This window comes from Numida meleagris, chromosome 6 (genome assembly GCF_002078875.1).
Source record: "Numida meleagris isolate 19003 breed g44 Domestic line chromosome 6, NumMel1.0, whole genome shotgun sequence".
Lineage (NCBI taxonomy): Eukaryota > Metazoa > Chordata > Aves > Galliformes > Numididae > Numida > Numida meleagris.
In genome coordinates, this window is record NC_034414.1 from 2,201,996 (window position 1) to 2,271,448 (window position 69,453).

The 69,453-nt window shown below is 47.0% G+C and overlaps 3 protein-coding genes across 8 annotated transcripts; all 3 read left to right on the forward strand.

Moving 5' to 3' along the window:
- On the forward strand, positions 17,596-35,938 carry DISP2 (dispatched RND transporter family member 2). Of its 5 annotated transcripts, none has more exons than XM_021402485.1 (9): positions 17,596-17,668; positions 24,324-24,528; positions 24,666-24,776; positions 26,448-26,477; positions 27,808-27,931; positions 28,842-28,957; positions 29,255-29,373; positions 30,126-30,223; positions 31,348-35,938. In XM_021402485.1, the coding sequence occupies exons 2-9, from the start codon at positions 24,335-24,337 to the stop codon at positions 34,765-34,767; spliced, it is 4,212 nt and encodes a 1,403-aa protein (XP_021258160.1). In that variant the 5' UTR covers positions 17,596-17,668; positions 24,324-24,334; the 3' UTR covers positions 34,768-35,938. The 5 variants fall into 5 exon arrangements, with proteins under 5 accessions (XP_021258160.1, XP_021258158.1, XP_021258159.1 ...); XM_021402484.1 differs by lacking the exon at positions 17,596-17,668 and adding an exon at positions 22,702-22,817; XM_021402486.1 differs by lacking the exon at positions 17,596-17,668 and adding an exon at positions 22,702-22,817 and having other exon boundaries at positions 24,669-24,776.
- Positions 36,077-40,713, forward strand: KNSTRN (kinetochore localized astrin/SPAG5 binding protein). Its single transcript, XM_021402488.1, has 8 exons — positions 36,077-36,236; positions 36,388-36,520; positions 37,180-37,236; positions 37,420-37,519; positions 39,343-39,457; positions 39,751-39,812; positions 39,939-40,013; positions 40,280-40,713. The coding sequence occupies exons 1-8, from the start codon at positions 36,179-36,181 to the stop codon at positions 40,409-40,411; spliced, it is 732 nt and encodes a 243-aa protein (XP_021258163.1). The 5' UTR covers positions 36,077-36,178; the 3' UTR covers positions 40,412-40,713.
- IVD (isovaleryl-CoA dehydrogenase) lies at positions 40,811-56,753 on the forward strand. Of its 2 annotated transcripts, XR_002440366.1 has the most exons (13): positions 40,862-41,008; positions 43,736-43,825; positions 46,627-46,678; positions 48,630-48,799; positions 49,150-49,243; positions 49,653-49,789; positions 50,538-50,634; positions 53,214-53,307; positions 54,008-54,089; positions 54,363-54,467; positions 55,332-55,404; positions 55,514-55,764; positions 55,832-56,753. XR_002440366.1 is itself a non-coding variant. In XM_021402487.1 (12 exons), the coding sequence occupies exons 1-12, from the start codon at positions 40,862-40,864 to the stop codon at positions 55,645-55,647; spliced, it is 1,275 nt and encodes a 424-aa protein (XP_021258162.1). In that variant the 5' UTR covers positions 40,811-40,861; the 3' UTR covers positions 55,648-56,617. The 2 variants fall into 2 exon arrangements, 1 of the variants encoding a protein (XP_021258162.1); XM_021402487.1 differs by having other exon boundaries at positions 40,811-41,008; positions 55,514-56,617.

Below are 69,453 nucleotides of genomic sequence, written 5' to 3' on the forward strand. Positions count from 1 at the left end.
CAACTTGTTTGACACAGGGCTGCTTTGAGGCTATGCCAGAAGCAACATGACTCACTTCCGGACTAATGCAGGAGGAAAGAAGTGGCAAACTCGGTGGCCGTTTTCCAGGCCTCTCATCCCAACTGAACTGAATTAGAACCTAACAGCCCATCTCACTTCGCTTTGCTAGCAGAACTCAAAAGCAAACTCTAGAGACCAACCTTGGCTTCAAGATCTAAACCGGACTGAAGATTCTCCATGGACTCCAGTGTCGTTGCACTGTGCTGGTGTTCTCTGGGTTCAGTTTGGGCTCAGCAGGGAGACGGACTTGTACAGGGAGAAGGAGCGGAGCAGATTTGGAGAAGAAGCCAAAGACGGCGTACAGGCGAACCTGAAAGAGGCACAGAGACACCTGAGAAGGGAGGAGATGAAAAGAGGAGACAGGTGACAATTAAATATTAAAGAACCAGTTCAACAATAATTAATCCTTGGGTGGAGAGAAAGGGCGGAGGTACACTAAGTGCTTGCAGACATCTGCTGTGCTATGTCTGGCTGGCTGAGCACTACACTCAGCTATCACAAAACTCCAAAAAATGCCAATAACCCACACTCCATCAGGACAGAAATCATGATTTGAGAGGGCAAACTAGAGCCTAGCTGGAAGTGTTGGTCCTTCTCCTAGCTACAGTCATAATTTGAACCATGTTGGCCTTGATTCTTCTCTTGCACAACTTTTTTTTTCTTTCTAAAATAATTGAATAAACACATACATAACGATTCCCATCATTTTGGATAGATGCCTTTTTCCCCCTGTCTCCTAGCCTTTCCATCTCCAGTACCCATGTGTGTGACTAGGTTTGCAAATAAGCGAGTACTTCAGGGAGCCTTCTGGGACTTTCACTTGACACGGTTTCCTTCTGGAACAAGGGCTTTCTGTGTCCCCTCTTTGGGGCTGGGAGCCACCCTGACCACAGCTACAGTCGTGAAGTATGGCTTGCCCCAAGTGCTTCTATCAATTAAAGACCCCAGAACCATCAGATGAAGGTAGCAGGAGCCAAATTCAACGTAACAAAAGCTTTCTTTCCCATCTGCGGAACACCTTGCCAAGGGACACGTGGAGGCAAAAGGTTTACCCAAGTCCAAAAGGAGACCACGCAAATATTTGGACAGCAGCTCTTTGGAGGTTTCCTAAAAGGACACACCACACCACGCTTGCAGAATCCCATGTAAAATACTTGGGGAGCCATCATATGTGCTCACAGCGTTCTTACTTTTCTCTGGACATCTATTCCTGGTCCCTGTGTGAGCTCTTGAGCAAGGTGAACTTTGTCTGGGAGCCTGGCCAGGTGGTGATCCCTCTGATGCAGTCCCCACAGCATGACAGCAGGGCTGGGGAACATCACAGCCCAAGCACATTAGGAAGGGTTAAAATAAAGAGGCTTAGAGTTAGGTTTGTAAAAAGAAAAAAAACTGAATTTCCTTCAGTCCCTTGAGAAGAAATCTGTTAAATTTGGTCAATTTCCTCTCCAAAATGTCAACGGGTGATTCCCTGAATGAGACTGAACCACTGGCACTGGTGCCATAAGGACAGAATGGTTCTTGCTGGGTCCTACAGATCCTGTGGGTATGAGACTGGCACAGGCAGGGATCAGCAGTTTGCAGCCAGTTCTGCTGGCTTGAGTCTTCCTCCCAACACAGGGGACTGTGCAGGAGCCAGAATAGCTGGAATCCTGTGGGGCCCAGCAGTGAAACTAGTATTGTGGTTTGAGTAGTGTTAGAGTTGTTACGGTGAAGTCAAATGGGCAAATTCATAACTGAATACAGAATGCATTAAACTGACAAGATTAAGGATGTGTTAGACAGCAGCTCTTCTGTCTTTCATTATATCTGGTCCTATTCCCATCTGCAGCTTTGATCATCACCTTCACAACAGTCCAGAAACCTGCCAGAGCCATCAAACTGGTTTTAGGGAAACCATCCCTGCTGTGCTAGCTTTCCTTTGTCCCAGCAGGCTATGCAGGAGCCAGCACAGCTCTCACTGACCCAGAGGCAGGCCAAAGTTAGTCTCTAACTACCTGAAAAATTGCTAATTTAAATCCTACAAAAAAAGTAAGAGTCATCCTAAGTAAAAGTCCTCTGCAGGGAGATCCAAGGCTGCCAGAACTAACCAAGGCGTGAATGTGCATTGGCCACAAGGACTGAAGAGAACAATTTGACAGGAGTTACAGCCAAGGCCCATGGGGTTCCTAGAGCAAGAAGGGGGAGGGTTTGCCAGCAGTTCATAAATGGAATGTGAAGGCTGGGGCTACAGCTAGGATTTGGCTTGAGGAACGGAATTATACAGTGAAAACCACAGAAGAGCAGGCCCAGTAGAGGCAAAGGGCCAGTAACTCATTGTGAACCCACTGTGATCACCAGGCTAAGGCGTGAGCTGAGGCAGGGGCTGAAGGTTCAACATTAGCCCTCCAATCTTCAAATCCAGCAATGAGAGGAAGGGAAGTAGAGCTGGCAGAGATGAATGTCCCACACCATCATCAGGTAGGGGGGTTGGATGGTTGGGATGATGTACAAAGTGAGGATGACATGTGAGCGCAGCATAAAGGCTGTATGGGAACTGCTGAGCCATGGCCTGAACCAGTGATTGAGCACCTGGAGGAAAGACCCAGCCAGCCCTGGGAGCACAGGTGAAGGCAATTCACTGTGTGACTGGAAGGGTTGGAGGCCTCTTCGGCCTCATTTAAGGGTTGACTGCCACTGAACAGGGTTCTTTTGCTGGAGATCCCTTCTTGATGGTAGTTTTTCCCTGTGAACTCAGAATCTTCTGATACAGATGAGCCATCTACTTCCCTTCCTTTGTAGCACCTTGCTATCGTGCTGGTCCTTCCACCTCTTTTGTAACGCCTTTTCCATTGTGTTGGTCTTTCCGATCGCTTCAAGGGCTTAAAAAGCATGAGGAAACAGCTGAATTTATTGCATAATGCCTTTGTGCTGGGGAAGCTGGTGGGTCACTGGCTGTAGGATAATAGGGGTGCTGAGGGAGAGCCAAGGAGGTGCCATCACTATTGGGTAGAGCGTGTTGTGGTCTACAAATGTCAGCTCTGGGAGAAAAAGGCTTTTCTTACAGACTCAGAGCATGAAGTCACTAATCAGTGGAATGTAAATGCGTCCTTGGCAGGACTAGGATATTCACATTTTGCAGGCATTGCAGCAAAGCTTAGATGAACCAAGAGAAAGAATGGCGTAATAAGGTTGTAAATTTAAAAGCTATCCCCATATTAAAACTTTCTAGCTGATAACCACTGGTCTGATTCACTAATTCATTGATTTTCTTTTCTCTGTTATGGACAGAGTCTTACAGGCTGAGACTTTCCCTTGCCTATAAACCTGTTAGCACTGTTTTATCAAACTCAGATGAAGAAGAGGAGAGTGGGAAGGCCATAAATTAGCCTTGCCACAACAGAAAGAGCAAAGTGGTCTTCTCTTTACATGGCTGGAGCAGGAGGGCGGGCAGTTAAATGCTCTCTGGAGCTCTCAGCCAAACTTTCCTTATTGGGCAATTAGATTAGAAAGGCTGAGAGCCTCCTGGTAACTGATAACTTGGCTGTGTTTGCTGAGCAGTGATAACACGTGTCATATCAGCCACAAAACCACAGGAACCGGCAGCACTTGTTACATCCTGCACTAACAAAGCAGCGGAGCTCAGGGCAGAAGGGGCCTCCAGGCAAGGAGGGAGATGCTGAAGATGCCAGAGATGTGTGTGGCGGGGAGAAGCATTCCGTGGGATTTAGAGGCAGCTCTGTGGAAATATTCCCAATGTAAAGCAGAGGGCGTAAGTCTCCAAGGGCACATCTCACAACTACCACAGGACAGTATTTTTATGAGATTTTCTTTCCTATTGCAGAATTGTCTGTTTAGAAAAACAGATCAGGGCAAAGCTGCCCCAGTGCACAAGTTAGAGGTCCAAGGCACTGGCAGAAAAATGGTGCCTCTCAGTATGCCCCTTTACTATCAATCTGTACTTCTGGAATGAAAATGTAATGCCTGAGGCTCACTGAGCTGTGATAAATCCATTTTAAGGAATGATTTACCTGCAATGAGCCAGGAGCAAATAGGGTATGAGAAAAGGAAGTTGTGCAGAGATTCAACAGATGTAGCAGAAAATGTGTGACTTGTTCCCTTCTCTGTCAGGATGGATGGTACAGGGCGAGCATCAGCCATGTCCTCCTTCCCGCTATCTCTTAATAATAGAGGAGCATCTGTCCCTTGAGAGTTCATGTCTCTTGGCTGTGCTGTGCTGGGTTTACTTCAAGAACTCCGTAGGTTCCTCACGTTCTCCTTCATGCTCTCTCTGGGGTCTGCATCTAGCTTGCTGCTTTTCTCTTGGAGCGGAAGGAATCCAAGTCTGTGTTAACAACATGGGTCACGTATCGCACACAGCATCCTCTCCCGCTTGGCAGGCTGTGTACGTGCTATGCATCCTGAATGACAGAACCCGGGCAAAAATCCCATTTCTAGGATGTGCCCAGGATGTCAAGAGGGTGACTAACACCATGCCCGGGCTTTCCTCAAGACTGAACCCTTTTCAGATAAGTGGAAACACATCTTTATTTATTCTTCGGGGTTAAAAAGAAGGAGCTTCCCCCATTCACTGCATCCTTAAGACCAGACCTTTTTTCCTTCTTTTCCTGCCTTCGTAAGCACAAAGAAACCTGAAAGCAGTCACTGGTACTCCAGAGATACGGGGCGTTAATGCGCTGTGAAACATTTGGGCTCAGTATCTTTTGCAGAATCAGGATTGAAATGTGGGTCTCACGTGTGAATCTCAGGAGCCTGGGAAGGGGCCGGCTGGTTTGGAAGTGCTGGATTTTGCACATGAATTCGGCTGTGTCCTGCTAGGGCCATGCTGAGAAGGTTGTCTGCAAGATCCTCAGTTCCACTAAAAGTCAGTTGTGATTTTCAGCCCTTTTTTGAAGCTGAAGAACATGTTACAGCAGACGCAGTTAGACAAGATAGAAGTTGATATATCCCAGCATCTTCTCTGACCTTCCCCAAGCTGAGGACTTGTCTCAGACCTCCATAAGGACTGTGTTTACCTGCAAAGAATGAAGTCTTGCATATCTCAGGATGCTCTGAGGGAACTGGCTCATTGTCAGTCACACTGGGAAACAGTGTGAACATATGGGCTGCTTCAGAGCAAACACGGCTGCGGTCCCAGCACAAGGCACTGCAGAAAATGGCACAATATTTCTACAGTGAGATTTTCCCTGCCAAGACAATGGTGAAATAGGTCTGTATGGGCATTCTGCCCCTTACTGCTGTATGCCTGTGATGGACAGAGACAAGAGCAGGTCCTGTGAGCCTGATTCCTTGGCCCCTTAAAATCCTGTGCAATGTGCTGATGTAAGCACTGGTTGCAGAGGATGCTTCCTATCAGCACAGACTACTTTGAACAAATTTTGGAAGGCGACAGCTCCTCCAAGCCCATCTCAGGACGGAGTAATCAACAGATGATGGCTTTGAATACAAATACCTTTTAAAATAAGAAACCAAAACACCATAGAATCTGCTGGTTCCTCCAGCTTGCTTTAGCTTTCCCCTGGTAGTTACACTTCTAAGAATTGTACCTCCAAGCCAGAAAAAGGCAGCTGTGGACGACTTCACCTGACACATGTAAATGGAGTCACATAGAGGAACGTGACGGGCTCCAGTGAGTGGGAATGTGTGCAGAGGTATGCATCTGAGTGGCATTGCTTGTGCCATGCTACTGGTGCAGGAAATCAGACCAGTTCTGTACAGGAGACAAAATGTGCATCTAGACCTTTCTCTTTCAGCCTCAGAGCTGATGTTTTTGGCATAAGCGTCAGCCTATAAGTAAGCAGCTCTTTGGATAGACAGGTCTGACTCAGGTCTTGGCATTCAACCCGTGACTAAAGCACATTTCTATACTAAATTAAACCCTCTTGAAGTTGCAGAAAGGGGGTAAATAAATTCACCTGTAAAATAAGCTCTGTACAGTGAAGGTGAATGAGGCTCAACTTGCTAACACAGCACCAGCCCCCACAAAGTCTTGTGCTCTGGCTAAGGAAGCAATTTCACGGGCTGAGGCAACAAGAGGTTTATGAAGCAGAAAAGCTCAGGGCTGCTGCTGCTGTACTCATGGAAATCTTCCAGCATGGGTAGGGACTGGCATGCAGTTGTTGGTTTCGAGGAGCAAAAATACCCTTGCTATTTTATTGCTACAGTGAGCACAGGCAGGCCAGAGTTCAAACATAGCTGGCTGCAGATCTGCAAGGCAGTGTGCACTGCTTGCAAACTGACAGCCTGCTGCAAAGGGAAGCAGTGAGTGCAGCCGTAGAGCAGCTGTAGGTTGCACTGTGATCTCCAGCCTTGAGACAACCATGGTGACTCCAAGAGCTCAGCTGTCCGTAAAACTCATGATGCAAGTGATTTTACTGGGAAAAGCATGGTCCTTGACACTGTAGTGCATGCAGTCAGGTTGGAATGTGGTTTTCCTGAGACCAGGGTAACACTGCCTGCAGTGAGAGGCAGGGATGCATCACTATCCGAAGGTGTGGATCTGGACATCTATGTTTCTATGGTGCTGACTAGGCACTGGGGAATAAAATATTTCTCTGTATGAATGTTCAGTGGGCAAGGTTTCAGATGGAAGGAATGGGTTTATGGGCCTCATTTTTGTCCATGAGGATGGATTTAGGAGACCTGTTTGCTCATCCTTCCTGTTCGCTGTTGTATTTTTTTCCATAAAGGGATGAAATCTTCTTGGGATCAGCACAAGTATCCCCTACCAGGGCACAAGATCTGTTCTATCATTCTGGCAATGCTGGAAATATCCAAATAATTGATCAGGACGGTATCTCTGATCATAGCAGATTTTATTTGCAATTGCAATGGCGGGCATCCTGCGAGCAGGAGCGCCTGCAGAAAGCAGTGTTCATCTTTTATCCCCTGTTACTTGATGCTGATCTTTTCCTCCCCTGGTTCCTGATTGGCTGAGTCCTTCAGGTTCACTAATCTTCCTGATGCTCAACTAAACATATAGATACCAGTTAAACATAAATTGTTGCTAGCTAAGCATGTCTATTGCTAATTAATTAACTTCTAACACTTGCTTACTCAGCACTCGGCCGTTATTTCTGGACACCTGTTCGTCCTTGGATAGAGATAAGTGTGGAAGGAGGATAGAGGGGAGCATCCTGATGCCTGCCTGTTGCATCCCAGTGTACCCACAGGATGAGAAAATCTGGCCTTGTGTGGAGGCTCTGGCTTCTTTGATGTTTGACAGTCTGCTTTTCTTTTGCTGAGGGTCTCTTATCCAAAGAGAACAGCCTTACAACATGCTTTCTAGTCCATAATACTATTCCCATACTATTCACAACTACTACAGTTTTACAAGTGAGAATTAATCGCATAATTCAACAACTATATGTCTAAAATATGTTACTGAAATATATGGTATTTCTACTTCTTCAAACTAGCTGTTTCTAAGGGCAAGTTACAAAATACATTGTGCTCTGCTTCTTTAGACCACTTGCCCCTTTTTTGATATCTAATGCAGAAACAATATTCCATTCCTATAATTCCCCCCTTTCTTCTTTATTCGTTGTTGATTTCTGCAATTCTTTTCTGTGGTGCAATTCTATAGACATCTTCCTCTTCTTCACTTTCTTCATTCCCCATCTTCCCTAATATCATTATTTTATCCCAGTACAGTGGTGGCTCCATTGGTGTTTGCTTCAATAGTGCTGTCTTGATCAATTGCTGTACCAGTCCCCTCACACAGGGGATAACACAGCAACCAATGGCTGTCAGGGCCCCTGCTACTATAATCAAAGAAGTAAATAGGGATACAATCACCCCTTTCCATTTACCAAACCAGGGCTCCAACCATCCAGTGGTAGAAGTATCTATTCCTGAATTTTCTGCCAATTCATCATCAAGGGTGGTAAGCCCTTGCAATGCCTTAGTTCTTGTGCCATCTGGAGCTGTGTTATTGGGGATGGAGGTGCAACAATGGGTTCCTGGCACTACACGCACACCGCCTTTTTCAGCTAGCCTATCTAGGGCGATCCTATTTTCCCAGGCCATCCAACTTGTGCCATTTAACTGTTCTACAATTCCCTTTATTGCACCCTTTGTGTAGTTTATAAATTGCTGTTGGTTATAATAGATGTAGTTAATCTAATCTACATTCCTTTTGATTGTCACCCACCAAAAGAGTGACTCAAACCCTGCAACACTTTGATTTCTCACCTTAAATTCATCAGGAACTCCAAGAAGTGGGGATTTAAAATCAATGGCTTGCCCACATCCCCAGCAGTTACTGATATTAGTATACTTTGCAATGTTTTTCACGAGAGTTACATAAGCATTTGCATCAAAAGCCGTGCTTATCAAATTAACTTTTCTAACGATTACAAGAGCCTATATTACTGTCTTTGGATTTGCAGTTTTAAAGGTGAGTCTAGTACGATGTCTCCACAATGCTTGTTCTTAAATTTTGATCGTTGTGCAGGACGTTAGCAGCACCTGAAACGGACCTTAGAATCATAGAATTCGCTAGGTTGGAAAAGACCTACAAGATCATCCAGTCCACCTTCCCACCTTGGTTCCAGGGGTGAATCTGAAAGAGATCTAGACACATAGTCTCTGGCCAAATATGATGTATCAAACTATCAAGGCCTCGGGCTCTAGTTCCTAGAACCAGTTTCTCTATTTCCCAAAGCTGTTTCTGTAGACTACTCACATATTCAGTTAGTAACTCATTCCCTAACTGGGTAGCGATTCCCATTTGCACAACATAAGGCCTTCCATACAGTATTTCAAAAGGACTTAACCCCTCTTTGGCTCTAGGTTTCATTCTGATCCTCAGGAGAGCCAAAGGCAATGACTGTAGCCAGCATAGTCCAGCCTCCTGACCCAGTTTCACAACCTGTGATTTAATTAGGTAGTTCATCTTTTCCACCGGACCGATTGCCTGTGGTCTGTGCAGTGTGTGTAACTGCCAATCTATTCCCAATAGCTTGCTGACCTGTTGAATAACCTTTGCAATAAAATGACCTCTCTGGTTGGAGGATATTGTTGCAGGATCCCCAAACCTTGGAATTACTTCCTGCAGCAACACCTTGGTTATTTCCTTGGCTTTATTGGTCCTGCAGAGGAATGCTTCTGGCCACCTTGAAAAGGTATGGGTGAGAACTAGCATGTAACAAAACCCCTCTTTTCTTGGCAGTTCTGAAAAATCAGTTTGCCATTGTTGCCCTGGAAGATTCCCTTTCCCAGTAGGTCCCACTTGTACCCTGTTCCTGGTACTAGGATCGTGCAAATATGTTGTAGTGTCTGTCCCCCCCGTATGTTTTATTATGTTTCCTTAGGACCAATTTCCATAAAGAAACTTGATAACCAAGAAATTCAGCCAACTCACAGTCCATTGTATACCGTCCTCTTTTGTTACTGTGGCATCCACGTAGTGCAGTCAAGTTCTACCTTGGGATGGAGGAACCCAAGTCTCGGGCTCACGAGCTGACTGGTTCTCAAAAATCACTTGGCTGTTCTTACAACCCTGGTAATGCTGTCCAGGTTAATTGGATCTTTTTCTCCCTGTATTGGGGTTTTCCTATCCAAAAGCAAATATCTTTAGACTTCCTTTGGCCAAACCAGGCAGAAAAAGGTGTACTTCCAATCCAGAAGGTAAACCCCACCTACTCATTCCTTAACTTGGTTAGTGAAGTGTATGGTTTTGCCACCACTGGGTGTAGATCTTCAATAATTCTATTAATTGCCCTCTCAAATCTTGTACTAAACTATAGCTCTTGCTATCTGGTTTTTCACTCCCAAGACTGGGGTGTCATATTTGAATTCACATTCAGTTAATAATTTCAACTCCAAAAAGTTCTTTATTATTTTTTCTTCTACAGTCTTGCATCCTCGAAGGGCACTGCTTTACCCTGACTGGGCTGGCTCCTGCTTTTAACTTCTAATGGGCTGCATTTTTGACTCTTCCAGGCATTCCTGGTGCCCACGCTCCTGGGTGTACCCGATTCAGGATTTCTGTAACTTCTGGGGGTACAACATTGTTTTCTACAGTTAGTGTTAAAGCCAGACTTAAAATTTTCAATCAATTGGTCTTGCTTGACCCTTAGCTCCTATTTTTATTGAATTTAATCTCTGCATCCGTTTGTTCTAATAAGTCTTGCCCGAGTAATGGCTTTTGAGAACCTGGCATATAAAAGAATTGAAGTATTCCTACTTATTTTCCCACCCTGTATTTAATTGGTACCAAAAAGTAAGCTTTTTCTTGTTGGGCAGTAGTTCCTTCCTACTACTGTTAGAAAAATCATCTACGTGTAGTAATTCTTGATGTAGCACAGAGTAAGAGGCACCCATACCCACCAGAAAATAAACCTCTTTACCCTGCTCCCCTAACTGCAATTTAACCAATTTAACCCTAGCAGTGGGTCTGCTAGGGTTAACTTCCCAGGTTCCACCATTCAGCTTTTGCGATCAGAGATGCTTCCCTCCCCTGCTCAGCTCACTCTAATATCTTTAAACAATGTTTTTCCTTAACCCTTTTGCTGTGTTTTACAGTTCAGCTATTTGTACCCTCAATGGCACTTCCATATCCCATTAAAACAGTTTGTCCCACTCCCTTCAAAAGCCACGAGTCAAACAATGCAGTTCTTCGATTTCCACAAACACCCAGCACTTGGTCTCACAATTAGGATGCTCAGTTATAAAAACTGGTCCTGTTACATCATTTATGTTCCTGATTTCTTATTCAATATTCCCCTGGCTCACCAGCAATGTCCCTCCAGTGAGCCAAAATATAACCAGGGGCTCTTTTTGGTATCTTTTTAGACCCCTTGCCCCATAACAGCTTCTTAGGTAGCACTTCCACAATATAAACATTTAACAATCACAAAGACAGTGACAATAACCAGTACAGTTTATCCTTGGGGTCCTTCCTCTCTCTGCCTCCTTCCAGGGCCCAACCTTCCCTCTGTGTTCCTTTCTCTGTTACCCATTCTTTGTTTCACTGCATGATCCACTGTGGAAACCATTAACTTAGCCTTTTGTTTTTCTTTCTCATCTCCCTTCTAACATACACTTTCTGAGACTCTCATAAGAGCTCCTGCAGTAAACAACATACCCATGATACTCGGATTTAGGGCCCAGTCCCTCTGGAGTACCTTGCTCTGATTCTCAGATTCAGTAGGGGTGTACTGCTAGCACTTACTTGGTCAAGTGCTCAGGGTGCCACACACCAACAGCTCCCTCCTGAGACTCTTCCTTTCACCACTGCAGCTGCTTTGTCTGCCATGCCCCTTGCGGGACTACAGAACCACAGATCGGGACTCTGAACTCGCTTTGCACTAGAAGTGCATCTCAGTCACACAGACTCAAGAGTCTCAACCGACCCCCCCAAGGCAAGAATTAAATTCCCTTACTTTGATCTGTGCACGAAGTTACTGGGTCTACTGGGGTCAGCACCCGTGCCTACCTGCCCCTTGGCTTTCACAGAGCACATCCTTTTATGTAACAGCGAAGCTTGTCTGCAAGATCCTCAGTTCCACTAAAAGTCAGTTGTGATTTTCAAACGCTTTTGAAGCTACAGAATGTGTTACAGCAGACACAGTTAGACTAGATAGAAGTTGATATATCCCAGCATCTTCTCTGACCTTCCCCAAGCTGAGAACTTGTCCCAAACCTCCATAGGGACCATGTTTACCTGCAAAGAATCAAGTCTTGCATATCTCAGGATGCTCTGAGGGAACTGGCTCACTGTCAGTCACACTGGGAAACTAATGCAGAAACAACATTCAATTCCTACATCACTGTTGTTTTTTTTCCTTAAAGGGACGAAATCTTCTTGGGATCAGCGCGAGTATCCCCTACTAGGGTACAAGATCTGCTCCATCATTCTGGCAGTATCTAGAGGCAACAGGCTGCAGGGCCAACAACAGCTTCTGGCTGATAGGCACAAGCAGCTCCTCGGTTGCTGCACTGCTAGGACAAGAGCCAAGCAGGCTTTGAGGAAGGGCACTCCTGGTATCCAGGGTTTTGATTGCTACAGCTGCAGGGCCAGGCAAAGGTCTAAGAGAAGCCAGCCTCCTCCTTGTATGTAAATGGCATGGTGTGAACTGAGCTGTATTTGCAGCAGGCTTTTTGCATCAGCTGCCAGAAAGACTGCAGGACTTGCTGTTTCTTCCTCTGTGCTGGCACAGAGCAAAGGAAGACACATACAGCAGAGCAGGGAAGCAGCAGAACGTGGGTGTCTGGCCAGAAAGGCACAGGCTTGTTCTGAAGCACTGCTGCGCAACATGGCTGCGCCGGCTGGTGAAATGCCTCAGCTGTGTACAAACTCGTGCTGCTTGTTGTGGATCACGACAGGCAGGGAAGAAAAGCCCTTAGGGTTTGCCCTAACTGGAGGTGCAGGTAGTATTCCCAGCTCGCTTGTTTCTGCTCTGGGTGGTCAAAGAGTGCACCAAGCCAAAGAAACGGCCATTTTTGGAGACCCGGGGCTCAAAGAGGATTGGATACGCAGAGAGCACTGCTTGCTGTGCAGCAGAATTTTTGTGACTGATGGGCACTGCAGCAGCTCCCAAGTTTTTTTCTGCCATAGCAGCTGATGGAAATAGAGTGGTCTGTGTTGTAAGGAGAGAGATGAGCATCATAGCTTCCCCTGGTCTTCACATCCACCCATGTGCTCATGCTCGGTGACATTTTTGAGAACGGGAGCCTTCAAGTACAGCAGCTGCCTTGGCAGAGAGTGTTTGGTGTTAGTCACGTACACTTGTAAGACTGAGGGCTGAGAAGGAGATGTCTTTGGCTGCAAGAAAAGCAGCTTCATTTTTCACCCCCTTTGCTATCTGCAAAGGATTATTATTATGGATTCAGGTAAGGGACCCTTTGGCTGTTATGGTTTTTTTGTTTTGGTTTGGGTTTTTTTTGCCCAAGACCTGACTTTATTTCCCAGACCACTCAGGACTCTATATATTTTTGCAACCTGATCTTTGCCCTGGGCAACCCGATCTAGGTGTGGAGTCCCTGTGCACTGCAGGGGAGTTGAACTAGATGGCCTTCAGAGGTCCCTTCCAACTCTAAGGGTTCTATGATTCTATGATAGTTTGATTTTTCTTTCTGCTCTTCTCTTTGAGGAAGCTAAATGGCTGATAGGGACTAGAAATGACTGTCAGCCATGGGAAGAAGAGCACAGGTAGCTCCAGGGGTGCTGGGCGTGTATCATTTTGGCTCACTCTGCCAACCCAAGGATGTCAGAGAGACTCTGTCGCAACGCGCACGCCGAAGTCACCCGCTGTACCAATATGGTTATTGCGTAGTGCTTAGTTTATTGCAATTCAACTACAACATTTGTAGAGCATCAGGTAGGCATGGCGCGCTACAACACTGCTAATTGGACAGCGGATATCATCACGTAGGCATTCTTGCAGTTAGATAGTGGTTAGCAGTCCCGGAAAGCACAACCTGGAGGCGTAGCTGCTCGACCTTCCAACACAGCAGCTGTTCCTCATCTCAGGCCTCCAAGGACACTCCAGAGATCACTTGAGCATGTTCTAATAAATATGCCCACTGTCCGTCAAATAGTACTCCACAATTCCCCCTTTTTTAAATTTATTAGCAAACTATTACTATTCTATAAAATAATAGCACTAATCATATTAATAATATAACCATCATAACTCAATCAAGGCCTCAACTGATAACACACTAAACATAAGAAAAGAGACAAGGCAAACATAGCATAATGACAAGAAATACTGTTAAACCCATTAAAAAAGAATAAACACTTGTTTGGCCCATGGCCTAAGTTTCTGCAACCTGGAAAAGAATCCCTGAGGGTCCCATTCTGTGTGTACCTGTAACTGATTAGAGAAAATCTTCAACTTTTGTATACTCTGATGTATTGATTTTGAATGACCACTAAAATTTGTGCAACGCATGCTCACAGCCATGCCTTTGGGCTAATAGAAAATCAATGGTTGCACAACTTCATAGAGTTGCATGTCGGATAGAATTGATATCATTCTATAGTACAGGGTCATCCCTTTGCCTGGGATTACTTTCCAGATTTTGCCTTCGCAAATTAAGAAAAGGCTAATTGGTAGGCTAATAACATCATAACCAAGAGTTACTGATAATGAAGTGGTAAAATTACACTAAAAGAGCTATTGTCACAAATTCTAGCACTGGTAACATCAAATCCAGTTCAATTCACATTTTATCTACTACTAAAATAGAAGCAGCACACAGTAACCTAAATTATGCCTAATAATTCTAATTCTTGAGGCTGCATTGCTAACACAGAAAAATCACCTACTTTGCCATACCATTGCTAGAGTTGTTATTATAATACCATCCAGTGGGTAGTGCAACCATTTTTCATCACTTACTATAGTAACTGTAATACAACAAATTACAAAACAATACCAATAAGTAAGAAACATAAGTAAAACTCCATAGCCCTTTAACAAACAGAATTCAGAACCACAAAGTGACCTGTAGTTTTAAAGGGGCCAGACCCCAAAGCAAGCAGGAGAAAGCCAGTGGCCAAGCTTCAACAACAGGTTGCAACTTCATCCCTGTAAAAGGGAGCAAAAGCAGAAAGGGGAGAGGACAGTGGGAATGGCTTGTGGCTGCATCAGTGGAGATGAACCAATGTGATCTGAGCAAAAGTATTCTAAGCCAAACGCTAGTGATCAGCCAAGAAAGTGCACAAGTCCGAGCCTTGAACCACCATGCTCCAGCACAGTGCAGCCTGGGTGTTGTTTGGGTTTTGCCAAGCCAACTGCCACCAGTGTGTGCAACGCTGAGCTCTGCAAACAGGAGTCGGGGCAGGATGACCGAAACTAAATTCTCCTGTGGAAATGTTGATTTACGGTGAAGGAAAATGAATTGTGCTAAGACAGGGTGCTGGGAAATGATGCATCCTGAATTGTGACTATAAAGCAAATCCATTTGGAAATGCTCTCAGCCATGTCTCCAGCCCATTGAAGTAAAGCCTTCTGCCTTCCTAGGCTTCTCCAATGCTACACCCATCTTGTACTCCTAAGGATCAAAGGAGCCCACCCACTGGCGTTGGTGGGTGAGGGAGGAATCTCCAGGCTGTGGGGAGTTTCCACACACATCAAGTGCCATGCAGTGTTCACTTCCAACTCAGACTTCTCTCCTACAGAGGAGAGTTGGAAGGACAATATTTCACTTTCTATTTGTTAAAGAAATGCAAGGGAGTCAGGAGAAGCAATAAGCTATATAAAATGAAGTAAAAAGATGCTTCAAGTAAAAAATGCACTAAAGCTTTGGTACAAAGTTCCTCTCATCTGTTTCACAGGTTAATCAGGAGAGGTAAGAAATCTGTCTTCATTTGTCACAAATACTGATTTTGCGTGGGGAGCTCCAGCCCAGAGACAGGAGGCTTGCTGCTCTTGGATGCTCTTCATGAAATATGGAGTAGTTGATGGATCCCTTAAGTTTCTCAGGGTCAGCAGCAGAAAATTGCTGTCTTGGATGACAAGTGGTTTTGCAGCATAGCAGCTCTGTAGATCTGCCTCGGCCACCTCTTGCATCACCCTCAATGCATCTTTATCCCATTCACTTGTATATTTTCCTTTTCCTTTCCCCTTGATCCCTGCTGACCGGGTTTCCCCTTTTCCACACATTTCCATTACCGCCTGTCTGCTTTTTTAAGTATTCCTGAGACTACTTATCCCTTTTTTTGTTATTTTTCTCTCTGCTTTTTTGGGGTCTTTGGCAACTTCTCTCTGTGCCCCTCTCCCTCACCACTGGGGACCAGCTGGACCCAGGTGATGCTGGCAGGTCTTGGATATGAGTTGCCGTGGCAAAGATCCAGCTCTACCAAGTGACTGTACCATTGCAATGCTCCAGCTCTGTCTGTGTGAAAACAGCCCTGAGAGGGAGGTGAGCAGCCCCACTGACACCTAGCACAGTGCTTAGCCTCTACATGGGAGTGCAAGCCCTACTGTAGTCCTCATTTAAGGGCAATTTTAAAAAATCCAGGCACTGAATACCTCACATGCCACGGAGAAATGCTGCCAAGCTGTGGGAGTGAGGAAGTGTTATCACCCCCACTTCACAGACAGGGAGTTCGCACATAGCACTGAGCCAAACTAGAAGCTGTACGGTGTTACTGTCTGTCAAAAGTAGTGGGATGTTTGCAGTTCAGCCTATTCCCATCGTCCTTTCAGCTCCCATGGCTTTATTATTGTCATTGCTGCTGTAAGTATTATTATTTAGCATTGAGAAGAAAGAAAAGGAAACAGCAACCATATCCTTGCCATCCCACTAATCCCAGCCAATCCTTTCAGCAGATACCAGGTTTCAGTCTTTCCTGCTGGGCAACATAATACAAGCTACTCTCTAGCTGCTCAACGTATCTGATCCTACCAGGCATTTCTGTGGCTAAGGCTCAGTGAAGCAGGCTGCTCCCCTCGCGGTGGGCAGCACCCCAGTGGGTTTCATCGCACTAGGACACTTGAAGCCTGGCTGTTGGAATTCCCTCCTGCTGGGCTTGGAGAGGTGATAGCCTACAGTTGGAGAGAGTACAGTAGCATTAGAGAAAGCTTTTTGTTCTTTAAACTGACTTGGGCATTTAATTCATTAAGGCAGGAAAGGCTAATTCCAAGCAGCTAGAGGATTAGTAGGAATTACAGGATACTCTCTGGTCTAATACTCTCTCTTTTTGCTTCAGTTTTTTTGTAGCACGTGAAGCAAAAAGGATGCCACCCTCATAAGAAAGAAGGTCACTGCCCCTGTAAGGGCTATAGGCATAACCACGAGAAAGGAGAAGGTCACAGCCATGCCCATGGCTGCATGTAGGGTCATGAGAAGGGAGAAGGTCACTGTCACTCCCCTGGCCATATGCACAGCTGTGAGAAAGGCTCGGGCCATTCCCTGCACAAGTGATGTCACGGCCGTTCAGATGGGGCTACAGTACTGATAAACCGGTGTTAGCAGATCTGACCTCCTTGTGCTCTTCTAGCTTTCAACTCAGCGGTTTCAAAGCTACCAGCTATTTAAACAAACTTAATGCTGCTAAAATCCACGTAGTGAACTTCCATGCTTCAGCATGCTGCCATGCACCCATGATATGAGGTCTAAGAGTGTTTCTGGGAGCTTTCCTACCTTGGACCAAAGCAGTACAGCTCTTTGTGGGACAAGGGATCCCCCACCCTAAGGATGCATTACTTGAACATACAGCCTGCTCTACCGCACATCTTTCAGTGAGGGTGCACAGTGAGTTTGGGGCTGAGCGAGGTGGTTCGCTCCATATCAGAGAGAACTCCGCATTCTTGCATTGCTCAGAGTTCTTACCTGTACCTTTCTGTCTCAGTCCCCTCCCGGACACACGGACAGCTTCCGGGGGCTCACCCGGACCCCCTAGCCTCTCCCCCCGCCCTCAGCCTCCGCCAGCAGCGCCCCTTGGTCATTGGCCGCCCGCTCCGGGCCCGCCTCCGCGGTCGCGCAAGCGCTGCGCGGAGCTGCCGCTGCCGCCTCGCCGGGAGCGTTCAGCACCGCGAGCTGCGGACAGCGCCCCGCTGCCTCCGCCGCCGGCCATGGAGGCCGGGCCGGCCTCGCCGCGCCGGGAGCAGAGGCCCGAGGGGACGCGCCGTGGCCGCGCTTCCGCCTCGCCCAGGTAGGAGCGCGGAGCCCGGCGGGGAGCTGCGGGGGATGGTGGTGAGAGCTCGGCGGTGTCTGCTTGTGTGGGGGGGGTCACTGGGTGAGGCTCGGTTATCCTGAGGCTTGGCGCTGCCTTCCGGCCCCATCGAGGGGCACGTGCCTTTCGTCCTAAGGCCTTCGTTTCGGGGTTTACGAGAGCCGGGCTTCCCGGCTGGCACCCTCGTGGTTCGTGCCCCCTGTGCCGGTGTCAAACTTGGCCTCCCTGGTTTTTTTTTTAATCATGCAATAGAGTAAGTAACCCCACCTGCAGCAAGCGGTGAGCTATTGTTAGCGGTGCTCAGCCTGTTTTGGATGGAGTCCTCTTTTCACTAGGCTCAAGACAAGAACTGGTTTCGCTTCAAAGGTTTTTTCTATAAAGCCCTACAGCCCTCTCCTTCTGCCCCCTGTGCCATATGCTCCCTCAACTGGTGCCTCAAACCAGGCTGGCAGCCATCATGGTTGCAATTTTCTAAAAATGCCAACAAGCCCATGATCCCGGGCAAAGAGCCATCTCCAAATTTTCAACCACATTGCCATTTGTTAGAGTGAAGGCAGCAGATCTGAGCTCTTCACATTCTCCGGAGCGAGGCACATCCTGAGGTCAACAGCACACAAATTCATTCTGAAAGCCCAAAGAGTTTCACTTCTTCCTGACATGGGATTTTTACGCTAAGCCAGCCCCACCTGCCTGGGGAACCAGCGGGGCAGCCACACCCCCTCAGCTCTGCAGATCTCAGCCTTAAATCTTGGGCATTGGCTGGGGTCTGAGCTACCACGAAGCCCCGTTAGCTTTGCTTGCCTGTCTAATCCTTGCTCATTTGAAAGCATCCTTTGAAATGAATGCTGCAGCCTGTCAGAGTTCAGTTATAAATACGAGTTACACCACCTGCAATGGGCATTTTGAATTTATCTTGTGCTGTACACTCAAGAACTAAAATTTATGGCAATAAAGTGCAAGAAGATAGTTCTCTGACTCCCGAGCAAGCGTATATGTAAATACTTCTTTATGCAAGGCTGTTCATGTAGCCACAAAAGGGTTAGCTCTGTAGCACCTGTCCTCTGGCCCTAGCCAATGTTTGACTGAAATTATCATCGATAAACAACACCTTCTTTCTGACCTCCTTAAGGCTGGGATACTAAGGTGTTGTTTTCTTTTCTTCAAAATAGGGATGAGCAAACAGATTTTTATCTGTGCATTTTGCACTGCCAGTGTACGTAGAGCAAACTGCATCCAGACCTTTCTGGAGCTGGAGACCGGGTGGGGATGGCTGAGCCCTTTGTGTCTGCTTGCACCCCATCACAAATCCCTGTACCCGCAATGCTGCTAGCTGCCCGGGGTGAGGGTAAGGCTGTTCAGACGAGTCAATGGAAAGGATAATAAAACTGAACTTTTCTTGGCAGACTACGTGGGAAGCGGAGCTTTTCAGTCTCATTAATTTTTCATGAAGATTTAACATACTCAGGAGCCTCATTAAAAAGAATGATTGTAAGGCTTCTCAAGGATACGCGTTATCCTGCTACTAGATTGAAAAAGCAAAACAAGGAGCAACTACACAGAAATTTTCCATTGTACAAGAATTGTACAAGAATCCTCCTGCCAGAGGAGGAGATGAATCGCTTGACAGGTGCCTATCCCTCCCTGTCAGCTGGGCAGTGAACCTAGATAATAGGTGAGAATGAAATCCAGTAAGCTGTCCAATAACCTCTGGATAAATGCACTCATCACCTTAAAAGCACAAGCAAATGTAAGCTTTATTTTTTTTCTTTTTTTGAGCTCCACTGCTGTTTGGTGGGGTTATGTTCAAAGAGAAAAGCTCTGTTTAAATTCTATTATAAAATCCCATTCTCAAAAAATCACGTGCAACTCCCAGAGAAAAAGCCATTCATCTAAACAAAAGCTATGGAAGCTAACTGCTAGCACATGGTTTTAAATCAGAAAGAATTTCTCCTTTCCTTCATTTGGGAAAACTCCTGCAGCCAATGTGCAATGAAAACCTTGCTAGGGCAAGAAGAAAAGGGAAAGAAAATACACCTAGCTGTTGTTTTTGTGTGTGTGCGCCTGAAATTTTGCAATGCTTAATGTCTCATTGAGCATTTGCAGTGCCTATTACTGCACATCCCAGCAGAGATGGGATGGCAGAAAGCTGTCTCTTTAGAAACAAGAGCGTTATCTTGACCATTTTCCTGTGGGAAGAGGCTTTGGTCCTTTTGTTGGTTCCTGCACATCAGGTGGGCTGCCTGTGCCCTGCTGCTTGCTTCAGAAAAGCACTGCTGCACTTACAGGGACTTGGGCAGTTTCATAAATTGGATTATTATCCTATCTAGAGGTCTCAAGGGAAGAGATGGGGAAGCAGCATGACAAATGCAACTCATTCCTTTGGGTTGCAGGAGCAGCTTGCCTGTCACCTGCCATACACTTCCTCTTTCTTTTCTCTGCATCTCTTTGGTTGCATCCAGTTGAGCTCGAAGAAGAAAAAGGAGACTGTCAGGCTGCTTCTGTAAGCTTTTCTGTGGCTGAGAGACCATTTCTGCCCACGCCATCCCAAAGACGTCAAATATCTGACACAGCTTGATGATCCTTGAGGTCCCTTCCAACCGAAGCCATTCTATGATTCAAAAGAAGGTTTCTCTTCCCCTGGTGTTAGTCCAGCGTAACGCTCTCCCTACCTCTTCTCCTGTCTGACAGTAAACAACAATCAGGAACACCCGTACAGCCATTTTTCAAAAGCAATTCAGGGTCCTAGACGCCCAGAAGAGTCATAGTGACATGCTGGTAGGCAGGCAAACAAGGACCAGCCTACATCTCTGGTGCAGATCTCAGCAGATCAAATGTGAAGCCCGCCAGCATGTTGGCTAATTGAGAGCGTAGCAACTGAAGACTCAAAACCTGCAGACCTGCCACCAGTAATTATCCCAAACTATCATTATTTGTGAACTCCAGGTTTCCCTGGAGATTTTGGATAACCAAGGTCACATTGTCACAAAGTTGGAGATGAGCATAAGGCGACTTGGATCTGGAGTGTGATTGACAGAACTGCAATTGTTCAGGCTGAAAAGGAGATAACGAAGAAGAGTCACGAGTGAATGATTTGAATTAGCTCAAGTTATTCTAAAACATGAAGTCGCTGAGCAGCCAGGGGATGAAGCTGAGACCGTGTGTGGGAAAGGACAGAACATGGCAGTATTTCACTGCAAAGATGATAATCAAGGGGAGTGGGCTTGCCTGTTAAATATTAGCATTGAATACGTTAACCATTGTGCAAAAAACACCTGGAAGTAATCTGCAATATCCAAGGGTTTGCCACCTGCCTTTGCCACCAGGAGATTGTACAGCTGAGGGTCTTTGGATGTGGAATTTTTCAGCGCACATTTCTTGCATTTCCCTGATTGTCTTCAAAGTGTTTTTCTTCTGGTGAAAGCCTTTCAGTCCAGTGTTCCAGATGAGGCAGGCAGACATGGCAGCGCAGTCCTCAGGCTAATTCAGTTACGAAAAGCCTATGGTGCCCACTGCTAATGCAAATCCAGCAGTTTACATGAAAAAGAATTTTGTTTTTACTTTTAAAAAAAAGAACACATATTTTACAGGCATGGAAATACCAGAAGTATAAATTGTCAGTGCGGTAGCCTCTGTAAATTATTATGCATTTTAGGAAAATATCACCTATTTCGGGTGTACCTAAATTAGGGAAAATGATAACGCTGAAGTTAGAGGGAAAATAATAAATTAAAGACATCAAAAAGGGAGTGAGAAGAGGTCTAGACCTTGCAAAAGTATAACACTACCACAGTCCCAGCTTTGTGATGATAATTCAGTGCCTCAGCTCTGCTAATACAAAGCTACACGCCTCCAAATAAAATTAACTTGCACTCCAACTGCTGGAAATCTGGGAGAAGGGAGAGGAATTATACTTTTATCTCAAGAATGGAAGTGCGATACTCCCACAATTAAACCTTGCCCCTGCCACTTACCATAGATACAGAGAATGCGGTGGTAGCTATGTCCCAGGCTGGTTGGTTCTGTAATCACTGTAAATGGGCAATAATTGATTAAATACGCCATTTATTTATTGCCTACCACAGACCACGAGCTTTCCTTTGTCTGCCTTTGTTGCACCTGCTCTACGCTGTGACCGTACAGCCAAATACAAATCCCACCCCCAGTGCAGGTGATGTTGATGAGGCTGCAGCAAGCCCCAGATTCCATCTTGGGAACGCACTGCTGACATATGATTTATTGTCTCGTGCAGCGCGTTTGTATCCACCACCAACAAATCTGTAGCCTTCTTTGTAAACTGCCTTCATAGAGCTGTAACCCAAATCACTCGCTTGAAAGTCTGGGTAATCCTGCCACTAATCCATCTGCGACAGGACAGCAAGGACTTCGTGCGACAGGGTTTTATATTATTTCTTTTGACAAACTCTGCAGGCGAACGGGATATCATTGTCACAATCTGTTTGGGAGCTTGTGCTTTGCAAACAGCACTCCCTCTCACTACGCTGAGCTAGCTGAAGTCTTATTAGTCCTTTGTATTGCGGAGCAGAGGCAGCTGAGCACTGGAACTGTTGGGAACAACCTGTCAAGCTTATCAGTGAGGCGTGCACACATCTGTCTGCAGGTTTTCTGGCACTTGCTTCAGTGCAAACTTTAACTTGCTGCCACCAATTTGTACTGCTGTCATAAGAAACTTCAACAGTCTTACAGATCCTGACTTTCCTCCCTTTGGGTGTCCTTCTTCTCTCAAGGATGCAGAGAAGCTCACTTACACACATCATGGCGTTTGCTATCTGTTTCGATATCTTTTTGCCATTTATTCTCTCTATCCTGGGCCACTAGCAAAAAAAAAATTCAGCAATTTCATGACTCAAAACCTCCACATGAACATCAGTTATTGCTTCCAAAGTCAATGACATTATGATAAGCACCTGTATGGCAACTGCTGAGTCCTGGCCTGAACCACTGATTGAACACCTGGAGGAAAGACCCAGTCAGCCCTGGCAACACAGGTGAAGGCAGTTCACCTCTTAGGCCTCATTTAAGGGCTGACTGCAACTGAGGAAGGATCTCTTTGTGGAGATCCCTCCTCGGTGGAAGCTTTTCCATGTGAACCCAGAATTTTCTGATGTGGGTGAGCGATTTACTTCCCTTCCCTTGTAGCACCTTGCTATTGTGCTGGTCCTTCCACTTCTTTTGTAACACCTTTTCCATTGTGTTGGTCTTTCTGATAGCTACAGCACCCTTGACTATGTCATCTCTGTAACTACATAACTAAATACTAAAATAAGCATTGGATGGTGTTTAAGTAGGCAACTTTTCTTTGTTACTAGTCCCTGGACAGGTTCTGCGTGCAAGTAGCAGTGAGTGGGATGCCTGTGCTGTGCTTGTCCCCACCAGCACTGGTGTAGCTGCTACTGCAAACATTACTCTGTCATAATGATTTTAGTAAAATGAGTCCATTCCCTCTAATCATGAAATATAGTTTCCAGTGTTGATAAGCTCAATTGATGTTGGAAAGTACACAGCATGTGCTGCCAAGGCCAATATGTCCTCCTTCCGGGAAAAAATAATGATTTTCAAGCAGTACTGAGCTAGTGAAAATCGTCAAATCTCTTCTGGCATTGATACTACCATGCTATTTAACTTCAGGTGCAGTCCCAGAGACTTGTAATTGCTAAAACTCTGTCTTTTTCCATGGCTGTCTGAAAGAGAAATGAGATGAACTCTGCAAAGTTTTGAAAATATTCCCTTATCAGTCATATTTTGTCTTCAGTTTTTTGCCACATCTCATCAGGTGCCTCAGGCTAAAGTTCATCTCATTCTTGTCTCACTCCAGCACTCGTAATTCTCTGACAGCTCAAGACACTTTGTGATTCTAGCTGGCCCAAATCATCCATCATACTTAATGCTCAATGCCAGGCACTAGAGCAGGCATATAACTCAGCTGTAGACACCCCAGCGTGTTCTCTGATCGACTACCACAGACTGTTGTTGGTGTTTCCATGTCGTTCTTGCTTTCTGAGCTTCAAATTGCACAGTGCTTCTGAAGCTCCCTGATACTGAGATGGTAATTTCAAAGGCATTTTCAGGTCAGCGTGACCTCATCCTACGGTGTGTGTGAAGGGTTTTCCTGCTGTCATAAAGACTGACTGGTCCCTCAGATCCTGTAATTACTCTGTGCTTCTGCATTAGGACCCTGCATTTATCACCAGCCGGTGTGTTTTGCCCCTTTTGCATTGAAACGCCTTGGGAGAAATAAGAAAGAGTAAGGAGGCCCATCTAATTAAATGCCATAAGCATTTAATTAACTCTGCCTCTATACTGCAGCCATACCTAGTTTCTAACACCATAGCCATTACAGGAGCTGAAAACAGTTCAAGGGCACGTTATACTGTATTTTGTAATTTTGGAACGACATGCACAAAGATATGGATTCACCATCAGCTGCGCTCTGTGAGTGAGGTATGGATGTTTTTGTAAAAAGCATAGTTCAGCGCAGCCCTGGCTCTTGATACAGCAGAGGGTGAGGTTTTATGTCTTGCGTTAAGTAGGAGACAAGATGCGATTTTCCCCCCCCTTAGTCTCTCCGGTGCTGTAACAGAGAAAGGTTTGACCATCCCTTTATTTTCTCTCACAGAGAAAAACGAAATGCAGGACCTTGCCAGACCTGTCTCGCCATGCCAGAGATTGCCAACACTGAGCCCAGCTACAGTGGCACTTCTTGGGAAAGGATCTGCCCGGTCCATCACTGCCCTATTCCTGCATCGCCCAGGCTGGAGGGAGACCACCTGCCCTCCTCCAGCCACACGCTGGGGCCGATCTCCACTCAGTCCAATGGTCAGGTACCATCGAGCTCCCAGGACTCGCAACAGCATCACTCGTATTACTCCTGCAACCGGCAGGAGCCTCGAGGCAGCTACGGCCTGCCCCTGCTCGCTGGGCACAGTGAGAGGTCCATGTTGTGTTCCCACCTTTCCAGCAGTGATCCCGCGCCAGCTTCCCACCACGAGGCTTTGGAAACCCCCTGGAAGCAGTGGTCCCCCGGGCAGCGACTCTCTCAGCCGGTGCAGCACCACGTTGTAACAGTCAGGTAAGAGGCACGTTGGGAGCGGCTCTCAGGAGGCATCTCCTGAACTTTGGGATGAGATCAGAGGGCTCTGAGTGATTTTGCTCACCAGTTGGAAGCAGTAGATGCCCCCAAAAACATGGAGGGATAGAGTTTTCTCTCTCCACCCATTGGGAACATGCAGAGCTGCTGTTCCTGCACCTGGGAGAGTCAGGATTTCCTTTTCAAGGTGACCTGTTGAACAGAGCCAAGGTCACTCTGTTACTCCTGCATCATCCAGCTGTAATCACGCCCATCTTCTGTGATCCTCCCATTTTCTCACTTTGCACTGCGAGGTAGCCAGGTGGCTAATCCTTTATCTTGGTGGAGTTTCTGAGTGATAAGAGCACGGTTAATTTCTTTTTCTACTCCCAGTGAAGCCGCTGCCTGTGATGGATGAGAGGGGAATACAGTGAGAAATACAAAGTTGAGGAATACAACTTGGTCTTCCAGGCTGGTCTGCAACAAGCAGTAGGCAGCAAGCGAAGTCTAGCGGTGTAGGATTCCTTGCTTTTGTACAGCAGTGCAGGGTTAGGCACAAAAGTCCTTTATGGTCTCATTTTCTAACCATTAACAGAGGATTTAATTTGTTTGTATTTGCATTTGCATCAACCTTGCATCAACAAAATTGTCAGCTGCTTTCTCCATAACAGGTTATTTAAGCAGGAAATCCAGCTGGACTGCAAATCGCTGGCAGAATGTGCAGCACTAGCAGAGAAGTGATGTTATAATAATGATAGAATAAGGTTTTTAGTCTGAGCAAATCTGCCTGAGAAGCTATTGTGGAGGAATTAACACAGGACAGGCAGTGTGCAGCTTTAAAGAGACTTCTCTTTAATAATCTGAGGATTTTTCTCTGTTCCCCTCTCTCTCAAATCTGTGGAGTGTTAGTGATGAGGAGACCATGCATTTTGGGGAGACATTTCAGGTGGAAATGGAGAGCAGAAGGAAAGACCTTTCAGATACGGTGGTCACTAAAGTACAGCTTTTCTGTTAAGATTGCCTTAAGGATTCCTTAATCAATGTAACCTTGGATCCCCTCAAGAAGGCTTCCTCCTTTTATCCCTCAGAGCTCTACAGAGAATGACAAGAGCTGCTCTGCAATGGAAACATCAGAAAAAGGTTCTGAGCAGCTCCACTGGCCTCCTTTCCCTCTAGACTGGACAAATGTCATGTTTGAAATGGCTCAGGAAACAAGTGAGATTGACCTTTCTGGAAAATCCTAGCTGAGTTGAACAGGAAATAAAGACTGTAGGCATTGTTAGCCCTGATCATAGAATTTCATAGGGTTACGCTGTTGCCAACAAGTAATTTTAAAAATTCAGCAGGAAAGCACTTGAAACAGATTTTCATGGATAAGTGTTACAGTGTGATTCCTATGGGATGAAGTTGTTGATGTCCTTTACATTTTATTGTGTTTTCTGGAGAGGCAACGCAGAGGAGTTACTAAGAGTTTTCCCATCAGGTTTGGTTTAAAATGCCAAGGAGAGAGGAAAAGACCCTGTTATTCATTAGACAAAGCCATCTAGTGCCAAACAACTCCCACAGCAAGGGCTCAGCTTCTGAAGGGGTTAACTTGCTCATTAGCCACCCAGGATGATGCTTAGCAGGAAAATAATGAATGTACATCTTGTTCTTTTTTTTTTCTGTCTGCAGACATGACAAAGCTTTCAGGATGCCTAAAAGGTATGCTTAATATCAAATCCTTGCTGTCCTTCTACCCTATTATCATTGCTCTCCTTCTCTGCTATTAGGAAATGCAGAGCATCAATGCTGGTGACCTCCCCAGCAGGCCCAGGTTCAGAGCCAAGGTCAGCACTCCCTGCTCTGTGCTTCCCATCTGCCTGGAAAAATCTCTGTTTGCTTGTGAGATCAATTTAACCTGCACTAATGAATAGCAACGCTGCCTTGATAGCTGTTCTCAGAGCAGGTGCCTGGCTCTAGTCCATACGCCATCTTTATATATATTTATAGTTACATTGATTGGATTAATCCAGCTTGGCCCACCAGATGGGGAATCCGGAGGGCATCAGGAGCAATAGCAGTAGAGTCCTGCATTTTCTCACAAGCGACAGGAGATCTTTCTTGCAAGACTGTGTGCAGTGATTCACAACGGTAGAAAACTCTCATTTAGGGCAAGAAATTAGGCAACAGAAAATCCTTCCTCCCAGGGAATGTGAATTTTGCATTTGGGTGCACAGTACTGTCGTGGAATGTGACACCGCCATCATCAGATTCTGCAGTTTGTTCTTTTTTCTCTGGTAACTGGGCACAGCATTACCCAAAGCAGCCTCCAGAAATGACGTAATTTAACGTGTGAAGGGCAATTTTTGTTTGTTCTCATAGTGCAGACTTCACCTATGAAAACAAACCTGATAAGGGAGGTTTAAATTGAAGAAACAAAACAAAATAAGCCTGACCTAAAGCTCTTTGAAGGGCCAACCCACCTCACTGGCTTATGGGGTTTTGTGTGCTCTCCAAACCCTGGTCTGCAGCACTTGCACATGCTTTTGTTGTAAGGTCAGCGTTTGGCTTGGAGGCTGCAGTCAGGGTGAGACTCACTCATCCTCAGTGATGATCCTTGGGAAATCTGTAGGCCAAATAGCAAGGCAGCGACTGGCTTAGACTTTACAATGGGGAAAAAAGAAAGCAAGCGAGAGAGGAGCTCCTTCTCAATGCAGCCTTTTAAGTTTAAATATTTAAAGCTTCCTGCTGCCTTGGGATGGAAGAGTCTGGGTTTTATTATTTCAGATTGAAAAAGCAGGAAAATGCAGGGAGGCAAAATGTGATTCCCTGAGTTAATTAGAGTTGCCTTCAAACATCCAGTTGGAGGTACAATGCATTCATTAACAGCTGTACTAGGGCCTCTGAGCTTTTCAACAAACAAATGCTCAAATCGAAAATCCCTAATTCTTTTACTTTCTTTTACTAACACTGTGTTGGTTCGAGAGCAGCTTTCATGCTAATAGCAGAAGGGCTCTAACGGCTGCATTTTTTCTCCTTCTGTTGATTCTAGTTATTCTCAGATGATCGCAGAGTGGCCCGTTGCTGTCCTGGTGCTGTGTTCCGTGACAGTTGTGGTTTGCACTTTAGCTGGCCTGCTTGTTGGAAATCTGCCGGATTTTTCAGAACCCCTGATGGTAAGGCCCTGCAGACAAAAAGCGCGAGCAGAAGGAAAATCCACAGGCCGACCAGCAATGTGTTCTTTCTGCCGTACAAAACAAGCTTATGCTTCCTTCCTTCTCTGCAGATAGAGGCAGCAAGGCAGGACAGGAGGATGCTAAAGCCACTAGAAATAAATGGCAATGTTTATCAGTGATCTGCTGTTTTTTCCCCTCTCATCTTCACAGTGTGCAACCAAAGCAAGATTCCTTCTGGATGGACGTAATGTTTCAGAGTAATGCACAGTGCTTGCTGTTGCTTTGATACCACAGTCACAAAAACAGAAATAGTGACATCACTCATTAGTGAAAGGCTTTCATTCCTTGCTATTTCACTGTTGCACTGCCTAATAGCTCTCACTGGTGATGCATTTCTTTTAGTATTCAGCGTTAAGTTCCCTTCCTGAGGCCCAGCATGCTGCTCTGGTAGTACGTCCTCACTAGCTTCTAAACACTCCAGCTCCCTCCTGAGGACCTTTTGCTCTGGCCCACAGAGACGCATCTTCAGATCTCCCTCCTTAGAGAGAGTGCATCTCTCAGGACTGGGGCACAGCAGACTTAGGGTTGCACTTGGCAGCTGCAGCAGGGCTGAGCTTCACTCTTGAGGTTGGTTAGGGAGCACACCGTGTGCCAGCAGCAGCCACCAGCCCATCTCTGCAATGCTGTGGACTCGCACTGTAGCCATCCTTCTTTCCAAAAAAGGAAAGGAGAAATATTTTCTTTCTGTCATCTCTGGGATGCAGTATTTCCAGGGAAAGATCAATGTGTGTATCTCTCCAAGATGCAGTAATCATCTCATATAGCTTCTGTGTCTAGGAGAAGCATTAAGCTAAGCATTTAGCTAAGCTAAAATGCAAGCTAATGACAAAACCCTTTTGCTTGGCTGCAGGGTTTCGAGCCACGAGATACTGACATTGGCAGAAAGCTCATTGTATGGAGGAACGTAGAAAGCCATACGGGCTACAAGAAGACCTTTTCCCTTTCTCCATATGCTGAGAAGAAAAGGTATTTCAGTTTGGTGCGGGGGCTTTGAGGAAAATGTTGGGTATAAAGTTACCAATTAGCTGTTCCAAGATACCTGTGTGAATTACAATATATGGCCTGTGCTGAAAAGCAACCGAGCACTGGAGGGTTTAAAGCCTGTTGCCTTGCAATGGGCTTGGACTCCCCACTCTGGAAACCAGGAATTAGGCACTAAACTCTCCGTGCGTTTACTTCACTGCTTACCAGAGACTTGCTAGTCAACATCACTCACTGCCAGCTGATCTCTCTACTTACACAACTTGTATCATCTCTTGCTAGCTATGATGACATCGGCATTAGCAGAGGACAAAAGGCTGCTCAGGGAGGACAAGAAGCGAGGACACGGAGAATGGTGGAACAGATCTACGGAGTAGATGGTTTCTTTTGCGGTCCCCCGGGTGAGTGGAGTCTTGAAGGAGCAGTATGCATGATGCACCCAGAATTCAGTAGCGTGCAGGATTGTCAAAGCATTTTAGGACACCGGGCAACGTTCTGGACGCGCTCTGAGAAAGCAGTGCACACAGTGCCACGCTGTGAAGGCTGAGCTGCTTCCTGGATAGCACTCTTTGCATCCCCTCCACGTCCTTTTTTTTCTTCTGGAAATACATATGATAGTGAAAAATGGGAAGGAAAAAAAAAACACAACACCACTCCAAGATACCCCAAGTTTCTTAATAAATAGAAGAAAGAGGAACAGCACACAGATAATCTGACTCCCTCCCCTGCCTGAACTCCACTTCTGAAATCAGTCTAACACCAAACCCTCAGTTCCTCAGGAGTTTTTGGCTGAACTTCAGCTCCTCATTCTGTAAGAGGGGGGTACAGAACCAGATGGCAACACTCACTGAAAGCACACTGACAGCATGGAGAGTGTATTTTGAAAATGCTCCATCCCTGCTCTCCTGCTGCTGACAGCTGTATGAGGAGCGGAGGTCAGATCACACATGGGGATGCTACCACTCACTACAAGCTGCTTCATGACCTGGTTCCCTTCAGGGAGTCCTCCATAGCAGTCTTAGAGACAGCAAGATTCATTTATTTATTTTTTTTAATGCCCGGAGGGTCTATTCCAACCAGCTTGGTTAACTCAACTTCATTACCTAATACTGTCTTTTTTTTTTACAGTTCTTTTTAATTTTTTTTCTTTCAGAGAAGAGCTATTCCCAGCTGGTATTTATGTCCACAACTGCTGGGAGCTTATGGAACTTGCAAGCTATTCAGTCCATGTGTCAAATTGAACAAGACAAGGTTAGTAATGTCACAAAGAACATACATACACGTTGTCTCTTTTCTGACCATCATCATCTTGAATATCTAGCTGAAAGGAAGGCAGACGAAAACTACATAAGCTACAGAGCAGGTTTCAGCCTAGAGAACTCCAAAGCATTTTACCTACTTAGCAATGTAAGAATCATTTCACCTATCCCTGAAGCCCAGCTGCCATTAAACAGGAATACACAGACACTGAGCAAAAACCTTGTCCAGAAGCCAAAGACGTCCATCAGAAGCCGTTGAGAATGTTGAGCAGCGGAACCTAATTACCAAAATGGAGCTGTTGTCCTGGAGATTGCCCCAGCGAGTTTTTTAAGGGGGACTTTTAATAGGATTAGTTGTGTTTGCCATAGGATCTTTAACAACTCTAAGTGATAAGACTTCCAGGAAACCTCCACTGCAAGAGCCTGAGATCCTGCTGGCAGGAGGCTCTGTGTTCACACTACACCGTGCCAGATACGCAGCTACGGGAGCTGAGGCCGAGCTAGGTTTTAAACCATCCCACAGCACACAAAGAGTGCAGGCTCCCACGCCCATCCACATCACTGCATATTGCACACTCAGCAGTACTAGTCATGTTGTCAGCCACACCTGAACTGCTGTGGGGCGCCTGCAGCGGCTGCTGGCTGCGATGGAGAAACACATGGAGCAAGAAGTCCCAAGGCATAACAGGTAAGACAACAAGACTGTGTGCCCCGGAGGACTGCACATAATCTCCTTGGCTGCCAGTGATTTTACTGGCAAGTCTAGTAATAACATAAGGAGTAAAATAAAAATAAAAGTAAATGTAAAATAAAATCAGTAAAAAGCGTCTCCCCCTTCTGTTCTAGCCTTGAGAACACCTGCAAAATGAATGGGACACCCCCATTGCACTGGGGTAGTGGAGAAGGATCCAGATTTTCAGATCAGAGGTTATAACCTATAAATAATGGACAGGGTTTCATTTTCTGGCAGAAGGCTAGTGTGCTTCAATTGCTTTAGCATGTGCAATTTGTCACTGAGAGCCACGGCTTGTATGCCTGGAGGGGAGGGTTACTGTGAGGAGCAAGATGAAACGTGCAGAGTGGACCTCGCGTGATGTTCCCTTGGCTGTTTTTCAGATACGCTCGCACGTTCATTTTAGAGACCTCTGCCAACGTACTGAAGCCAACGAATGCTGCCCAAGCTGGTCTCTGGGAAACTACATTGCTGTCCTGTACAACAGGTCATCTTGTTTGGAGATAACTCAAGGAGACATTTCCCACACCCTGGCCCTCCTTCGTGCCTGCGCTCCAGACTACCACAAGGGTATCCTCACTCCATCTTGCTTAGGTCCCGAGACCACGAGACAGAAACACTCTCAGTGTGCCAAAGTACCAGAAAAATGTACCCGCTTCAATGCTATTTACCAGCTTCTTCACTTCTTGGTCGACAGAGACTTTCTTAGTCCCCAGACGATTGAGTACCAAGTGCCATCCCTCAAGTACAGCCTGCTCTTTTTGCCTACGAGGAAAGGTGCCTCTATGATGGGGATCTACTTAGACAATCTTGAATCCTGGGATCTATTTGATAACTATACGTCTATTACTGGAATGGACTTGGGCCTTAAACAGAAACTCTTCCAGCACTATCTTCTACTGGATACTAAGTATCCAGTTCTGGCAATATTAGCTATTTTTCTAAGCATTTCTTTTTATTTACGCTCGGTCTTTATTACTTTGATGGTCCTGCTCACCGTTGTCAGCTCTTTGATGATCTCCTACTTCTTGTACAAGGTGGCCTTCAGATTCACCTACTTCCCTTTTGTCAACCTGACGGCCGTTATCATTCTCAGCAGCATTTGTGCCAACCACACCTTCGTCTTCTTTGACCTCTGGAACCTGAGCAAGAGCCAGAACCCTTCTGCTGGGCTTTCTCAGCGGGTGAGTCAAACCATGCACCATTTTGCATATCTCATGCTGGCATCCTGCTTCACAACGGGTGCTGCCTTCTACGCCAGCTACATTAGCAATATAATAGCCATCCGCTGCTTTGCTGTTTACATGGGCACCTCTGTCCTGGTGAATCTCATATTCATGGTGACTTGGCTTCCTTCTTCGGCCGTGCTGTACGAGCGCTACGTTGCAACAACCTGTGTTTACAAGCCGGATGACTACTGGAAAGACACCAGCCACAAGAGAGTCGCTCTCTCCCTCCATTATGTTCTCAGGGGTCTCCAGAAGACGCTGTGTGAAACCTCCAAGTTGTTATTTGAAAAGCTTTTACCTTGCGGGGTCATCAAGTTTCGGTACATCTGGATCTGCTGGTTTGCTGCCTTAGCAATCGGAGGTGCCTACATTTCCTGTTCCAACCCAAAACTCAAACTCCCGACTCTTGAGTCATCGTCTGTTCAGGTGTTCAGACTGAGCCACCCCTTTGAGAGGTATGACTCCGAGTACTGCCACCAGTTCATGTTTGAGCGGCTAGAGCACGGAGAAGGGCAGCGTATGCCTGTCACTATCATCTGGGGTATCCTGCCGGTGGATAACGGGGACCATTTCAATCCAAAAAGCAATGGCACCCTAGTGGCAGATGCCACCTTCACAATCCAAAGTCCTGATGCCCAGAAGTGGCTCTTCGAATTCTGTCAAAAGGTGAAGAACCAAACTTTCTATTACCTTGATACAGAGCAGAAATCTACCGTGTGCTTCATGGAGGAGTTTATCAGGTGGATGGATAGTCGCCAGTGCTCCCAGAGAGACAACAGTTTCAACCTGTGCTGTAACCAGTTCTCTTTCCCTTATGGAAGTGAAGTCTTCCTACACTGCATCAAAATGATGCTCCTGGAACAAGGCAGGGAAGGGGAAGAAACGTACGATCTGGGCCTCAGATTTGATGGAGAGGGAAATCTTGCTGCCTTGGTACTGCAGTTTCAAACTGTTTATCACTATAGCTTCAATTACAGCAAAGCCAAACGCTTCTATGAAGAAATCAACCTCTGGGTAACAGAAGAAATGAAAACTGCCCCTGTGGGACTTCAGAATGGGTGGTTTACCAGTAAACTAGAGCTGTACAACCTCCAGCACAGTCTCAGCACTGAAACAATGGTGGTCATGGGGCTCTCCATTGCTATTTCTTTCGTGGTGCTGCTGCTCACTACCTGGAATGTTCTCCTTAGCGTTTTCTCTGTGACTGCCATTGCAGGCACTGTCCTGGTAACTATTGGCCTTTTGGTCCTCTTGGAGTGGCAGCTCAATGCAGTGGAGTCTCTCTTCATTTCAGCTGCAGTAGGTCTCTCTGTTGACTTTACCGTCAACTACTGTATCTCCTACCACCTGTGTCCCCATTCGGACCGCCTGAGCCGAGTGGCCTTCTCCCTTAAGCAGATGAGCTGTGCCACAGCGATGGCAGCTTCTGCCTTGTTCTCTGCAGGGGTCATTATGTTGCCTGCTACAGTGCTGGCCTATAGAAAGTTGGGGATATTTATAATGATGATCAAGTGTATCAGCTGTGGGTTTGCCAGCTTCTTCTTCCAGTCGCTGTGCTGCTTCTTTGGCCCGGAGAAGAACTGCGGGCAAATCCTTTGGCCTTGTGCCCACACCATGAAAGATTATTCTGATGACTCTGAGCCAAATGGAAGCTATGCCTGTGGGGGTAATGAAAAGCAAAACCGACTGCGGAAAGTCCAGGAGTCCAACACTGCAAACGAGCAATACGAGCTCCAGCCTTTGTCTAGAAAACTCAGCGACAGTTTTGACAACAGCACATCCACAAGCAAGCTGTCCAACAGGCCATCAGTGCTCTCTGAAGACATGCAAGCTGAAGATAACAGGTGCCCGAGAATAGGAACGCATCCTCCCCTTGAAAGAGAGAGACAGAATCTGCAGGAGACCCTTGGAGATGACCGGGCTGGCCTGTGCCAGTGCCCTGCCTTGCAAACTTCCTCTCCTTACAAGCACAGCAGCTCAGGAGCAGAAATTCAAAGGGAGAGATTATGCGGAGATTGCCAGTGTCGAAAGTACAGCCCAAAAGCTTGGGATAGTTCTGGGCTGGACTATATCCAGCCGGCTGGTGTGAATGAAGAAGGGCAGCTCAATAAATCACAGTGCTCTACTGACACTGCCCAGCAGCAGTCGGATTATACCTCAGACAACAGCCATCTTCCCGCTGCTGACATCTACAAAATTCACAGATGCCTTTGTTCTCTTGGCAGCTCTTTTGACATGCTCAACATCTCCAGTGAGACATCGATTAGCGATTTTGAGCAAGGTCTAAAGCTTGCTGAATCAGCCAGTTCTTGTCCTGATGTCTTAGAGCTCTCTGATTCGTACAGTCAAACAGAGAGAGGTTACTTGAACGGGAAGAGAGATACGCTGCGTCTGGACCTGAGGGAGACTGTCTTTGATATCTCTCCGGCAGCTTCGCAGCAAAACAGCTCTTCATGGAAAAATCGATTTGGATTAGGGAGTGAAGGGCCCGTTGTGTTACCGAACAGCCAACCAGACATGCCTGATGTTTGGATCAAGAGATCTAGCGCACAAAGTTCTGGTTACAACAGTTGAAATCTTGCAGAAAACAAAACTGTGCTGCTAGGGAAAGAGGAAGCTGAAATCTCCTCGGAACTGTAAATATAATTTTTTTCCTCCCACCTCTCCTTGGGCTGAAACTATTTCTTAGTATTTCAGCTGTGCAAATACCTGTGCTTACACAGAACCAGCAAATCTGATATTGTGAGAGGATGTGAGATCGGCTGTCGTGGAGTATAAGCCCTTTGACCTTCCAGTGTCCAGTGCCATATTCACAGCTGTACTGCAGAACGTATTGAGTAAACCTGTTTTGTCGTTTCCTAAATGGTGATTAGATTTTTTCTTGTCAAGCTCGCATAGGAGGGAAATAACGAGATGAATCTCCCCAGATATTTAGAGACAGAGAGTTCATGTCAAAAAAAAAGAGCCAGAAACCAAACCCGCGGCTATGGAAAGCCTAGATTTCAAGGGGAGAGTGTAGCGTTTAAAAAAAAAAAAGTCATTTTCTACTTAATATGTGAATTCAGGTTCACAGATCTCTACAAATAGATATTATTATTTGGATATTATTTTCAGCATCTCAGCGGGGCTTTTCAGTTGATACATTCTCTTACTGATCATGGAGGAGGCAGTAGAACCAAGCCCCTATCTGTTTTTAGTGACAGTTTCAGCTTGTTTTCTCAGAATTACTGGCGCTGCCAAAGATCTTTGGTGTGAGATTTCCTCTTCAAGAAGTGCCCTCATCCCTTCGGATGTGTTCCGTCTCCGCAGCTTCTTTCCACACAAGGCTACAAACATGTAACTTTTTAAAATTTGCATATGATTTTATGTATTTTTTTTTCTCTACCAGAAACAAGCAGAAAAGCAAGCCTCTCCTCGCCTTTATTTGTCAAAAAACAAATTCCCTCTACAAGTTGGTGTAAAATAAACGCTTACGACAAACTTTTACTATATACGCGTGATGCTCCGTTTTTGCCAAGAATACTGTGGTTAAAGGTGGTAATGCGGTGCTTAATACCATTTTGCAGCATCATCAGCAGTGGGAAAATACAGGTCCTGACAGATTCACTCTTTTTGACGCCCAGCAGGCTTCCCAGCTATAGGGGAGAGGGACTGCCCCACGTAGATCAGGAATACCCCCGGGGTTTTAGCCGCCTCAAGCGCACGCTGAGGGGACAGCGAGGAGGGCTCCGCTCCCTGAGCACCCAAACCTCGGAATGAGGCGCCCTGTTCCCCAAAGCGGAGCTGCAAGGGTTAAACACCCAAACGGACACCCGCCATCACCGCCGCCCTCCCTGAGGTAAAGCACCCGGCGCGCACTGCGCCTGCGCGCTGCTCGCGGGAGGGGGCGCCTCCACGCATGCGCGAGCCCGCCCAACCGCTGGGCTCCCGCCGCCATTCGAACGGCCGCTGAGAGGAAAGGGCGGGCGGGCAGGCAGGCGGTAGCATGGATGCGGAGTTCTCCCGCGTTCCCGTCTACGGAGAGTTCCACCGCGGCCCTGCGGGTACGTCTTATCGCCTTACTGTGTGCCGTACTGAGGTATCGAGGGCCCAGCTGTGGGGTTGGAGGCGGCTGGGGGCTTCCTGGTGAGGTTTCGCTTCTGGCCGTGAGCTCGCGTCGGCTGCGGTGTTTTCATGGTTGTCTTTCTCTTGCAGAAACGCAGGTGCCTTTTTCCTCAAAGAAGCAATGTGGTGGTAAAGCAACAGGGCTGGAGCTCAACAAGGATCCCGATTTTAACTTCGGCTCCAATGTCCCGGCAGATGGTGTGTTCAGAGCTACAAATCAAGGGTAAATTAAAGAACCGTTGGATGCGTTGCTTGATAAATGTTCTAAAGACAGCTTAGTGTTTTACTGAGTTGTGGAATCGTTTCTGTTGGGAAAGACCTTTGAGGTCATCAAGCACAACCAGCGACCAACACTCCTGAGCCCACCACTAGGCTGTGTCTCTAAGGGCTGCAGCCATACATCTCCTAAGCTCCTCCAGGGACGGTGACTCCACCATCTCCCTGCTTAGCTTGTTCCCCTGGCCTGACCACCCTTTCCTTGGGGAAGTTCTTCCTGGTACCCATTCTAAACTTCCCTTGGTGCCACTTGAGGCCATTTCTGCACATCCTGCCACTTGTTACCTGGGAAAAGGGACCGACAGCCTCATCAGATTGTTGTAGAGAGCGACAAGATCTGCCCTCCAGACTAAACAACCTGTTTCTTCAGCTGCTTCTCAAGTGTCTTGCTCTCTAGTCACTTCATCAGCTTCATTGCTCTTCTATGAACGTGTTCTGGTAATTCAATGTCTTTCTTGTAACGAGGGGCCCAGCGCTGGACGCAGCATTCAACGTGCAGTCTCACCAACTCAGAGTGCAGAGGGGCAAACAGAGATTTTGTCAGAGGTACACTGTCTGTAAGTATGAAATGATGTTTGCGTAACTGTGTTCTGCTTGTCATTTAAGGATTCCTAAATCTGCCAAGAAAGTGGAGCCGCCTTTGAAGAAGGCAGCCACGAGAGGGTATGTTTCTTCATATTGTTAGTAGCTCTCCCTGTGCAGTTACGTTCTTTCTCAGAGGGTTACCATGAGCTCTAACCTTTACATAGTTTTGCTGCTGGCCTCTTGGCCAGGACATCTTTATGAAAGTAAAGGTGTGTCATACCGATGTTCTTTCACTTAAATCTTTGGTGTTTGATTCTACAGACCTCTGAACAGATACAAACTAGAGGCAGAGCTGAAGACCAAGAATCAGCTGTTGGAATCAGCCAAACAGCAGTTGCACTCCAGATTAACAGAAGCCCAGGTAGGGATAAGAGGTGGAAATCATTGGGTAATTCTTACATTCTGCTTCCTGCAGGGTTAGATCAAAGGGCTGACTTGCTCATTTTCTGGTCTCCCTTGGAGGCCAGTAGTCTCTGAGTGGGCTAGGCTTTCTCTTGCAACACCGAAGATATTCAGCTACAACCTGGCAATCAGTAGTGCTACAAATGGATTTGGCTAGATAATGCGTCCAGATCACTGTTGATAGCCATCAAAACTGTAATTCCATCTTAAACTCATTGCAGGAGAATGTTTCCACTTCACAACTGTATGCGTATGTGAAATTTTAAGAAAAGAGCCTCAGCATTGCCAGATGTTTATTAACTATGTTAACAGAAACAAGCGATAATCGTGCTCAACACTGATCTGAAGTCTATTAAATCTCTTCCAAACTCGTATGTCTCTACCATCTTGAATTTCTGCAGTAAATCTATTTGATTCGTTGATGATTCTGCTAACCCGTGACATAATGTGGTGTGAAACTGCAGACAGCGTTGAATGTATGCTCTCAGGAGAGTGTATGGTCACGTTTTAGTAACTAAGAATGCTTGTTCTGGTCACTGCTGCGCTCTAGTTTGAGGGGTAGTGGCCTTATTCTCTTTAGGGTATTTTTAAATGAGAGCTCTGTATGTATAATGTCACGCTTTCTCATGTGCTATTGTTTTTTAATATCTTGATGGATATCTGCAAGTTTTTTTCTATCTTTTTATCACTGGTGAAGGGGCCACGCCTGGAGTATTGTACCTGGGGGCGTGGACCTGGATATAAGAGAGACAAGGGCGTGCTGGGAGGAATCCAAAGAGGGGCCACTAAAATATTAGAGGAACTAGAGCCTCTCTCCTGTGAGAAAATGATGAGAGCTGGGGCAGCTCAGCCTAGAGAGCAGAAGTCTTGGGGGGATTTTATCAGTGTATATTGATATGTGAAGGGAGGGTGTGAAGAAGACAGAGCCAGGCTCTTTGCAGTGGGGCAGTGGACAAAAAGTGAAACGTGGGAGCTTCCATCTGAACTACCTGCCTGAGCAGAGGTTGGACAGATCATTCCTGGAGGTCCTTTACCACCTCCTCGACTCTGTGAAATCCATCAGACTGAGATTCTCTTTTCTTAAAGATTTTCTGAATCTTTAGATTCAGACTCAGCGCGACGTTACTCGTCATCTCTCACTGATCACTTCAGAGCACAGTGTAATCTCTGTCATGTCCAAGAGGCCCTATGTGTAGCCTTCAGTTGTAAAAGCTCACTTGATTTCCTAGTTCTCAACTGGTTGCTAATCTGGGAGATGATCTTTCCTTTTATCTCGTAGCTTAATTTCTTTAAAAGCCTTTGAGACCTCCTTTGGGATGTTCAAAAAGCTTATGGCCGTTATCAGCTGGATCACCCTAATCCACGTGCCTATTGATTCTCTCAGAAAATTGCGTTCAACTTGGGAGGTTGATCAGCTTATCCAATTGCCTGGTAAAATGGGAACTGCACAGGGAGTCATGCTGTGGCCTAAAGATGCTCCGATGCCCCTTTATTCCTGATGTTAGATGCTCTTCCGTGCGTAACTCTTCAAATACTGATATACAGAACACAAGAAAACACGTGCTAGAATTACCTAAAAGGAATGTATCTCTAGGACTGGATTTGTCTAGCAATTGCTGCGACATTCACACGTGATGCATCCTGTCAAAAAGCAGGAGGAAGGCTCTATTTCTCTGTAGAGCTACGGCTAGAAAGGCAAGATGTGATTCTTGATGCTGGAGGAGCACCTGTTTCTCTCCTTACAAACTTGATTCACTTGCAACCTCACTGTGTCAATGGCAGGGCACTCTAAAGGAGTTAAAGGAGGAGAATGAAGGCCTGGTGCAAGAAGTGGAGAAGCTCAAGAAATTTCAGGAGACTTGCATGGTGATTTTAGAAAGCAGAAACATTGATCCCGGTAAGGATTATGCATTTTATGTTCGTTTCTTGTTCAGGGCACCTTTTTCTTTCTCTTTCTTTTTTCCCTCCCTTCCTGCTGTATCTGTAAGGCATCGGCTTCTGCTTCTTTGTCCAAGAAGTAGTGACGTAACACTGCGCCGTTTTCTTGCCAGCAGAAGAGAAAAAGCTGCTTCCTGCAGTTGGCTCTGTCCTGGATAAACTTTGAGAATACTTTTCTTGCTGTAGAAAGCTCCCTTTGGGGAGGTGTTAGATCTGAGGGCAGTTATCTGCATGTTGTGTCTCGTAAACCAGTTACAGGCAGCAGCATCTTGGAGGAGGAAGAAAAAGCAAAGGAATGCCAGCAGCAGACGAAGGTAAGCACGTTTTTCAATGGGCTTCGGTGAGGGGTGTGTGCTGCTGCCCTTCTGTGCCACTGCTGTCATAGCAGCTGCTGAGATGCACTTGCTTGCAGTATTTTGTTATTTCCTTTGTCTCTTCAGCTTTTAACTGAGAAGCTCACGGCAGAATTGAGGCTATTTAATGAAACAGCTGGAAAAGAAAAGGAGGCACTTCAGGTAAGGCTGACGCTGTGTCGGATTCAGGCAGCGAGCCTTTGGTGCTGAGGGGAGCTCTGAGGCTCGTTTTCCAGCTCCCCTTGTTCCTCTGGTCTCCAAATAAAGTAGACAGCAAATGCCTGTATCCTTAGTCAGTCTAAGGCTTGGTCTGACTTGAAAGCTCTCTTTGAGCTCGTTAACAAAACCGCTATTATATATGGCTCCCTCCACTTTTGCTCATGGATTAACTTCGCGTCAGTGAAACTTGTGTGCACTGTACCACACAGGCAGCCATGGCGAAGTGGAAATCGGCAGAGGAAGAGAGACAGCGTTCCCTGGAGAAGCATTCCTCCTTTCAGGAGGAGATGAAGGAATGCTCGGCCCTCCTGGATGAGCTGGAGCAGCTCCTGGTTCAGTGAGGCACAAGGATGGGCTGCGCTGTTTCCCTTCTAGTGTGGCGGTCTCTACTTTGCAAACCTCGTTCGTACGTCTGCAACAAGAAGCTGGGTGCAGGTCACACGTGCAGGATGGCAGCGGGGCGAGGTGAGCAGGGACTGCCGGCTGCACAGGAGTCAAGTGCTCGCGGCTGGTTGTTTAATTGTCTGCTGGGACTTAGCCTGGATTTCCTTACTGCACACCTCGCCAACGGCTCACGTGTTTCGATCCGCTAGCATTTATTTCCTTGTATTAAGTCTTTTTGATTAAACGTGTTAGAAAGGCACGCGTTCGCTGTTATGCCCTGAGGCAGCTCCGTTGTCCTCCCGCTGCCCTCTGCCGCCCCCTCCTGCCCCTCACCGCGCGCCTGGGCGGGCCGGGGTTCTCTCCGGGACGGGGCCGCGCCTGCGCGCCGGGACGGGCCCGGGTTAGCTATGGCGGCGGCGGCGCTCGGCAGAGCTGCTCTCGGTTCGGTGCTGCGCGCAGCCGGGCGGCGCCAAGCGCTGGGCTCGCTGCGGCGGGGCTGCGCGGGGCTGGCGGTGGACGACACGGTGAACGGGCTGAGCGACGAGCAGCGCCAGGTAGGGGCTGTCCCGGCTGCGCGCCCCTGGGCCCGGCCCGGCGCGGCGGCGCGCCTTCCCGCGTGGGGGTGTGTCAGGATGGCGGGCGCTGATTGGCCAGCTCCTCGCAGCCTCAGCCAATCCGCGGGGGCGCGCTGCTGACACGTGTCCGCTGCGCCCTGCGGGGAAGTTGTCCGCGAGCTGCGTGGGTCGAGTGTGACAGCCCGCGGGCTGTGTTTTTAGGTAAACGTCACACGGCGAAGCACCGTGTAAACAAGTCTGCTGCGCTCAGGCTGAGCTGATTTGATCGGAAGTGCAATCATCGAAGAAATGAATTGGATCCTCTGGCCCTCTCAGGTGGTTCTCTTGGCCAATGGGGGACCAAAAGCCTTAGGATATTAATTCTTAGCTTTACCGTTTTCTTGCGTTCACATCAGCGTAGCATGCTGGATGTGTGCAAGGCCTTTGATACAGTTCCACACCACATTCTTGTCTCTAAATTGGAGTGGTATGAAACCAAAGGATGGACTATTTGGCAGATAAAGAATTGGTTGGAAGGTCACAGCCGGAGGGTAGTAGTAAATGGCTCTATGTCCAGTTGGAGGCCGGTGATGAGAGGTGACCCCCAGTGATCTGTCCTGGGGTTGGTACTCTTTAACATCTTTATCAATGACATAGATGATGGGATCGAGTACATACTCAGCAAGTTTGTCAATGACATCGAGCTGAGTGGTGCAGTTGATACAATAGAAGGAAGGGATGCCATCCAATGTCTTCCAGTACTTAAAGAGAGCTTATAAACAAGAGGGAAATCGTCTTTTTATTCAGGTAGGTAGCGATGGGACAAGAGGGAATGACTTTAAACTAAGAGGAAGGATTTAGATTAGATGTCAGGGGGAAGTTTTTCACGCAGAGGGAAGTGAGGTGCTGGAACAGGCTGCCCAAAGAAGCTGTGAATGTCCCACCCCTGGAGGTGTTCAAGGCCAGGTTGGATGGGGCCATGGTCAACCTGCTATAGTGCCTGATTAGCAGCTGGCAACCCTGCCTGTGGCAGCGGGGTTGGAGCTAGATGATCTTTGAGGTTCCTTCCAACCCAACCCGTTCTGTATTCTGTTATTCTCACTTGTATCTTCAAAGGGTTAGTCCAGACCAATGAAACTTTCCTTCCTGCTTCTCAGGTCTGTAGCTGTAGCCTCACTTGCTACATAATTATGACAGCACTAGTGTACAGATGTACAGAAGTCTCGTTCTCACATCTTACTAGAGAATCATAGAATGGGTTGGAAGGGACCTCAAAACCTCCCCGGCCCCGAGCCCTGCTGTGGGCAGGTTGCCATGCACCAGATCAGGTTGCACAGGGCCCCATCCACCCTGGTGTTGGGCACCTCCAGGCACTGAGCACCCACAGCTTCTCTGGGCAAAGAACTATAGAGAAGGGTGGTACTGTAATACATTTTTTTTTTTTTAACCTGGCTCATTCTTGTGATTTATATCCCTATCAGTTTGATGTTTCAGTGTGTTCAGCAGGTATAAAAAGCAAAAGTAGCCTTGTAACTTGTATGTCTCTCACGGAAGAGCTAGGAAAAGACCATACGTAGATCTTTGGTAATGTTAGTTAATCTGTGCATTAAGAGCACTTGTCACTGTTTTAAGCTGTTTTCAAGTGTTTGGGATGCCTTCAGTCTCTGATGATTAAAGTATATTTTGGTTACGTTTAAACTTTCTTCTTCGTCCAATTTTTATGCTCGAGTTTATCGCTGTCAACTTTGTCATGACGGAAACACTGAGGTTTAAAAAAAAGGAAAAATGGAAAAAAGATTAAAAGAAGTCCACCAAGGAGGGATAAACTTGTTTGGTGGCACTGGAATCCAAGATCTGGGTAGCCATGGCAACTAACATATCTTTTTAATTTGAAACAAGGGAGAAAGGCAGAGCAGACGAGGCAGATTTTGCTTTGCTGCATCTGTCCCTTCTAAGTGTTTTGGTTAAACAGCAGAAGGTTCCTTCACTGAAATTGAAATAAGGGAATGAAGAACCAAGAGTTAAACTTGGATTTTTAAGCTCTACCATAACACCTATGCATTTTTTTTTTAAAGTCTTATTATTATAACACTTAAGATATTGCTTAAGTACATACAGGCTTCTGCAAAATGCACGTAAGTATTTGAATCTTAAAATTTGGGAGGGTACTCTGGATGGATTTTATTTCAACACTTAGAACGAGTAGCATGCTTGACATTTTCGTTCTATAGAAAATACCAGGACAGATCATATAGTCCCAGCCTGCTAAACCACACTATTTAGCTAATAAGCGTTCTTACTGCAGGCATGCACATAAGATTAAATGAAACCCTAAGCAAAGACTCAAGGAGGATAACGAATCATCAGCTCTGTTTGTCAACTTTGGAAGTTTTCTAAAACATCCCCTGGAGCCCCAGTGCAGGCAATAGCTCAGTAGCACTCTCTAAAGTGTCGTTTCAGGTTGGATGGCAAGAGGAACTTAAGTTCCCACTTGAGAACTTACTTAAGAGAAGGATTTCTCTCAAATCCACTCTTTAAAAAGCTCCGGGGCCTTCTGTGTTGTATTTCAGCTAGTAATCTGAAATAGAGATTTCTTTATGATTTTGTGTTTCTGGGTTTGAGGTCATAGAACTGCCCCGTGGTGGATGCTGGGAGTATCCCAGGGAAGGAGATGACGATATATTAACGGAGTGTAACGCACGCGTTTCTCCTCACTTCTTTTCCCAGCTTAGACAGACCATGACAAAGTTCTGTCAAGAGCATTTGGCTCCGAAGGCCCAACAAATTGACCAGGAGAATGAATTCAAAGGCATGCGGGTAAGTATTTGATGCGTGCCTACGAAATAGATGGTAGTCTGTACTTTGATCCGTACGTAAGTCCAGACAAAGCATCCCAGTCCGCACCGCAGGAAGATATGCATCAACTTTTCAGACTTGAAAGCAATGGAGGAAAAAAAAAAAGTTTTTTAGATTTCCTGTTTCTTTTTCTGATAATTTTGAACAACCTGGGGAAGAACTGAGCCAGCATCTAATTTAACATTAAAAAAAAAAACAAAAGGAGATGGATTGATCATGGTCTTGTTTAGATTTTCACCGTGGTATTTGTGCCTGGCTCTCTTCAAAGACTCTCCTCTGATATGTGCTTTTTACTCTCCTAGCTAGGACTCGTTTTGTGCACAGCTCTTTCATGGATATCTGAGGCTCCTCTCCATTTTGCTTCGGAAATATTGTGTGCAAATGCAGGAAACGGAGAGCTGTTTGACTGCTGAGTTGAAACTTTTCTTCCTACCAGAAACAACAAATTGCGTGCCATAGGAAGGTTTGATTAATGAAAATGAGAGCTCTCACTATTGGTTTTCATAAGCTCCACAAGGCTTAAGGCACTCAGAACATCTGCTAGGATCTCCCAGAGCTCTGATGTTGATATTTCCAGGGATATATGTGTAACTTTGAAGTTAACTATATAGGTTTAGTCTGGCATGCCAGATGTCATCCAGTGCTATTGAACAATACCTTTTGAAGTGTCTTGGGGCTAGTTGTAGATAAGAAGCATTTACCTGCATGTCCATCATATAATGGACAGAGCCTACAGTCTGAAGTGACAACAGAAGTGGCCCTTGATGGGTTTTGTCCCTGCTGCGTTTATTCATGGCTTCCCTCTTGCTCTGTGATGCTTTGTGCTAGGCACAGCTGATGTGTATGTTGCAAGCCAGCTGCCAAGTCTGTGTCTTGCAGAATTATCTAGTTTGGCAGAGATCTTCACCGTGTCCAACTATCAACCTGACCCACCAAAGCCACGTTACTGAGTCATGGCCTTTAGTGCCACATCCACACATTTTTTGAAGTTCTTCTAGGGATGGAGAATCCACTAGTTCCCTGATGAGAAGTTGCCTTGATCTTAAAGAGGGGGCTATAAGAAAGAGGGGGACAGGCTCTTTGGTGAGGTCTGTTTTGATAGGGCAAGGGGAAATGGTTTCAAACTAAAGGAGAGGAGATTTAGACTGGATGTGAGAAAAATGTTTTTTATGATAGAAAGACATTGAGGCCCTGGAGCGTGTTCAGAGGAGGGCAACGAAGCTGGTGAGGGGTCTGGAGCACAGGCCTTATGAGGAGAGGCTGAGGGAGCTGGGGTTGTTCAGTTTGGAGAAGAGGAAGCTCAGGGCGGACCTTATCGCTCTCTATAACTACCTGAAGGGAGGTTGTGGTGAGCTGGGGGTCGGCCTCTTCTCTCTTGTAACTAGTGACAGGATGAGGGGGAATGGCCTCAAGTTGCACCGGGGGAGATTCAGGCTGGACATTAAGAAATATTACTTTTCTGAAAGAGTGGTCAGGCGCTGGAATGGGCTGCCCAAGGAGGTGGTTGAGTCACAGTCCCTGGAGGTGTTCAAGAAACATTTAGATATAGCATTGAGAGCCATGGTTTAGTGGGGTTATTGGTGGTAGGTGGATGGTTGGACTGGATGATCTTGTAGGTCTTTTCCAACCTAGCTAATTCTATGATTCTGTGATGAGGGTAGTGAGGCTTTGGCACAGGTTCCCTAGAGAGCTGGTGGAAACCCCGTCCTTGGAGATGTTCAAGGTCAGACTGGACAGGGCTCTGAGCACCTGATCGAGCTGTAGGTGTCTCTGTTCATTGCAGGGGAGTTGGACTAGATGACCTTTAAAGGTCTCTTCCAGTGCTACTGATTCTGTGCTAGAAACAATTCAGATCATGTGGCTACAGAGCAGCAGTTGCTTGTCTTGTCAGAATGAGAAATCTGGGAAATGGACAAAGGATGGTCAAGGATGACAGCCCGTTCTCTAGCAGATGAGCTTTGTAGGGTATGTGTCCAACAATACACAACTAAACAACTTTATCCCATTCCTGTGTGCATCAAGTATCTTGGCCTTCCTGAAAGCACTGAGGTTTATGTACTTGAGTGGCCCTCGTGAAGAGAAAGGATCTGAATCTCCAAGTCCAAAGTGCTCACCAGAAGCATCCAGAACCTTTGCCTGCTTCAGCAGTTGTTCCTCCTGCCTCAGCTCTAGCACTTCCTTCATTAAAATCTCTTTGCAGGGGGTTTCCTTGGCTTTCCATACCACTTTCTGTTTTACTGAAAGAGTCTGAAATTGCTTAGTGATTGCAGCTCTTCTTAGAGTTTTCCAGGGTCTCGCTCATGGATAACTTATGTTATCTGCTATTTGCAGCAGTCACAGGCTAATAGACCCACACAGTGTGATAAGGTTGCGTGAGGTAAAAGGCAAGTATAAATTTAAATCCTAACATCCTAAATTATCTTTAGCTAGATACAGCATGAGAAGATCTGAAAGTGCAGTTTGTGAAGTTAATAGGAGGCTTAAATTCATCTAAATTCTTAAATTGGGCGTGCGTTAAATCTTAGAACCTGTCCGCCTCAAATTAAATTTAGGTTTACCTAGGGTTACCTTCCTTCAGTCACCAGACTGTAGCATAACTAATGTCCTTAAGACTGTGTGGGTTCTTAGTGTGAAGGATGAAGCTGCTGCTGCAGGATGACTTGGTCTTGATGTGCTTATCTCTGAGGTCTCACACTAACAAGGTAGATCAATGTCTCCAGCTTCTTGTCCTGCCAGCCTGATTGCTGCTTCTGTGTTTGCAGGAGTTCTGGAAGAAACTTGGGGAACTGGGAGTTCTGGGGATCACAGCTCCGGGTAAGTCCATTCCCACCATCTGCCAGGTGATGCTTCACATGAAAGAGACCACTTAAACGTGGCCTTTCCAGTTCATGCATCCTTGTTTGTGATGTGATGGCTGGTTTTGCCCAGAAGTCCTGTTTTCATGTTTTGTAAAACTGGATGCTTTCCTTATCCTGTAACAAGAAGTTGGTTCAGGAGATTTCTGGACAGCTGCATTTTGAGCTATGGGTAAAAATATCCCAGAGCAAACGTCTATCTCTAATCAGAGAAGCTACAGGATATGAGAAACACTATGGAAAGCTGTGATTGCTGATAGAGAACTGACAGTATGCAACTCATCAGGGTAAACTTGCTCAGCCTCATCCAGGTTAGCTGGGAAGTGTTTTGATTCATGTTACGGATTCCTGAGGCTGCTGCCTTCATGCCCGATGCACTGACACAGTGCAGTGAGGAGAAGCCTTAGAGGAGGAAAGCAGCCAATGGGGCCTTAATTTCCCCATCATGAAGTCTGTGTTTCTACATGTGCATGTGCAAAGGCTTCTGCAGAAGCAAGCTGAACAGCAACGCCTTGAAATAATGCCTCAGTGGCACTGAATCTGAAAGTCTCTGTTGCTGCTCTTTCTCTTTACTCTTCCCAATTTACTGCTGCTCCTGTTTTTTCTCCCTCTTCCCTCCTTTATTCTTTGATGTAGTGCCTGAGGCTTACAGCAGTTTCCCACACTATGAATAAGCCATCTCCTCATGAGCGCTGTCTGTTTTGTTTCCCTCTGAGAGTTACCACTAAAACCTTCCTATGCCCACACGTTCCATTTCTGATGGTGTTGTTGTATGCAGTTTCTCTGTTGGCGTTGGTTTTGCTGTGGGAGGTAGAGACAGGATGTGAAGATAACGTGCTTCTTTTTGGGGGCAGTAACACCCAACCCAGCAGCAGTATAGGAACAAGTAGAAAACCTTTTGTTTTGGCGTATGTCAGGAATGGATAAACCCATCTCTCAGGATATTGAGAGTAAAAACCCCAACCCTGATGTGGGGTGATTTCAGAGAATAAAGTGCCCTGCAGATAAAGACAGGAATTGGAATGAGCAACGTAGGAGAAAGGCTGCATCTAATGCCAGTGGCTGTTGTGTTGTTTGGCTCTTACTGGTCTTGCTGCTTGCTTCCAGCATTCGTGCAGTAAGTGCAAATGACTTCCCCAACTGGTGCATGTTGTTTATGTCCTCTTACTATAGTTCTTCTCACATCAGTACAATCATTTGCTCCTTGCCTGTAAAACCAAGCTTTTTCTTTTGGACGTGACTGCATTTGTGTGTGTACAAATGCATGTGTAGGCTGTCAGCTGCTCAAGGCCGTTATGTGTTCCTCAGCCCCCTCATTTTTTCTTCTGTTTTCTCTCTCATTGCTCTGCCCTCTGTCTCTAACGTTAGAACCGTAGAACCATTAAGGCTGGAAAAGACCTCTGAGACCACCTAGTCCAACCCCAGCCTATCCCACCGTGCTCACTGTGTCCCTCAGTGCCACAGCTCCACGGTTCTCAGAGATTCGTGAAATTCTGCACGTGCTGCTTTGTCTCCTTGCCTAATACAGGTTGCCACTTTGTGATTTAGTCTTCCTAATGGTATTTACGTTGCACTTAGGGATGGCTGCCAAGAAATGTTCCTTACTGTGTAATTGCTGGTAACGTGTCTTAGATGCATCCGTATCCATGTTGTATTTATAAAACATGACTTACAAGCACACGTCCTTACTGGTTGTGCTGAAGAAGTCATGTCGCTTTCTCTAAGATAAGAAAACTGAATTTCAGAGAGGATGGGGAAAGCCAGAGGCGCCCAGCCCAGAGACAGTGTTGATCAAACCCAGAAGCTCTCCTGTAACTGTCTCAAATCTTATTCCAGACTGAGCAAAACCCTGGGTTCTTGTGCACGTGTGATGTAGGCTGTGGTGGTTCACGTGAGCTTTTTCTTCCCAGTGGAATATGGCGGATCTGCTCTGGGCTATCTGGACCATGTGCTGGTGATGGAGGAAGTTTCCCGTGCATCAGGAGCTGTTGGGCTTAGTTATGGAGCCCACTCAAACCTTTGTATCAACCAGCTGGTGCGGAACGGCAGCGAAGCCCAGAAAGAGAAGTACTTGCCCAAGGTATAAGGCTGGGAAATGGCAGGATGGGGACTTGTTTTTTATGGCTCCTCAAATGAGTCTTGTGCAGTGTGGCGATACGTGACCCCAAGTTGTCCTCAGTGCAGCTCAGGTGTGTATTTTAATGGCCTTGTTCACTGGCTTTCAATATGGGTAGTGCAATCACTTTAATTACTTGCCGTGAAACAAGATGAGTAAGAATGGGGATCTTAGTAGTACTTCAGCAACTAAAATTGAGTGTATCGCTATGACTTCTGTTGAAATGCACTGATGGATTGAATTAGTTTGAATTAGGATGAGAGGTCATGTCCTGAAGTTGTGCCACAGGAGGTTCTTCTGTTTCTCTTTTCCAGCTCATTAGTGGGGAGCACATTGGAGCCTTAGCAATGAGTGAGCCCAGTGCTGGGTCTGATGTTGTGTCCATGAAGCTGAAGGCGGATAAGAAAGGTAAAGCCTATCGTGAGCTTCCAGCACAGATGTCTCCTGTAAACTTAAGCCAACCTCCCTAACGCCATTCAGATTTACCAGGCAGCCTTGTGTAATCAATGCATGATAACGCAGGTTAGCAAAGACGCAGGGTGGGTGCTTGAAGGTCCCAAAGTTGACTTCTGGTTATGGTGGTGGAGGATTACGGTGTGATGGAAGCAGTGCTAGGAGCCTTAGTGTGTCAGGCACTCTAATAACTGTCTTTGGACTCTGGAAACGAAGGTAGTGTGTCCTCTAGATTTTTGGCAGGGATTTGTGCATGGTGTTTGTGGGGATCTTAAAGATCACCCTTGAAGCAGACGGGGTGAGAATCTAAGTGTTGGTGTATCTGTTATGAACTAACAGACTGCAGCTTTCTCTGTGCTTTCAGGGGACTACTACGTTTTGAATGGGAACAAATTTTGGATCACCAATGGGCCAGATGCGGATGTTCTCATCGTTTATGCTAAAACTGACCTTAATGCCGTTCCAGCCTCCCAAGGGATAACTGCTTTCATCGTGGAGAAGGCAGGTTTCAATTTCTGTTTAATAATTCTCACCATTCTATTTCGGTGTGCTTTTAAAGCTACCTCTTTCAGTCTAGCTGGCTTGTTTAGAAACCAGCTAGTTTTCTCTCAATAACTGTCAGCCCCTTGCTCAAAGACAAACCATTTCCTGCCTGAACCTTGAAAACCCATGGGATTTGTCCTCTGCCCCAGTGATGTGGCATATTGCCCTGGCAGCTGGGATCTCCTGGATTTGGGCGTGCAGGCATGCAGCCAGTCTTTTGGGCTAGAGATGTGGAGAGAAAGGACAAGATCCTAGTAAAGAAGGACTTGCTTGTTGCCCAAAATTGTCAGAGGTGTTGGAGGCTCTGTAAATATCCTACTATCCTGTCTTCTATCCTTGCCTTTTTTTTCCTTTTTATGCCAAGATATTGAAATAACGCTAGTCATTTTTCTCCCTTTTTCTTTCACTGTCCTTTTGGAATCCTCTAGCGACCCAAACACTGGGGCAAAAGCGATCAGAATCCTTTGGAGAGGGAGCCCTTGGGAAACAGGGATCTGCTGGGGTTTTTCTTCCCTCTTAGTTGACTGAGACTACACTCTGAGCGTCTTCCTTCCCATGAGGAAGCTGTAATAAAAATAAACAATACTGGAAATATGAGATCTCAGAGATCAGTGAACTTTCTGATGGACTTAGCTGATGGAGAGATCAGAATAGTTCTGTCACCGTCAGTGCATGTAATCCTTAGATTTATGTCTTGGCTTTGCAGGGAATGCCGGGCTTCAGCACTGCCCAGAAGCTTGATAAGCTGGGAATGAGAGGCTCAAACACCTGTGAATTGATCTTTGAGGACTGTAAGATCCCTGGTGAGTTGGTTTCAAATCATGGCAGTATGCGTGGAGGGTGGTTCACTCTCTTCTCGCTTAGGTAAATGGGATCTCTGATCGCATGCATGCCCACACTGTGACCCAGAGGGCTTTGTGGATGGCTGCCTGCTCTTTGGCAGTTTCACAAGGGAGCTGGTGAAGTTGGGAAGGCACAGTCTGATGGATTCCATGAGTGAGCACATACTGTGCTGCATCGCTCCTGCTTCTCCCTCGGGGACCTGACTCATACACAAAACCTGCATGAGGCTTCCAGAGAAACTCCCGGTTGCTTCTGCTAGAGCTCCCCATCTGATAAACAGGAGAACTTACTTGTCTTAAAGAAATCACAGAAGACCGCCTGAGAGACTTCTGCTTTACTTATAATGGTTCTGAGTTCTCACAGCGTCTAGGCCTTAAAGAACAAACATTCTTTCCATCGGTAATGCAGTAGGGGCAGCTGTAGTGGCCATTGTTGTTACTCCATTGGCTGTTTCGTTGGTTGTTTTTTTTTGATAGAAAGTTCACAGCCACTATACAGCAAGTAGAGGAGATCCCTTATCTGCGCTCCCGCAACCCCTAATTGCATATCTGCAGAGGAAGCAACTCCACTGCTCCCCATACAGCAGCGACAGCTGCTTTCCAGTATGTGGAAGAGTTACAGCTGAAATCTGACAATTCTAACTTGACCGGATCCCTGCAGTCTGAAACCAGAAAGGGCAGTACCCGAGACTTCAGATTATCATCTAGGTAATCATCTGTGCAGAACAGTGTGTTCTCATGGTAACAAGATCTCAATTTTCTGATAACTTGGAGAAACACATCACTGCACCATTGAAAGTTAACGCACTTTGCACTCTGGCCATTAATGCTACTTCTGATCTTCTACCTTGGAAGCCGAACCGGTTTGATGCTGTTTCATATGTCTGCAGAATCTTTGTCTCAGATGTCTTCCTCTAGCACTGCAATTCCATCTGCTTTAAAACATATGGGTTTCATTGTCAGCCATGCTCCACTGAGTGGTTTTTTCTCATACTGAGTGTTGTCCCCGGGTTCATTTGGTCATATTGATTTGGTAAGAGTTGGTGCAGAACCTCAGCATTCCTTTGTGATGTGCAGCCAGCAAGCTTGCCCTTCCTTGTGCAGTCAGCACGTGTCTCTCAGCTCCCTGCACACCTATCCACCCCTTTTCCCTGGATGTACAGGAAAATGTTCAGGTTGTTTGGTCCTCTTTGGTTTTATTTTATTGTAATTTTTTTTTTAAGCTATAGGATGTCATTTCTCCTGAGCAGTTTTGTCATTTTATTATTCCTGATGCTGGAGTTTGTGCTCTGTTCTTCAAAGCAATGTTTGCTGTTAGTGTTTCTCTTTGTTGTTTTTGGGGGAGTGGGAGGAAAGGGAACGTTGAGGTTTTTCTGAAGGCTGGGTTCATTCCTTCCCTTTCAAGCTCCAGTATCATGTTGCTGGCCCTGTAGGGGCTGTGCTTCTCCACGCAGGACATCAGCATGCTCTCCAACAAGGAGACAGTGCAGTCCTTGAGCTGCTGTCACTGAAAGAGAGTATTTGCTTCGGGAATTTATCTGTGTATCCACAAGTCCTGCCTCATTTTCACCTCCCGTGTTGCACCTCTCAGATCTCTTGTGACCAAAGCCTGAAGCACGTGTTGGTTCTTTATGGCATGATGAGTGAATAATCTCTGTCTGTCTACAAAGCAGAGCTGATAGGCTTTAAGTTCTCTCCTGCCTGTAGGAGTACAACCTTACTGAGATGGACCTTTAGTTCCTGTGTCTCTGTTGGTATTTGCCAGCATCAGTGCGTTCTTCAGATTGTCCCACAAAGACACGGCGTTGAGCCTCTTGGTCAGCCCTTTATCTAATGTATATTTTTCTGTTCCGTTTTCACAGAATTAATACTTGTCTTTGAAAGGTGTGTTTGTAACAAATGCAATGCTCTGTTCAGTCCCCTGCGTGGAAGGGATGATAACAAGAGTTCCCATTTTCCAGTCCCAGAAGGCCGATGTAGATCACCCCAATGCATGCTAAGTGGTGAGCTTTGGCTGGTTGCCTGCGGAAGCTTTGATTCCTTTATTAGGAATGCTCAGCGAAGTGATCTAAGCATATCAGACTAGGATTCACGTTCATTTCAAATCCCCTCTCAGCAGACATCAGATGGCAACAGCTTTTGGTCACTGTCAGGTTGGGTTAGATACAAACTGATGAGGTGGAGAAGAGGGCTCCCGTTTTGTCCTCCAAGGCTATTAAATCTCCCATTCACATAAATACTAAGCTGGGAGGTCTCAGGAGCACTCCTTGCTCTCTAGAACATGGATAGAGAATAACAGCAATTGCAGATGCTCTTTATAACTCTTCACTGCCTTTTCTTTTTTGGCTTTGTTTGGATTAAGAAGATGTTTCAGTGGTAGGGTGTGTAAGTACTGTCTAGCTCATCCTGAATGTATCTCGAGCCAGAAGGTAAGGTGAACGTGAGTGAGGGCTTGAATCTTTTGTCCAGAGAACACAGACCCTCAGACAACAGCTTATCTTAGGTTTGCACGCAGGTAAATCATTTTTCTCTGATTGCAGCTGAAAATATCCTGGGGAAGCTGAGCAAAGGAGTCTACGTTCTGATGAGCGGGTTGGACCTGGAGAGGCTCGTGCTGTCTGGTGGGCCACTGGGGTAAGGGTTTGCCACTTTTCATGGGCTGTAAGGCCAGAAAGATCAGGCACAGTCACTTAGCCAGGTTGATATCATCACCTCTCCATTCCTCATGGAAGCAGTGCAAGAAGGAAGGTCTGGGAGTCCCTCCTTTCCCGTGTAGCATGCGCCAGGTGGTTCCATGGACTCACCATCCAGAGCATGATTTTGAAAACAGCAGTCTGGCCACAAACATTTTTTACCTTACAGTCCCTTTGTCTCCTTCCTTGTGCTCTCTCTGCACTAAAACCCTCGTGTGGGCAGGCTGTCTTCTACAAAGCAGAAGGAGGATTTCTCACCATTCTTAGCCTTGTCTATGCTTTTTAACAACATCATTGGCTCACCCCCCTTCTGTTGGTCTTCTCTGGAGACACAAGGCAGCACAAACTGTCCTAGCTGCAGTGTAAGAAGGCTCTTCAACACTCTTCTTCTCAGTCCCCTGCATTAAGAAGGTAGAACCTTACCACAAGATGTCCCAAATGAGCAACATGTAGAACACTGTGGAGAAAGTGTGGGCTTTTGGAATTCATTTTTAGCATTGTTTGAGTGGAGCTATAGGAAGCCGGCACCATATCTTCTTAGGTAGGAAAACCTTTTTGCCTTAAATTGAGCTTCCAAGTTTTAATCAGTATTTTAATGACTCTGTTGTCTTCCTTTTCCTGCCTATCTGTGCTATTCTCAGGCTCATGCAAGCTGTTCTTGACCATGCAATTCCATACCTACATGTACGAGAAGCATTTGGGCAGAGAATTGGCCACTTCCAGGTGAGACAGAAAAAGAATTGAGGTTTTGCTTGTCTTTTTTTTTTCTTCTTCTTCTTCTTAAAGAGAAGATGGGGTGCTCTGTGTTGGGTGGGCTTTTCATGCAGAAGGTGGCCTGGAGTTATGACTAATTTCTGGGAGACCCTGGGCAAAACGTTGTACGAACCCAGCTGATTCCCAGAGCTGAAGCAGAAAACAGTTTCCCCTCGCTCCCTATGGACTCACGTTAAGTTTCAATAGCGGCAACATGTGTCTCTTATCTTCTGCAACGTGCAGCTCATGCAGGGCAAAATGGCTGATATGTACACCCGGCTGATGGCCTGTCGGCAGTACGTCTACAACGTGGCAAAGGCCTGTGACCAGGGCCACTTCAATGCGAAGGTGAGCTCGCAGTTCTACGTGGGTTGTGTCTGCCTGGGGAATTCCTTCAGTACAATCATTAAGTTTGGAAAAATCCTTCAAGATCAGCAAATCCAACTGTCAACCCGTTCCCACCACGCCCACTAAACCATGGTCCTGAATAGAATCATGGTTGAAAATAGAATTAAGGTTGAAAAAGACCTCCGAAATCACCAAGTCCAACCACTAAACCGTGTCCCTCAGTGCCACATCTCCACATTTCTGGAAACCTTCAGGGACGATGACTCTGCCACTTTGCTGGCAGCCTGGTCCCACATCTCAAGCAGGGTGGGTGCACCAGGGGTTAAAACAACTCAGTCACAGTTCTCCAAGTGTTTGTCCCCTCCCCTTACCCCTGCAAGAGAAAGAAACTGCAGTTCAACAAGGGAACAGATGTAGCAGGACGAGTAGGTGTTTATTGGAAGGCCAAACACAATATCCTGCCTGCGGTAAGGGGCTATCGCAGTCATCCCGAGGTGTTGTCATCGACACAACTGGTGTGTCACTGTGTGTCTGTCGGGGGAGAGAACCAGGCATTTAGCAGAGCAGAGCCCTGCATCCCGAATCAAATTGCATTGGCCTCCTGGGGGTGTGATGTCCATTCGTGAGGCAGAGCAGCTCCCCTGCTGCGCTGTTTTCTACCTTTCGTGTAGCCTGACAAAAGTGACAGAAAGATGGTCTCAGCTTCTTGCTTGCAGGAGATGAATTCTGTGCCTTTGTGATGAAGTGGTTCAGGTTTGTTAGCAGATGTCTGTAGAGGAATGAAAAGGTCAGAGCAACACAGATGGGGAAAAGGGCAGGTGGCACCTTCCCTGCCTCTGTCGTGATTTGTGTCTCTCCCCATAGGACTGTGCTGGAGTGATCCTCTTCTCGGCAGAGTGCGCTACCCAGGTGGCTCTGGATGGGATCCAATGTCTGGGTAAGGCGCGGTCACTGCCAGCATGTTATTTTGGGAGACCGCCGGAGCGGGGCTCTCTGCCCTTCAAAGGAGAGAAAAGCAATAACATGTGCCTCGGTTCTGGTCGTAGGTGGGAACGGCTACATCAACGACTACCCCATGGGGCGCTTCCTGCGTGACGCCAAGCTCTACGAGATCGGAGCTGGCACCAGCGAGGTGCGCAGGATGGTCATTGGCAGGGCCTTCAACGCAGCCTTCAAGTGAGCTCCAGCAGTGGAGGGGCAGCCCGCTGAGCACCAGGAGGCATTTCATGTAGAGGCTGGAGCACACAACTTTGTTCTTCCCGCGATTCCTCTCTCGGCGCTTGTGGAGCCTACCTGCTCTGTGAACAGATGAATCAGACCGTAGAAATAGAAGGAAAATGTATTTGTTTTCTTCTCGTGATCGGTCTGATTCTTCCTGTCCATAAGCCATCCTCAATCTCAGCACTGCTGAGCTGAGGTTCATCCACTGGATGTACTGCAACCAAAGCAGCTGTGGGCATGGCTGGAACCAGGGGGAAGCCATTGCTTGAGTTAAACACAGCAACTCAATCTAAAAAATGACCGTGGGGATGATTTTAGTTCTCTTTGTAAAACAGAGTGCCATTAATAGCTAGCACCTAGCATGCTACCAGTGGAAAGAGAGATTTCCCATTGTGACCTTCCAGTGGGATGAATAATTTCTGTTTTGGGGAACGTGACCCCAGCCGCATCGTGGGGGCGGCCATTTGGAGCGCTTGAGCATTGCGGGCGCCCAACCACTGTTTTAGGTGACAATTCTTAACATTTCCTTAAAATACCCCATCTGTTTCTGTGTGTACTTCCTTTCCCAGTCCCTCGAGCTATTTCGGTGCAGCCCAAAGCCTTTGCCTCCCTGACAGCCTGCCTCCTGCGGTGTTATTCATCCAGCGGTGTCACCATCCGTCACTGCGGGAACAGTTAAAACCTCAGACCTGTATTGTGCCATCCATGAATGAGGCAGGCAGGAGGAGCCTGACTTTCAGGGTTGGGGTTATTTGGTTTTATTTTCCTTTTCCTGAAGGGGGTTCTCCTGGCAAAAGCATGCATTCACACTCTGCTGTTGGTTGGCTGAAGGAGTCGGAGCGAGCACAGCAGAATTTGTGGGTGTCCTCAGTGCGTGTTGCATAGAGCACGTGGAAGTTCTGCCTTATTAAAGAGAATTGCACACTCTACTGCCAGCCCTCATGGGTGAATCGCGCTGAAAGCCTGGATGCTGTAAATACGACAAAAGAATGAATGAAACAGCTGCCATACAGGCAAACTCCCAGACGTTTTAATGTAAAGAACTTAAAGCTTTTTGTATTATTATTTTTTTTTGCTTGTAGTCTATCTGTACTAGGTGGCAGTAGCTTAATACTGAAGTTTTAAATACTACAGCTTGAAAAGCCTGAGTTGGTCACCGAGCACGTCGCTACGCTGCTCTAGGTGCAGTTTCCATGCCTCAGTAAAGTGGCAAACCTCATTCCAAAGGTGGTGGGAAGCTTGTATCCTACCTGCACATCCCTTGGCTCTTTAGCGTGGGGATGAATCGCTGCACATTTCCTTGAAGACTCTCGGAAGAGCATCGGAGCTGAATCACTGCATCGTGATCTGTCCTCCAGCCAGAGGAGCTTCCCTGGAACTAAGGTCAGAGCGACGTCAGCTTGCTCAAGGGTATGGGCTTTAATCTGTGTGCAGTGTAATTGGATCAGCTTGTACTGGGCAGCCCTGTGGTGGTGGGGTGGTTTCCAGAGAGTTCAGGTGGTAGCTGGTATGTTTATCTGTGTAGATGTGTGGATTTATTTATGTGTACTATGATACACGTAGTGATGCATCTGGGCCGTGCCTCAGGCCTCCTCTGGAGAGCAGCAGAGTTAACAGGGAAAGCTGTGTGAGGGCAGGGTCCGTGCGCTGCTGCACCTTGCCTGGTTCTGAAGATGCTTGCTCTGTTGGCATGGAACCATTAAGGTTGGAGAAGACCTCTGAGCTCCCCAAGTCCAACCCCAACCCATCCCCACCATGACTCAACCACGTCATGCAGTGCCACATCTCCACGGTCCAGGGGTGGTGACTGCACCTGGGCAGCCTGCGGCAGTGTGTGAGCGCTCTTTCTGAGAAGAAACGTTTCCTAAGACCCAACCTGATAGCAGCCAATGTAAAATGAGGTGGGGGGGTTTGGAAAGAGGCAGAATCATCGTGAAGCTTCTAGCTTATCAGGAATCTGCAGGCGCTTCCTGTCCTGGGAAGGGCAGGGTTGAGGGCAGTGGTGTTTGGGTGCTGCCTTAGTTGTCCTGAACGAGGAAAGCGTTCCCCTCTGCAGCAGCTGGGTACATTCTGCAGATTCAGAGTTTATCGATCTCTGGAAAGAATTAAAACCACCCTGCGTTTGCGTGCTGAAGCTGCCGGCTCTGGGGAACCAGCTCAGGTGATTTATTTTTTGCTACGTGCGTTCAGGGCTGCTCTGAGGTTGCAGACCCAATAAAAGTGCAGCCCCCCCCCAGCCGCAGCTGGGGCTCGTTCTCCTGCCCGCGTGCGGCAGAGGATGCGGTTGGAGCCTGCTGGGCTGCTCCACGGTGCTCGTGGCAACACGGGTTGGGGGGGGAGGCGGTGTTTGTCTCCTGGGCTGGGTGTTGCTGTGCAATTTCAGTACAAGATAACGCATCGTGAAAGTGGCAGAGGTTCTCTCTTCCCACCCCCCCCCCCCTCGGAGGGGATGTGCTGAGGCCGAGCTCTGCGGTGCTGCTCCATCTCTGTGTACGGTGCCTCCCTCGGGCACGAAGCCCTACTAGCAATCTCGCTGCGTTCGGGGCTTTCGCTTTGCCTGCGGTTTAGGGCTGGTGACGGAGCTGCTGAGTCACCTCCTTCTTCTGCGCACTGAGCTGTGCCCTTTGCACGCTCCCGCTGCCCCGTAGGCCTGCGGGGAGCTGACACAGTCGGACACCCTCTGCCCGTGCTGGAAATGGGGAAGGGGCTCAGCTGGGGGCGGGGGGGTGCACACAAAGCAGCTGCCCTACAGGATGCTGCGCAGCTGTGCTGAGCTGTGCTCCCCTCGCCCACTTCTGGGCAGGAAGATTAGAAAGAGATTTTTTCACCCCCCCCCATATAAAAGAATTCACAACTGTGAAGGAGAGACAAAAACATTCTTGAGCTCGGAGGACCATATTGAGCCAAGTGGGGGTCACACCGCTTGCACCTGCTGTTGGCTGAAAGGCAGAGCACTGAGCAGCTGATGCTCAGGCCCAGTTGTCAGCACGAAAAGGGGGGGGTGAAAAATATATTAAAAAAACAAAAAGCCTCTGCTCAGTGCTCTCTCCAGAATTAATGGCAGGCAGCTCATCCACGGGTCTGTCCATCCGTGTTTCTGTCCTTCAGGGCTGTGCGGGCGGTGATGCTGCAGGAGCCTGGCGCTGCCAACTGCGCCCGCACCCCTGGGCCAAGCGTTCCCACTGAGCCACGTTTCCAGTGCTGCTCCCGCTCGGTCAGCCCGGTGGGACCGGTAAGGGTTGGCAGCGATGCAGCCGAGCTGGCAAACGGAAACGTCGCCATGCAAAGGGGTTTTTGTTTCTCCCAAGGAGGCAGCTGCTGCCGCAGCACGTGGGCACGCATCTTCCTTTCCACTGACTCAGCACAATTTGGACAACCGGCTCTCGCCAGTGGCAGCCAAATCTCCCTGCAGCTTTGCACGTGCATGCCTCTCTTAGAATCACGAAGTCATAGAACGGTTGGGTTGGATGGGACCCGAAAGCTCCCCCAGCCCAACCCCTACTGTGAGCTGGTTTCCCCCACCTGATCAGGCTGCCCAGAGCCCCATCCAGCCTGGCCTCTCCATACATCTCATTTCTTTGTCACAGCATCGAGACGCTGCTGCCCTGGTACCTGCAGGATGGAGATGAACATCCTCGAGGGGCCACAGGTGTTTGAACATCCAGGCTGTAAGCATTTCCCAACAAAGCTTCTCCCCCAAATCATCTCTGTGCTTCCTCTCTGCAGCTCACCCCTTCCCTGACGTGGGAAAGAAGAAATTCTCCTCTCCAATAAAAGGGTCTGCATGTGGATGCAGGCGACAGCTTCTCCTTTTGGAGCTGCCCCAAAGGGCTGAGGAGGAAATGCCCACCATCATTAGGCCAGTACCTTTAATTGCTGCCTCTCTCATTCTGACTGTGCCTGAAGAGCAAATCCCAGACGATCCCACTGGACGATGCCATTTAAATCAATTCTCTTGCCATCGAATCTCATCCTTCCTTCCCCGCTCCTTCCATGCACCCCATGATTTATTCATCCTGGGCTGCACTTAAACGTCTGCTATGGTGCCATTTGAGGGTGGCAGAGCATTAGCTTTAAAATTTTATGAAATGTCAGGCAGGTGGCAAAATTAGAAATTAAGGGTAGCGATCAGAGTGAGGAAGAGCTAATGGGCAGACCTTGGCCATGGTCAATGGGCCGTGCTCTTTATTCAGATAAAGAGAAGAAGCATGAGGGAAGACCCTGGGGACCCTGCTACTCTGGACTTCAGGAGGGCGGACTTCAAACTCTTCAGGGAACCGCTTGGCAAGGTGACATGGGAGGAAGCCCTGGAGATCATGGAGCAGATCCTCCTGAAAGCCCTACTAAGGCATACGGAAAATATGGACAAAGTGATCGGTGGTAACCAACATGGCTTCACCAAGGGCAAGTCATGCCTGACAAACCTGGTGGCCTTTTATGATGGAGTTACAGCGACAGTGGATAAAGAGCAACTGATGTCATCTACCTGGACTTGTGCAAAGCGTTTGACGCTGTCCCACGTGACATCCCAGTTGCCAAGTTGGAGAAAAATAGATGTGAAAAATGGCTGGATAAGGAATTGGCTGCACGGTCGCACTCAGAGTGTTGCAGTCAATGGCTCCGTGTCCAAGTGGAGACCAGTGATAAGTGGCGTTCCTCAGGGATCAGTGCTGGGACTGCTGATATTGGACATCTTTGTAGGTGACGTGGACAGGGGGATCGAGTGCACTCTCAGCAAGTTTGCAGACGACAGCAAGCAGAGCAGTGCAGTTGACACCCTAGAGAGAAGGGAAGCCATCCAGGGGGACCTGGACAGGCTGGAGAGGTGGGCCCATGACAACCTCATGGAGTTCAACAAGGCCAAGCGCAAGGTCCTGCACGTGGGTCAGAGCAATGCCAAGCACAGAGCAATGCCAAGCACAGATGGCTTGAGAGCAGCCCTGAGGAGAAGGATTTGGGAGTATCGATTGATGAAAGATTCAACATGAGCCAGCAGCGTGCCCTTGCAGCCCAGAAGGCCAACCGTATCCTGATCCTAATGACTTTCAGGTGTTCAAATTGCTTGTTTTCCCCATTTCCCCATTTCTGAGCAGAACTGGAGCGTGTGTTGGGAGAAATCTTCATATCCTTGCTTCACAGAGGGGGATGCTAAAAGGAGTGTCCTTGCTTGCTTGTCCTCAGGTTTGGTTGCTTTGTAATTAAAAGTTTTCTGTAAAGAGAAGATTTTCAGTCAGTGATGTGCTGGCCAATCCCCTGCTGGGGAAGGAGATGCCTTTGGTGAGTTTGGCACCAAAATGGGAATATCAGCTTTTAATCAAAATCCCCATCTCAGCTATATTAGCGGGAAGGAGCCCATGTTGGGGATGTCTCATGGCTGTGTCTTAGTCCCAGAAGCAGAGCTGCTGCTGCTGGAGCCCACATAGACTGGAAGCCCACGCTGCAACAGCCCAATCCCCTCCAGCACTGCAACAACCATTTCTCCTTTGAGCACTTCAAAAAATGAACTAAAATTTAAAGTCTCTGTATGCATGTTCTTATCTCTCCTCAGAGCTACAGCCCTCTTTAGAGCCTATCTGTGATACATTTCCCTGTGTTTATAGCTAATGAACAGAGCTTTGGAAAGAAAATATTTGCTTTAGGAATTCCTCTTTGGAGCTATTAAAGCCGGGATCCGGCGCATAGCTGGGGCTGGCCAAGGAGGGAAGCAGCTGATTAAAGGGGATTTGGCAGTTGCTGTGCAATGCCCTTGGGTCCGGTGGCATTGATGCTGAAGGATCCGGCAATTTCTGACCCTCTGGTGGTGAGAAGAGGAGGAGAAGGGCAGATCGAGCCCTACAGCTCTTCCCGAATGTAAATAACCTAAGGGCATGATAAAGTGCTCTGCGCTTCTGTGGTCCTACCCAAGTAACCAGCTGCAGGGAGCTGCCCGGGGCCCTTGTTGCTCAAGAACAGCAAGAAGCAGCGTGATTGAGATGAGATGATGCTGCGTTCTGACCCAAATTTAGGGCAAAGAAAAGGACCAGATGCTTCTCTGAGGATCTCCCACTTACGGATCCAGGAGCGCTGAAAAGGCGCATCCGGAAAAGCCAAGTTTCCCCTCCTTTGGTTATAGGACAGCAGCTGGGTTGGAATATTTTTTTTTCATATTTTCGGTGAGTGACAGAAAAGAAGGGTTGGTTTCAGGAGTGACTTTCTTTGCTTGTAACTTCATTGCTTTTAAGCTGTTTTATTCCCCTGGCTTTGAAGGAGGCTGTGGTCAGCAGCAGTTTCGTTGTGTGTTTGAGCTTTGAAAATTCACCTGGCTCTGAATTTCCCCGTGCAAATCTGAATGTTATGCCATTAGTGACAGCTTTTAGCAAGTTTTCCACCAGTGAGCTCAGGAAGAACCCTGGTGCTGTGCAGGATGATTTGTAACTTCCCTGGCTAATTATCAGAGCACGGCGTGCACACCCAAGGAAGCTCTGAGCTCCAAACCCTCTACCTGTGTGCACAGGGGCACAGCATCGCTCAGCCCGTAGCACTGCAGGCATTCCCATAGCAACAGCCAGCGGGGCTGCAAATGGGAATCGTGACTTTGTTCCATGTTCTGGCACGAGGAGAAGCTGGGATCTGTGGGATTAGGCAGATCCCAGTTCAAACATCCAGGGGAACACTGGAGGGAATAATGAATGGTAATAGCAGAATGAATGGCTTTGGATATAAGGCTCAATCCAAACAGAGCTAATTACTCACCTTGCTTAAACTTAGTAGATGCTGACATTTCCATGATGAGTATTAATGCATTTGGGTTGGTTTTTTTTTTGAGCTTGCTAAACTGTATGTCCATCCATAGTATGTGGCACAGCTTTCAGAAAGCAATTCCTGACCATGCTGGTCAAGAGAATTTGCACTAACTTGCATTAAGGTGAACCAACCCCAAATATTTTGCTCATCGTGGGCTTTGATGTAAGGACTATTTTGCTGAAAACACAGAATTTCTCCTAGAGTTCCAACGTGGGTCCTCTCTGATATGACTATCCCATCCATGTGTAGAGCAGAGCCTTGGAGGAGCCATATCCTCCCAGAACCCCAGCTGCCTGCTCCGCCCCTTCCCAGTTGCCCACGGGTCATTAAATTTGAGGCCAAGAGCAAACATGATCACCCAGCCTATATCTCAGATATCTTTTACCCACAGCCTCTTGCACCCAACCTGTGGCCAATGGCTCCATTTTGAGAAATCATCTTATCTTGGTGGCAGCTTGATTTTGGTGATAACAAATCCCACTGATGGCCAGGTGCTCATGGTTCTCTATCCAAAACACATTCAGCTCCACTTTCCAGCCTAGAGTTCAACAAAAACTTGCCTTAGTGAATTAAAGTTCATGCCAACATGTAATGGTTGAGGTGGAAGGCTCCCAGAGCAAGGTACGAAGCTGCTTGTGGCTGGTGGGAGATGGGACCTGGCTTTAGGGCTCTCCTCCTCCCATTCCAGATATCCAGTTCCCAGGTAAGAGAGCTTCAGTGTTTTTTCTTTTCCAGTGGAAGCCGATATACAAAAGCCAATATTGAGGCTGAAGTGTTTCCAAGCCTTGGAGGAAAAGAGTTGCCCCTTCCTTTTTTTCTTTTTTCCTCTTCTCTCTCTCTGTAATAAAAGAGTGGTAAGGAAAAGAGGGAGAAAGTAAATTAAAGAGAAGTCCAGTGCCTTTCGGAAGGACTCCTGTGGAATGCTGGATGCTCATCCCTGCTGGAGTCCATCACCGTGCCAAAAATTACAGTAACAAACTCTGCTTGATTTGCTTCCTGCCACCATCCTCAGACAGAACTCCCTGTGCACAGGGATGTCACTCCCCGCTCTGCCTCGCGTAGTATTTGTTGATTTAAGCCAGACCCTCAGGGATTCAATTTCTGTGCAGAACGCAAGGATTTGGCTACACGGCTGATGTTAATGCTAATAGGATTTGTACAGCTAAACTCCGAGCCTCACCATAAAACTTTCTGCTCCCTTGTTATCTTAACTCTTTTGCTGCCCTCCCAGTGCCCAACGTGGCAGGGTGGTGATCCCCAGCATCCCCACGACCTTCCAAATTCAGCACTGCGCCCTAAACTCGTCCCTGCAGCCTGTGGGATGAAGCAGAGGTTCACAGGTGATGTGTTATCTTTGCTCCTTTTAGCCTCCTTTATTTCACCTCCGAGATCAGAGTGTGTTTTCTTTACAATTTTTGTATGTACACAACAGAGGGAAAAAATGAGTTGATTTTCAAAGAACCATTAAGATCATTGAGTCCAACCGCTGACTCATCACCACCGTATCGACTAAACCACGTCCTTAAGTAGAATCATAGAATCATTAAGGTTGGGAAAGACCTCCAAGATCATCAAGTCCAACCACTAACCCATCTCCACCATGCTCACTAAACCATTTCCCTCTACTTTTAAACTGTGCAGACTTTGTCACTTTGTATTTTCATTTCATAGGGGGATTCTTTTCTTAAAAAGCCTTTGAGATGGCCTGCAAAATGTCTGTTCCCTATTTGTTGCACGTAAAACCATTGCAAAACAATGCTGGCCTCACTATTTCCACTTTTGTGTCTGTTTGAAAGCGAGACAAGTAAGGTTTCCAGCTCACCCTGGACTTTCCCAAGGACACCTCGTGAATGCCATCTTTGGAGATGACCTGCATGGACGCATCCGTTCTGCAGCAGTGAGAGGAACGAGGTGTGGATGTGCTGATTCACACGACCAAGTGAGTTTCGAAATAAATGAGCCCGGCCACCACCCGCACTTCCCCTTTCAGTGGGGTTCAAGCTGCACCAAAGTGTCGTTTTTTAGGGAAACAAACATCTGACAACACCTGTTTCGTGCTAAAATAATAATCTGATCTTCGTTATAGAGCAGGCAGAGCCCCAAGTGTTTGAGTGCTTATCTAGATGTGCCCAATTCTGGCTTTTGCCAGTAGCATATTATATTTTCTACATCACGTATCACATTTCCTCATAGCATGAAGGCAGACAAGCAGGAACGGGGATAATTCAGGTTTCTCAATGAAGCAGAAATATGCTCAGAAATGTGTTTGAGCTATCCAGGTACGCTGCAATACTCTGGGCTTCCTCCTACCGAAAGCAGGGAGCCAGGCTCCACGGCACTGAAACCCCAAGTGGGAAACGGGGACAAACTCAAGGAACAGCTCCACAAGCCTGACCGGCAGGAGATGTCAGAACGTGGAAGATGGTAGAGTTCTACAGGTGAAAAGCAAAAATAATGATGCTTTCTTATGACACCCAAGGCAACATCCAGAGGGAAGGTGTCTGGACAGTGCTGCTTTGGGATCTGGTGCAGAGGGTGCAGGGGAAGACTGGCTGAGTGATGGGAGCCCAGCATTGAGAGGAGTGCTGGAGAAAATTATCGTAAAATGGCTTAGGTTGGAAAGGATGTTAAAGATTGTCAAGAGAAGAGTGACCAGCAGATTGTGGGAGGTGATTGTACCCCTCTACTCTGCTCTCGTGAGACCCCACCTGGAGCACTGCATCCAGTGCGTAAAGCCTGAGCCACCTTTAGTCTGAAAGCCCGATGAATTAATCTTTGGGGAAAATCAGCTTTTTGTCTGAATCTTCTTTCTTTCTTTTTTTTTTTTTTAAGTTAGATGGCTTCAAGCAATGCATGCAAATAGATGCAGAATGGGATGAACCCTGGAAGCTGCTTCATGCTGCTGGGGAATCCCCTAAATCCACTTGCTACTAAACCTCTTTGAAACCTGCGAAAATGGGCAGGATCTCCTCACCTTTCTGCAAAAATTTAGTAGAGCCGTGTCTCGTGTGAGTTGGATTTCATTATTTTCACAACTTACACTACAGATGCTACTACAAAGCATTATCATAAATAATTCAGATGAAGATACAAATGATAAAAGAAATGAGCAAAGTCCATTTTGAGAAGCGTTATCTTCCTTCTTGTGTGCATTTTGTCTGCTTAGGCGCTCATTCACAACTCCAGTCATCTGCACTTGGATTCACCACAAACTAATGAGGTTCTGTACAACGGCATCTTTCAACAAACCTGAAAATTAGGATAGCAGAAGGGCTTTGTTTCTGCAGAGGTCCCAAAACTCCTGGAAATCTTGCAATATTTGAGAAGGCTTTTGGAGGTATGAGCCTTAAAGGTGATCGTGACGCTTGTGTCAGGTTGGAGGATGTGGCCCAGATGGATACGGGTGCAAGTCAGGGCAGAAGGGTGGGGGGGAGGGGGGATCATAAAATCATAGAATCTTTGGAGTTGGAAAAGACTCTTAAAGGTCATCTGTCCAACTCCCCTGCAATGGACAGGGACACCTACAGCTCGACCAGGTTGCTCAGAGCCCTGTCCAGCCTGACCTTGAGTATTTCCAGGAACAGGGCTTCCACCACGTAGCTTGGGCAATCTACTCCAGCACTTCGCCACCCTTCTTGTAAAAAAAACTTCTTCCTTATATCCAATCTAAATCCCCCCTCCTTTAGTTTGAAACTATTTCCCCTTGTGCTATCACAGCAGACCCTGATAAAAAGTCTGTCCCCTTCTTTCTTACAGCCCTCCTTTAGATACTGAAAGGTCACTCTCAGATCTCCCTGGAGCCTTCTCTTCTGCAGGCTGCACAGCCCCAGCTCTCTCAGCCTGTCCTCGCAGGAGAGGCGTTCCATCCCTGGGACCATTTCTGTGGTCCTCCTTTGGGCATGCTCTAACAGGTCCTCATCTCTCCTGCACTGAGGACTCCATGTCTAGATGCAGTACTCGAGGTGAGGCCTGACTGGCGCAGAGCAGAGGGGCAGGATCACCTCCCTTGCCCTGCTGGCCACGCTGCTTTTGACGCAGCCCAGGATACGGTTGTCACTGTGTGAGGGCACGTTGCTGGCTCACATCTGGCTTGCCATCCACCAGTACCCCCAAGTCCTTTTCGGCAGGGCTGTGCTCCATCCTGATATCCCTGGATTGACAAAGCTGCCAACACCATCCACCCTTAATTTCATCCCTTAAGACAAGACTTCACTTCTCTGCCTGCCTGGCCAGCAAAGGAAGCCTTAATGGAGGCTACCAGGAGCACAGAGGAGCAGAAATGTCCCCTCTGCCACCAGAGCAGCACTGAGGAATGTCACTGCCACAGACGTGCCTCGGCATCAGCACGCTACACCTGGGGGACACAAAGAGAAGAGGGCTGAAGTTCTAGTGGTGATGCAGCTGTTTCCTATGGAAATGCAGGCTGGCCTCAGCTTGTGCCGTCGGGATTTCTCTTAGGTTTCCTGTATTAGTTGTGTGCGAGGAAAAAAGTCAATGTTTTGAGCTGTAAACATAGCGATGTATTTGTTCCTTACCCCATCCTCAAGCCTCGCCGTTTGCAGATGGTCCTATAATTACTGTTTGCGTTCCCATCATGTCTTTTTGGGACATGTGTTTTGCGTTCACATTTCTCCAGTCTCGCTGGTTTTGTGAATCACACTTCATAAAATAATGGCTACCCAGGGAACGTGAGGCATAACATTTTATCCTTCCCGTGCATATGAATTTTTCACTAGTGTTGCCATGATCCAATTCATAAAGCTGAGCCCTTGCTTTTAATCCATATTTTGCAATATTCTTCAGCACACACCTACCCTCGCTTCAGCCCACGATAACGCTGAGGTATGTTTTTAACTCTTACTCCTGTGATTTTCTGCTTTAATTCTACCCAACTTCATTTCCTGGACCCTACCATGCTCATCTCAAAAGCAAATTTCATTGTCCCTCTGTTTTTTTTAACTCCCATCAATACATTTGGCTCACAGCGCTTATAAGTTCCTCCCTAAAGCACACTGAAGTCTTAAGATGAAAGGCAAAATAAGAAATATAACATAGCAACCCCCTTTCTTTTGCAGTGCACGTGTGCTGAGCTTCTCTGGCACTGTTTATTGGTAGAAGACTGCGTCTGATGCAACTGCAACAACTTTTTAAAAACTATATATATCTATATATGTTAAACCCTCCTAGCAGTAAAGCTAAAAACATGCAGGCGCTTCCCTCGGTTTCAAGCACAGTGCTTTGTATTTGCCATTTTTGCAGGTAATGAGATCATCTAGGGCACCTTCGTGCAGTCAGATCCCTCTTATTCAGCCAAAATCCCTCCCGACTGCTTTCGAGGGGAAAGGGGAAATGTTTCACCCAGCTCAGAATGAGCAAAAGCTGATGTTTGAACAGAAATCTCAGCGGAAACTGCTTATGTAACCACAGCTGGTATGTTGCGCACCTAAATACTGACAGCCAATTTACTTTTTGGTGTAATATAATTCCAAGTCAGTCAATAGAGCCCCACCAGGGATTAATTTGGCCTTTAGTATTTGCTGGGTTAGCCCCAGAGTTGGGGCTGGAGATGGAAGGAGGGGGACTGCTCCTTCTCTTTTGCTGCTACAGTCGGTGCAGCACGAGCATTTTATTGACGTCGAGGCATCGGGCAGGCTGAGATAATGCTGCTAAGCCAGTCCTAGGGTTGGTTCCTTGGTGCCTGCTCATTTGAGGAGGCGCCTGGAAAAACTGCAGAGAGCACTGAGCAGGAGAAGCGAGGGTTAAGTCGCTTGGGTACAGAAAGCAGCCCGAGGAGCTGGGTGGTTTTTTTCAGGGCAGGGAGCAGCCCTTGCAATAGAAAGGGCAGCTGCATGTGAGTAAGCCTAGGCTGTTTCCTTTCAGGGAGGGTAGAGCTGATTAAGCAAGTACCTGAGGTTGGAAAACCTGCATGTCATGTTACATTTTGCTGAAGGAGCAGAGGTTGTTCTCTTTCGTTACATGAAACTAAAAGCCTTCTCTTAGGCTAGCCTGTCGTATTATTTTTTTCAGTTCTTATTAACAGGTCTCCCTTGCTAAAGATGAACGTGTAACCCAGCCCCATCACACCAGGTGCCATGTGAAGACATGACCTCAGGGATCCCGTGGTACCTGGAAAGGTGGGAGCTGGCAATCCTCCCACTCCCTGCTCTTCCTTCCCTAAGGCCTGAGCGAGGAACCAGTCAGTGCAGGATCCTCCAGACTGCTGCGAGTTGCTGCTTTCAGTGTGTGAACTTAGCCGTTGCACACCTTGTTGCCCAAGCTTCCCAGCCTGTTTGCAAGCTGCCTATGTCATGATGCTTTCCATCCACGGCGGTGTGTTTTGCAGGCACTGGTGTTGGTTTGTGCGAAGCTCTCTGCTGTCTTATTGCTCTGGTTCGGCTCTCCGTGCCTCTCCCATACTGGTACCTGTTGAGACAAGGGGTACAACGAGAGAAAATCTGACTCTGAATCCCTGCTGGGTCATGCTAGAGCTGTGGGAATTTACATCTTCTTCTAGTCAACCCCTTAGTCCACAAGCGATGGGGAATACAAATCCTTGTCCTGCAGTCCTGAGTGTCATTCCTTCCCCCCCAAAACAAGCCAGAAGTTGAGACAGGAACATCTCCATTTGGGGCTTCGGTGGTTTGTTTTTCTAGTTAACGAGAGAGAGGGGAAAAAAAAAAACAGCCCAGGTCTCATCTGTTCCGTGTGCTGATGGGTTGAAGAACAGCAGACCCGTGGCTGTGTTTTTCTGCAATCAGCAATTAGCTTTATATATTTTCCTCCCCCATCCCTTTGAGAAAGGAATAACGGAAGGCCCCACTTCAGAACTAATTGGATTTTTATAACGGGGGGGAGCTTTGCAGGTGGCTTTGTGTCACGCTTCTGGTAGCACTCTGGAGGATACAGTCTTCTATCCTTGACTTCCCATCCTAAAGACATCCTCCTGTTCTGGACACTTGGAAGAGTGACTTCACCTCCCCCT

Bases quoted from the DNA above. Each gene is read 5' to 3' on its own strand.
- DISP2 (XM_021402483.1), top strand. From the start codon at position 24,364: ATGCCAGAGATTGCCAACACTGAGCCCAGCTACAGTGGCACTTCTTGG. The intron at 26,478-27,807 runs GTATGCTTAATA...TGTTGATTCTAG, and splicing joins GCTTTCAGGATGCCTAAAAG to TTATTCTCAGATGATCGCAG. The intron at 27,932-28,841 runs GTAAGGCCCTGC...GCTTGGCTGCAG, and splicing joins ATTTTTCAGAACCCCTGATG to GGTTTCGAGCCACGAGATAC.
- KNSTRN (XM_021402488.1), top strand. From the start codon at position 36,179: ATGGATGCGGAGTTCTCCCGCGTTCCCGTCTACGGAGAGTTCCACCGC. The intron at 37,237-37,419 runs GTATGTTTCTTC...TTGATTCTACAG, and splicing joins AAGAAGGCAGCCACGAGAGG to ACCTCTGAACAGATACAAAC. The intron at 37,520-39,342 runs GTAGGGATAAGA...TGTCAATGGCAG, and splicing joins CCAGATTAACAGAAGCCCAG to GGCACTCTAAAGGAGTTAAA.
- IVD (XM_021402487.1), top strand. From the start codon at position 40,862: ATGGCGGCGGCGGCGCTCGGCAGAGCTGCTCTCGGTTCGGTGCTGCGC. The intron at 49,244-49,652 runs GTAAAGCCTATC...CTGTGCTTTCAG, and splicing joins GCTGAAGGCGGATAAGAAAG to GGGACTACTACGTTTTGAAT. The intron at 55,405-55,513 runs GTAAGGCGCGGT...TTCTGGTCGTAG, and splicing joins GGATGGGATCCAATGTCTGG to GTGGGAACGGCTACATCAAC.